A 72,089-nucleotide genomic window follows, 5' to 3' on the forward strand; every position below is an offset into this window, starting at 1 on the left:
TTGATTTTTATAGCAATTTTTTTCTCTTTCTCCTTAAATTCAGAAGAGTCATTATACGGAGCTATATAATTCTTATACTCTTTTATTTTCTCATCTAGCTGAGAAAGTTCTTTTTTCCTTTCTTCAACTATTAAATTCATTAGGGCCATGGAACATTCATCCAAAATACTTTCCCATCTCTCTTTAAAGGATTCTGTGGTGCTGGAGAAACTGGCCTGCTTCTGTATCCTTAGCCCCCTAGGGATAAGTTTGCTTGCCAGATATTTCTCCAGCGTCACTACCTCCCACCATATTTTGTTTTCCTTTATTAGGACGTTCTCTAATTTTTGTAAGATATCATCTAGATCCTCCTCCCCTATATTTAGGGCTTCTCTAGATGTTTCAAACAAAGAATCCAACTTTCTTATTCTGTCTTCTCTATATGAAAACATTAGTGCAGCAGAATAGACAGTCTAGGTGAAAAATAAATGTGCACAGAAGATAGATAGACAGTCACGATTGCGCACACGTGGCTGCTTTTCTTAGTAGAGGGAATGAAGATCCACCAACACTTCACAAATAAATGAACACAGAATAGAGACCCTCCACACAGAATAGCGCACACATAAAATACTTATTGGTTTGATGGATCTTTCAAAGTCTCATGTGACCTCAAAGAAACAAAAAAGAATGCATATAGTATTATATCTTTATGGCATTTCTACTAAGTCTTTATGGGGAAACTCGTACCCTTAACTTTGTCTATCGGATTAATGATAGACAAATAAGCGTCTGAAACTCCAATTAATCTTGCAGGGTCCCTCCTCTTAAAGAATCCTCCTTCTGATATTTTCAGCAGTGTCTCCTCAGGATGTTACATGTGAAAACAGAGATTCGCCACCATAGTGTAAAACCATACATTTATTTTCACAGACATAGATAAAAATTAGCCTCCCACCCTTATAGGTGGTCTACTAATCGACAGGTAGACAAAACAGGTTAAAAACAGCCAAATTGTGACATCTGCAAATGTTGGACTCCTACCAGATGGAATGGTCTATTCTGAAAAATAGACTTTTTCACAGGATTAGTGAAGAGACCTCAGGCGTCCCTGGAAACAGTCCTTCGTCCTGGGTAGTAGTCCGTCGTCTGCAGCGCCCCTCCTCACCAATGCGTTTCAATACACAAGGGTATCTTTCTCAAGGTGTATGGAGGACAAACATCCCAGGGTTTTTATACCCATCTCCTAAAACCTAATTATATCCCTAAAACTAGACATGGATCTCCTACACTTTCCCTATCTCTATACTTCTAATGGTGCGAATCCTCTCCATTAAGTCCGTTATGGGTTTTGTAAGTGTTCAAAATTCCCGCTTTCCGTCCTCCGGTAATGTGTATACATCGCGTCACTGACCGGAAGTGACGTTCCGCAACTCCGGCGGCGTCACATCCTAAACCGGAAGTGAGTCGCGCGTCTCCGGAGAATACTCCCCGTCTCTCTCTGCTCATTCTTCATGGTTCCACACTGAAGTTGAGTCTCTTAACATATTGCGGGGGACGATCTCCATATCAAAGGGACAGAGTCCATTGATTCTATTTCGGAACCGTGATGGTTAGATGTTCCTTAAATGTATAAACACACTGATTACCAACAGAATCTTTTCCAGGTTTATATTAAACACATTTATAAATGGTAATTGAATATACCCAAGTCCACACGGTTTATATATGACCTGGAGTCTGTGTCTTTCACATAATTCCTTGTTTTTATATATCCTCCTTCAATATATATACTCAAGTCAAGAAAATTAACCTCCTGAGCACTGATATTGAAACTGAGAGAAATATTCTGTTCGTTGGTATTGAGATACATACAGAAATTGTCCAAGAGGGATCTCTCTCCTCTCCAGACGAAAATAATATCATCTATATACCGTCGCCATGACACCAGGTTCGCCCCGAATGGGTTGTTTGACCATACTTTTTCTTCCTCCCATATGCCCATAAATATACTACTATATTATATACTACTAATACTATATGCATTCTTTTTTGTTTCTTTGAGGTCACATGAGACTTTGAAAGATCCATCAAACCAATAAGTATTTTATGTGTGCGCTATTCTGTGTGGAGGGTCTCTATTCTGTGTTCATTTATTTGTGAAGTGTTGGTGGAACTTCATTCCCTCTACTAAGAAAAGCAGCCACGTGTGCGCAATCGTGACTGTCTATCTATCTTCTGTGCACATTTATTTTTCACCTAGACTGTCTATTCTGCTGCACTAATGTTTTCATATAGAGAAGACAGAATAAGAATGTTGGATTCTTTGTTTGAAACATCTAGAGAAGCCCTAAATATAGGGGAGGAGGATCTAGATGATATCTTACAAAAATTAGAGAACGTCCTAATAAAGGAAAACAAAATATGGTGGGAGGTAGTGACGCTGGAGAAATATCTGGCAAGCAAACTTATCCCTAGGGGGCTAAGGATACAGAAGCAGGCCAGTTTCTCCAGCACCACAGAATCCTTTAAAGAGAGATGGGAAAGTATTTTGGATGAATGTTACATGGCCCTAATGAATTTAATAGTTGAAGAAAAGAAAAAATAACTTTCTCAGCTAGATGAGAAAATAAAAGAGTATAAGAATTATATAGCTCCGTATAACGACTCTTCTGAATTTAAGGAGAAAGAGAAAAAAATTGCTATAAAAATCAAAAAGATAGAAGGAGAATTGGTTAATAAGAAAAGGAACAAATTTATACGGGATTAAGATGGGGAAGTTAAGGGGAGCCAAAAACATACTGACTCAGAAGGTGATGGAATAAAATCCACACAGTTAGAAAATAGAAAACAAGGTAAAAGATGGACGGAAAGGTCTAACCCAGAGAGGGAACAACAAGAATCAGAAAGGAATGAAAGACAACTATATAAACCCCACAATAGATACCATCTAAAACCCCAATGGAAACAAGATAAAAACAGATATTGGGAGGGAGAGAATCACTGGGAAAGGAGAGAACCCTATAGAAGGCAGGAGCCAAATATAGGCCGAAATAGACCGTTATGGAGACCAAATAATAGATTCCAAGAGTTAGATCAGGAAGTTTCCTCTCCTTTTTTAGGGAGAACCATGAATGTCAGGCAGGAAAGGTAAAAAGAACACATAGGGGAACCAGAGGGGGAATGAGAAAATACAAGAAGGGAAAGAGGAAAAAAAGCAGAAACAGATTAATCCCCACAACAGAAGCTAATGGAGATATAGACATACCACCTGAGAAGTCAGGTAAGGTTAACATCTTTAACTTGAGTAGTCACAAACTATTAGAAGAAGAACGCACCCTTCTAGAAAAGGGATTGAAGTTTGCGCCTTCAACAAAAATTGAACCCTTCGAAATTTTCATTGATACCCAAAAATTTATTAGAAAGTTGACTCTAAAAAAATTTCATAAGAATAAATCAAAGGATGAGGGGAATATTGAGGATACCATAGAATCAAAATTTAAACCCAAGTCCATTTTTTACCCCTCCTATCTAAAAGGGAATTTTTTGGAAACATTTAATGTATTGGTCAATGAGGATTTGGGAAAATTACAAAATTCATATATTCCACACAATCTAACCTTCAAGGAGAGAAAGGCCTTAAAAACATTGAGAGGAAATACCGAACTAATTATTAAACCCACAGATAAAGGGGGAGGGATAGTTCTGTTAGATAAGAAGACATATGAAGAGGAGCTCTATAGGCAATTAGGGGACGAAACCACATATAAAAAAATGAGAGGGAACCCCACAAAGAAAATATCACTTCAAATAAAGGAACTTATAGAGAAATATAATAAAAAGGGAGTGCTCACTGAGGCTGAGGCAAAATTTTTGTTTATTGAAGATCCGGTTGTTCCAACAATATACATACTGCCGAAAATACACAAGAGCCTCACCAATCCCCCCGGACGGCCTATAGTGTCCGGGATTGGCTCAGCAACAGCCAACCTGTCCCAATGGATTGATTTCCATCTACAGGGTTTTGTATTGCTTAATCCTTCTCATCTTAAGGATACCAGGGATACCATAGAATTCTTAGAAGCTACATCTTGGAAAGAAAATTATTGGTTGGTGACTGCAGATGTTAGCTCACTCTATACCATCATCTCCCATCAACAAGGTATTCTTGCTGTAAAAAAGGTCCTCAACAGATCCTCCTTGGAGAAACCATTACAAAGCCTGATATTAGATGGGGTTGAGTTCATTTTGAACAATAATTATTTCCTGTTTAAAGACGAATATTTCATTCAGAGAAAGGGTACCGCCATGGGCACCAGGTTCGCCCCGAGCTACGCAAATATATTTATGGGCGTATGGGAGGAAGAAAAAGTATGGTCAAACAACCCATTCGGGGCGAACCTGGTGTCATGGCGATGGTATATAGATGATATTATTTTCGTCTGGAGAGGAGAGAGATCCCTCTTGGACGATTTCTGTATGTATCTCAATACCAACGAACAGAATATTTCTCTCAGTTTCAATATCAGTGCTCAGGAGGTTAATTTTCTTGACTTGAGTATATATATTGAAGGAGGATATATAAAAACAAGGAATTATGTGAAAGACACAGACTCCAGGTCATATATACATAAAAATAGCTGTCACCATCAAAATTGGTTGAACGGCATACCATTGGGGCAGTTCAAAAGACTTAGGCGTAATTGTACTAATGATGAAGTCTTTATTGAACAAGCTAATGAAATGAAAAGTAATTTCCTGAAATGTGGGTATGAAGAAGAGAAGGTTTCACATTCCTTAGAGACTGTGGTTGGAGTCAGTAGAAATACTTTACTTGAAAAAAGAGGACCAAAGGAGAGAAATGATGATAAATTCAAATGGGCATTTATCACCCAATATACTACACAACATAAAAAGGTAGAAAAGATCTTAAAAAAGCACTGGTATTTATTGAAGAAAGACCCGGTAATCGGAAATGACATCCCCGATTTACCAGTATGTATATTCCGGAGGGCACCTAATTTAAAAACAGAGTTAGTAAAAAGTCTCCATCCCAGTTCTCCAAAAACATCTACAGTCTTATCAAAAGGTTTTTACAGATGTGCAAACTGTATAGGCTGTAGGAATGTTAAAAATAATTTTGGAAATAAAATAGAGAAGGTCAATATTAATGGAAAAGGATGTAACATCAGGGAATTTATAACATGCAATTCTACCAACATAATTTATGGTATAGAATGTTCGTGTAATCTCTTTTATATCGGTAGAACAAGTAGGCAATTAAAGGTAAGGGTAGGAGAACACCTACGGAACATCAAGAAGGGGGTAGAGACACACGCCCTCTCTAGCCACTTCAAAGAGAAACACAATTGCGATATTAACCATATAAAGAATTTTTTTGGCCTAAGAAAAATCACCTGTGATCCTAGAAATAGCGATATTAATAAGAAATTGGCTAAAAACGAGATGCGGATGATACATCAATTCGAAACCCTTGTACCAAAAGGAATTAACAAGGATTTCGAATTAAAATGGTTCCTGTAAGGGAACTAATGGTGGTTTTGACTATCTTTTTGTCTTTCCCTTCGATTTTCTCATCTTTTATTCCTTTTAGTTTTTTTATTTAGTTTTTATAAACCGTGTGGACTTGGGTATATTCAATTACCATTTATAAATGTGTTTAATATAAACCTGGAAAAGATTCTGTTGGTAATCAGTGTGTTTATACATTTAAGGAACATCTAACCATCCCGGTTCCGAAATAGAATCAATGGACTCTGTCCCTTTGATATGGAGATCGTCCCCCGCAATATGTTAAGAGACTCAACTTCAGTGTGGAACCATGAAGAATGAGCAGAGAGAGACGGGGAGTATTCTCCGGAGACGCGCGACTCACTTCCGGTTTAGGATGTGACGCCGCGGGAGTTGCGGAACGTCACTTCCGGTCAGTGACGCGATGTATACACATTACCGGAGGACGGAAAGCGGGAATTTTGAACACTTACAAAACCCATAACGGACTTAATGGAGAGGATTCGCACCATTAGAAGTATAGAGATAGGGAAAGTGTAGGAGATCCATGTCTAGTTTTAGGGATATAATTAGGTTTTAGGAGATGGGTATAAAAACCCTGGGATGTTTGTCCTCCATACACCTTGAGAAAGATACCCTTGTGTATTGAAACGCGTTGGTGAGGAGGGGCGCTGCAGACGACGGACTACTACCCAGGACGAAGGACTGTTTCCAGGGACGCCTGAGGTCTCTTCACTAATCCTGTGAAAAAGTCTATTTTTCAGAATAGACCATTCCATCTGGTAGGAGTCCAACATTTGCAGATGTCACAATTTGGCTGTTTTTAACCTGTTTTGTCTACCTGTCGATTAGTAGACCACCTATAAGGGTGGGAGGCTAATTTTTATCTATGTCTGTGAAAATAAATGTATGGTTTTACACTATGGTGGCGAATCTCTGTTTTCACATGTAACATCCTGAGGAGACACTGCTGAAAATATCAGAAGGAGGATTCTTTAAGAGGAGGGACCCTGCAAGATTAATTGGAGTTTCAGACGCTTATTTGTCTATCATTAATCCGATAGACAAAGTTAAGGGTACGAGTTTCCCCATAAAGACTTAGTAGAAATGCCATAAAGATATAATACTATATGCATTCTTTTTTGTTTCTTTGAGGTCACATGAGACTTTGAAAGATCCATCAAACCAATAAGTATTTTATGTGTGCGCTATTCTGTGTGGAGGGTCTCTATTCTGTGTTCATTTATTTGTGAAGTGTTGGTGGAACTTCATTCCCTCTACTAAGAAAAGCAGCCACGTGTGCGCAATCGTGACTGTCTATCTATCTTCTGTGCACATTTATTTTTCACCTAGACTGTCTATTCTGCTGCACTAATGTTTTCATATAGAGAAGACAGAATAAGAAAGTTGGATTCTTTGTTTGAAACATCTAGAGAAGCCCTAAATATAGGGGAGGAGGATCTAGATGATATCTTACAAAAATTAGAGAACGTCCTAATAAAGGAAAACAAAATATGGTGGGAGGTAGTGACGCTGGAGAAATATCTGGCAAGCAAACTTATCCCTAGGGGGCTAAGGATACAGAAGCAGGCCAGTTTCTCCAGCACCACAGAATCCTTTAAAGAGAGATGGGAAAGTATTTTGGATGAATGTTCCATGGCCCTAATGAATTTAATAGTTGAAGAAAGGAAAAAAGAACTTTCTCAGCTAGATGAGAAAATAAAAGAGTATAAGAACTATATAGCTCCGTATAATGACTCTTCTGAATTTAAGGAGAAAGAGAAAAAAATTGCTATAAAAATCAAAAAGATAGAAGGAGAATTGGTTAATAAGAAAAGGAACAAATTTATACGGGATTAAGATGGGGAAGTTAAGGGGAGCCAAAAACATACTGACTCAGAAGGTGATGGAATAAAATCCACACAGTTAGAAAATAGAAAACAAGGTAAAAGATGGACGGAAAGGTCTAACCCAGAGAGGGAACAACAAGAATCAGAAAGGAATGAAAGACAACTATATAAACCCCACAATAGATACCATCTAAAACCCCACTGGAAACAAGATAAAAACAGATATTGGGAGAGAGAGAATCACTGGGAAAGGAGAGAACCCTATAGAAGGCAGGAGCCAAATATAGGCCGAAATAGACCGTTATGGAGACCAAATAATAGATTCCAAGAGTTAGATCAGGAAGTTTCCTCTCCTTTTTTAGGGAGAACCATGAATGTCAGGCAGGAAAGGTAAAAAGAACACATAGGGGAACCAGAGGGGGAATGAGAAAATACAAGAAGGGAAAGAGGAAAAAAAGCAGAAACAGATTAATCCCCACAACAGAAGCTAATGGAGATATAGACATACCACCTGAGAAGTCAGGTAAGGTTAACATCTTTAACTTGAGTAGTCACAAACTATTAGAAGAAGAACGCACCCTTCTAGAAAAGGGATTGAAGTTTGCGCCTTCAACAAAAATTGAACCCTTCGAAATTTTCATTGATACCCAAAAATTTATTAGAAAGTTGACTCTAAAAAAATTTCATAAGAATAAATCAAAGGATGAGGGGAATATTGAGGATACCATAGAATCAAAATTTAAACCCAAGTCCATTTTTTACCCCTCCTATCTAAAAGGGAATTTTTTGGAAACATTTAATGTATTGGTCAATGAGGATTTGGGAAAATTACAAAATTCATATATTCCACACAATCTAACCTTCAAGGAGAGAAAGGCCTTAAAAACATTGAGAGGAAATACCGAACTAATTATTAAACCCACAGATAAAGGGGGAGGGATAGTTCTGTTAGATAAGAAGACATATGAAGAGGAGATCTATAGGCAATTAGGGGACGAAACCACATATAAAAAAATGAGAGGGAACCCCACAAAGAAAATATCACTTCAAATAAAGGAACTTATAGAGAAATATAATAAAAAGGGAGTGCTCACTGAGGCTGAGGCAAAATTTTTGTTTATTGAAGATCCGGTTGTTCCAACAATATACATACTGCCGAAAATACACAAGAGCCTCACCAATCCCCCCGGACGGCCTATAGTGTCCGGGATTGGCTCAGCAACAGCCAACCTGTCCCAATGGATTGATTTCCATCTACAGGGTTTTGTATTGCTTAATCCTTCTCATCTTAAGGATACCAGGGATACCATAGAATTCTTAGAAGCTACATCTTGGAAAGAAAATTATTGGTTGGTGACTGCAGATGTTAGCTCACTCTATACCATCATCTCCCATCAACAAGGTATTCTTGCTGTAAAAAAGGTCCTCAACAGATCCTCCTTGGAGAAACCATTACAAAGCCTGATATTAGATGGGGTTGAGTTCATTTTGAACAATAATTATTTCCTGTTTAAAGACGAATATTTCATTCAGAGAAAGGGTACCGCCATGGGCACCAGGTTCGCCCCGAGCTACGCAAATATATTTATGGGCGTATGGGAGGAAGAAAAAGTATGGTCAAACAACCCATTCGGGGCGAACCTGGTGTCATGGCGACGGTATATAGATGATATTATTTTCGTCTGGAGAGGAGAGAGATCCCTCTTGGACGATTTCTGTATGTATCTCAATACCAACGAACAGAATATTTCTCTCAGTTTCAATATCAGTGCTCAGGAGGTTAATTTTCTTGACTTGAGTATATATATTGAAGGAGGATATATAAAAACAAGGAATTATGTGAAAGACACAGACTCCAGGTCATATATACATAAAAATAGCTGTCACCATCAAAACTGGTTGAACGGCATACCATTGGGGCAGTTCAAAAGACTTAGGCGTAATTGTACTAATGATGAAGTCTTTATTGAACAAGCTAATGAAATGAAAAGTAATTTCCTGAAATGTGGGTATGAAGAAGAGAAGGTTTCACATTCCTTAGAGACTGTGGTTGGAGTCAGTAGAAATACTTTACTTGAAAAAAGAGGACCAAAGGAGAGAAATGATGATAAATTCAAATGGGCATTTATCACCCAATATACTACACAACATAAAAAGGTAGAAAAGATCTTAAAAAAGCACTGGTATTTATTGAAGAAAGACCCGGTAATCGGAAATGACATCCCCGATTTACCAGTATGTATATTCCGGAGGGCACCTAATTTAAAAACAGAGTTAGTAAAAAGTCTCCATCCCAGTTCTCCAAAAACATCTACAGTCTTATCAAAAGGTTTTTACAGATGTGCAAACTGTATAGGCTGTAGGAATGTTAAAAATAATTTTGGAAATAAAATAGAGAAGGTCAATATTAATGGAAAAGGATGTAACATCAGGGAATTTATAACATGCAATTCTACCAACATAATTTATGGTATAGAATGTTCGTGTAATCTCTTTTATATCGGTAGAACAAGTAGGCAATTAAAGGTAAGGGTAGGAGAACACCTACGGAACATCAAGAAGGGGGTAGAGACACACGCCCTCTCTAGCCACTTCAAAGAGAAACACAATTGCGATATTAACCATATAAAGAATTTTTTTGGCCTAAGAAAAATCACCTGTGATCCTAGAAATAGCGATATTAATAAGAAATTGGCTAAAAACGAGATGCGGATGATACATCAATTCGAAACCCTTGTACCAAAAGGAATTAACAAGGATTTCGAATTAAAATGGTTCCTGTAAGGGAACTAATGGTGGTTTTGACTATCTTTTTGTCTTTCCCTTCGATTCTCTCATCTTTTATTCTTTTTACTTTTTTTATTTAGTTTTTATAAACCGTGTGGACTTGGGTATATTCAATTACCATTTATAAATGTGTTTAATATAAACCTGGAAAAGATTCTGTTGGTAATCAGTGTGTTTATACATTTAAGGAACATCTAACCATCCCGGTTCCGAAATAGAATCAATGGACTCTGTCCCTTTGATATGGAGATCGTCCCCCGCAATATGTTAAGAGACTCAACTTCAGTGTGGAACCATGAAGAATGAGCAGAGAGAGACGGGGAGTATTCTCCGGAGACGTGCGACTCACTTCCGGTTTAGGATGTGACGCCGCGGGAGTTGCGGAACGTCACTTCCGGTCAGTGACGCGATGTATACACATTACCGGAGGACGGAAAGCGGGAATTTTGAACACTTACAAAACCCATAACGGACTTAATGGAGAGGATTCGCACCATTAGAAGTATAGAGATAGGGAAAGTGTAGGAGATCCATGTCTAGTTTTAGGGATATAATTAGGTTTTAGGAGATGGGTATAAAAACCCTGGGATGTTTGTCCTCCATACACCTTGAGAAAGATACCCTTGTGTATTGAAACGCGTTGGTGAGGAGGGGCGCTGCAGACGACGGACTACTACCCAGGACGAAGGACTGTTTCCAGGGACGCCTGAGGTCTCTTCACTAATCCTGTGAAAAAGTCTATTTTTCAGAATAGACCATTCCATCTGGTAGGAGTCCAACATTTGCAGATGTCACAATTTGGCTGTTTTTAACCTGTTTTGTCTACCTGTCGATTAGTAGACCACCTATAAGGGTGGGAGGCTAATTTTTATCTATGTCTGTGAAAATAAATGTATGGTTTTACACTATGGTGGCGAATCTCTGTTTTCACATGTAACATCCTGAGGAGACACTGCTGAAAATATCAGAAGGAGGATTCTTTAAGAGGAGGGACCCTGCAAGATTAATTGGAGTTTCAGACGCTTATTTGTCTATCATTAATCCGATAGACAAAGTTAAGGGTACGAGTTTCCCCATAAAGACTTAGTAGAAATGCCATAAAGATATAATACTATATGCATTCTTTTTTGTTTCTTTGAGGTCACATGAGACTTTGAAAGATCCATCAAACCAATAAGTATTTTATGTGTGCGCTATTCTGTGTGGAGGGTCTCTATTCTGTGTTCATTTATTTGTGAAGTGTTGGTGGAACTTCATTCCCTCTACTAAGAAAAGCAGCCACGTGTGCGCAATCGTGACTGTCTATCTATCTTCTGTGCACATTTATTTTTCACCTAGACTGTCTATTCTGCTGCACTAATGTTTTCATATAGAGAAGACAGAATAAGAAAGTTGGATTCTTTGTTTGAAACATCTAGAGAAGCCCTAAATATAGGGGAGGAGGATCTAGATGATATCTTACAAAAATTAGAGAACGTCCTAATAAAGGAAAACAAAATATGGTGGGAGGTAGTGACGCTGGAGAAATATCTGGCAAGCAAACTTATCCCTAGGGGGCTAAGGATACAGAAGCAGGCCAGTTTCTCCAGCACCACAGAATCCTTTAAAGAGAGATGGGAAAGTATTTTGGATGAATGTTCCATGGCCCTAATGAATTTAATAGTTGAAGAAAGGAAAAAAGAACTTTCTCAGCTAGATGAGAAAATAAAAGAGTATAAGAATTATATAGCTCCGTATAATGACTCTTCTGAATTTAAGGAGAAAGAGAAAAAAATTGCTATAAAAATCAAAAAGATAGAAGGAGAATTGGTTAATAAGAAAAGGAACAAATTTATACGGGATTAAGATGGGGAAGTTAAGGGGAGCCAAAAACATACTGACTCAGAAGGTGATGGAATAAAATCCACACAGTTAGAAAATAGAAAACAAGGTAAAAGATGGACGGAAAGGTCTAACCCAGAGAGGGAACAACAAGAATCAGAAAGGAATGAAAGACAACTATATAAACCCCAGAATAGATACCATCTAAAACCCCAATGGAAACAAGATAAAAACAGATATTGGGAGGGAGAGAATCACTGGGAAAGGAGAGAACCCTATAGAAGGCAGGAGCCAAATATAGGCCGAAATAGACCGTTATGGAGACCAAATAATAGATTCCAAGAGTTAGATCAGGAAGTTTCCTCTCCTTTTTTAGGGAGAACCATGAATGTCAGGCAGGAAAGGTAAAAAGAACACATAGGGGAACCAGAGGGGGAATGAGAAAATACAAGAAGGGAAAGAGGAAAAAAAGCAGAAACAGATTAATCCCCACAACAGAAGCTAATGGAGATATAGACATACCACCTGAGAAGTCAGGTAAGGTTAACATCTTTAACTTGAGTAGTCACAAACTATTAGAAGAAGAACGCACCCTTCTAGAAAAGGGATTGAAGTTTGCGCCTTCAACAAAAATTGAACCCTTCGAAATTTTCATTGATACCCAAAAATTTATTAGAAAGTTGACTCTAAAAAAATTTCATAAGAATAAATCAAAGGATGAGGGGAATATTGAGGATACCATAGAATCAAAATTTAAACCCAAGTCCATTTTTTACCCCTCCTATCTAAAAGGGAATTTTTTGGAAACATTTAATGTATTGGTCAATGAGGATTTGGGAAAATTACAAAATTCATATATTCCACACAATCTAACCTTCAAGGAGAGAAAGGCCTTAAAAACATTGAGAGGAAATACCGAACTAATTATTAAACCCACAGATAAAGGGGGAGGGATAGTTCTGTTAGATAAGAAGACATATGAAGAGGAGATCTATAGGCAATTAGGGGACGAAACCACATATAAAAAAATGAGAGGGAACCCCACAAAGAAAATATCACTTCAAATAAAGGAACTTATAGAGAAATATAATAAAAAGGGAGTGCTCACTGAGGCTGAGGCAAAATTTTTGTTTATTGAAGATCCGGTTGTTCCAACAATATACATACTGCCGAAAATACACAAGAGCCTCACCAATCCCCCCGGACGGCCTATAGTGTCCGGGATTGGCTCAGCAACAGCCAACCTGTCCCAATGGATTGATTTCCATCTACAGGGTTTTGTATTGCTTAATCCTTCTCATCTTAAGGATACCAGGGATAACATAGAATTCTTAGAAGCTACATCTTGGAAAGAAAATTATTGGTTGGTGACTGCAGATGTTAGCTCACTCTATACCATCATCTCCCATCAACAAGGTATTCTTGCTGTAAAAAAGGTCCTCAACAGATCCTCCTTGGAGAAACCATTACAAAGCCTGATATTAGATGGGGTTGAGTTCATTTTGAACAATAATTATTTCCTGTTTAAAGACGAATATTTCATTCAGAGAAAGGGTACCGCCATGGGCACCAGGTTCGCCCCGATCTACGCAAATATATTTATGGGCGTATGGGAGGAAGAAAAAGTATGGTCAAACAACCCATTCGGGGCGAACCTGGTGTCATGGCGACGGTATATAGATGATATTATTTTCGTCTGGAGAGGAGAGAGATCCCTCTTGGACGATTTCTGTATGTATCTCAATACCAACGAACAGAATATTTCTCTCAGTTTCAATATCAGTGCTCAGGAGGTTAATTTTCTTGCCTTGAGTATATATATTGAAGGAGGATATATAAAAACAAGGAATTATGTGAAAGACACAGACTCCAGGTCATATATACATAAAAATAGCTGTCACCATCAAAACTGGTTGAACGGCATACCATTGGGGCAGTTCAAAAGACTTAGGCGTAATTGTACTAATGATGAAGTCTTTATTGAACAAGCTAATGAAATGAAAAGTAATTTCCTGAAATGTGGGTATGAAGAAGAGAAGGTTTCACATTCCTTAGAGACTGTGGTTGGAGTCAGTAGAAATACTTTACTTGAAAAAAGAGGACCAAAGGAGAGAAATGATGATAAATTCAAATGGGCATTTATCACCCAATATACTACACAACATAAAAAGGTAGAAAAGATCTTAAAAAAGCACTGGTATTTATTGAAGAAAGACCCGGTAATCGGAAATGACATCCCCGATTTACCAGTATGTATATTCCGGAGGGCACCTAATTTAAAAACAGAGTTAGTAAAAAGTCTCCATCCCAGTTCTCCAAAAACATCTACAGTCTTATCAAAAGGTTTTTACAGATGTGCAAACTGTATAGGCTGTAGGAATGTTAAAAATAATTTTGGAAATAAAATAGAGAAGGTCAATATTAATGGAAAAGGATGTAACATCAGGGAATTTATAACATGCAATTCTACCAACATAATTTATGGTATAGAATGTTCGTGTAATCTCTTTTATATCGGTAGAACAAGTAGGCAATTAAAGGTAAGGGTAGGAGAACACCTACGGAACATCAAGAAGGGGGTAGAGACACACGCCCTCTCTAGCCACTTCAAAGAGAAACACAATTGCGATATTAACCATATAAAGAATTTTTTTGGCCTAAGAAAAATCACCTGTGATCCTAGAAATAGCGATATTAATAAGAAATTGGCTAAAAACGAGATGCGGATGATACATCAATTCGAAACCCTTGTACCAAAAGGAATTAACAAGGATTTCGAATTAAAATGGTTCCTGTAAGGGAACTAATGGTGGTTTTGACTATCTTTTTGTCTTTCCCTTCGATTCTCTCATCTTTTATTCTTTTTAGTTTTTTTATTTAGTTTTTATAAACCGTGTGGACTTGGGTATATTCAATTACCATTTATAAATGTGTTTAATATAAACCTGGAAAAGATTCTGTTGGTAATCAGTGTGTTTATACATTTAAGGAACATCTAACCATCCCGGTTCCGAAATAGAATCAATGGACTCTGTCCCTTTGATATGGAGATCGTCCCCCGCAATATGTTAAGAGACTCAACTTCAGTGTGGAACCATGAAGAATGAGCAGAGAGAGACGGGGAGTATTCTCCGGAGACGCGCGACTCACTTCCGGTTTAGGATGTGACGCCGCGGGAGTTGCGGAACGTCACTTCCGGTCAGTGACGCGATGTATACACATTACCGGAGGACGGAAAGCGGGAATTTTGAACACTTACAAAACCCATAACGGACTTAATGGAGAGGATTCGCACCATTAGAAGTATAGAGATAGGGAAAGTGTAGGAGATCCATGTCTAGTTTTAGGGATATAATTAGGTTTTAGGAGATGGGTATAAAAACCCTGGGATGTTTGTCCTCCATACACCTTGAGAAAGATACCCTTGTGTATTGAAACGCGTTGGTGAGGAGGGGCGCTGCAGACGACGGACTACTACCCAGGACGAAGGACTGTTTCCAGGGACGCCTGAGGTCTCTTCACTAATCCTGTGAAAAAGTCTATTTTTCAGAATAGACCATTCCATCTGGTAGGAGTCCAACATTTGCAGATGTCACAATTTGGCTGTTTTTAACCTGTTTTGTCTACCTGTCGATTAGTAGACCACCTATAAGGGTGGGAGGCTAATTTTTATCTATGTCTGTGAAAATAAATGTATGGTTTTACACTATGGTGGCGAATCTCTGTTTTCACATGTAACATCCTGAGGAGACACTGCTGAAAATATCAGAAGGAGGATTCTTTAAGAGGAGGGACCCTGCAAGATTAATTGGAGTTTCAGACGCTTATTTGTCTATCATTAATCCGATAGACAAAGTTAAGGGTACGAGTTTCCCCATAAAGACTTAGTAGAAATGCCATAAAGATATAATACTATATGCATTCTTTTTTGTTTCTTTGAGGTCACATGAGACTTTGAAAGATCCATCAAACCAATAAGTATTTTATGTGTGCGCTATTCTGTGTGGAGGGTCTCTATTCTGTGTTCATTTATTTGTGAAGTGTTGGTGGAACTTCATTCCCTCTACTAAGAAAAGCAGCCACGTGTGCGCAATCGTGACTGTCTATCTATCTTCTGTGCACATTTATTTTTCACCTAGACTGTCTATTCTGCTGCACTAATGTTTTCATATAGAGAAGACAGAATAAGAAAGTTGGATTCTTTGTTTGAAACATCTAGAGAAGCCCTAAATATAGGGGAGGAGGATCTAGATGATATCTTACAAAAATTAGAGAACGTCCTAATAAAGGAAAACAAAATATGGTGGGAGGTAGTGACGCTGGAGAAATATCTGGCAAGCAAACTTATCCCTAGGGGGCTAAGGATACAGAAGCAGGCCAGTTTCTCCAGCACCACAGAATCCTTTAAAGAGAGATGGGAAAGTATTTTGGATGAATGTTCCATGGCCCTAATGAATTTAATAGTTGAAGAAAGGAAAAAAGAACTTTCTCAGCTAGATGAGAAAATAAAAGAGTATAAGAATTATATAGCTCCGTATAATGACTCTTCTGAATTTAAGGAGAAAGAGAAAAAAATTGCTATAAAAATCAAAAAGATAGAAGGAGAATTGGTTAATAAGAAAAGGAACAAATTTATACGGGATTAAGTTGGGGAAGTTAAGGGGAGCCAAAAACATACTGACTCAGAAGGTGATGGAATAAAATCTACACAGTTAGAAAATAGAAAACAAGGTAAAAGATGGACGGAAAGGTCTAACCCAGAGAGGGAACAACAAGAATCAGAAAGGAATGAAAGACAACTATATAAACCCCACAATAGATACCATCTAAAACCCCAATGGAAACAAGATAAAAACAGATATTGGGAGGGAGAGAATCACTGGGAAAGGAGAGAACCCTATAGAAGGCAGGAGCCAAATATAGGCCGAAATAGACCGTTATGGAGACCAAATAATAGATTCCAAGAGTTAGATCAGGAAGTTTCCTCTCCTTTTTTAGGGAGAACCATGAATGTCAGGCAGGAAAGGTAAAAAGAACACATAGGGGAACCAGAGGGGGAATGAGAAAATACAAGAAGGGAAAGAGGAAAAAAAGCAGAAACAGATTAATCCCCACAACAGAAGCTAATGGAGATATAGACATACCACCTGAGAAGTCAGGTAAGGTTAACATCTTTAACTTGAGTAGTCACAAACTATTAGAAGAAGAACGCACCCTTCTAGAAAAGGGATTGAAGTTTGCGCCTTCAACAAAAATTGAACCCTTCGAAATTTTCATTGATACCCAAAAATTTATTAGAAAGTTGACTCTAAAAAAATTTCATAAGAATAAATCAAAGGATGAGGGGAATATTGAGGATACCATAGAATCAAAATTTAAACCCAAGTCCATTTTTTACCCCTCCTATCTAAAAGGGAATTTTTTGGAAACATTTAATGTATTGGTCAATGAGGATTTGGGAAAATTACAAAATTCATATATTCCACACAATCTAACCTTCAAGGAGAGAAAGGCCTTAAAAACATTGAGAGGAAATACCGAACTAATTATTAAACCCACAGATAAAGGGGGAGGGATAGTTCTGTTAGATAAGAAGACATATGAAGAGGAGATCTATAGGCAATTAGGGGACGAAACCACATATAAAAAAATGAGAGGGAACCCCACAAAGAAAATATCACTTCAAATAAAGGAACTTATAGAGAAATATAATAAAAAGGGAGTGCTCACTGAGGCTGAGGCAAAATTTTTGTTTATTGAAGATCCGGTTGTTCCAACAATATACATACTGCCGAAAATACACAAGAGCCTCACCAATCCCCCCGGACGGCCTATAGTGTCCGGGATTGGCTCAGCAACAGCCAACCTGTCCCAATGGATTGATTTCCATCTACAGGGTTTTGTATTGCTTAATCCTTCTCATCTTAAGGATACCAGGGATACCATAGAATTCTTAGAAGCTACATCTTGGAAAGAAAATTATTGGTTGGTGACTGCAGATGTTAGCTCACTCTATACCATCATCTCCCATCAACAAGGTATTCTTGCTGTAAAAAAGGTCCTCAACAGATCCTCCTTGGAGAAACCATTACAAAGCCTGATATTAGATGGGGTTGAGTTCATTTTGAACAATAATTATTTCCTGTTTAAAGACGAATATTTCATTCAGAGAAAGGGTACCGCCATGGGCACCAGGTTCGCCCCGAGCTACGCAAATATATTTATGGGCGTATGGGAGGAAGAAAAAGTATGGTCAAACAACCCATTCGGGGCGAACCTGGTGTCATGGCGACGGTATATAGATGATATTATTTTCGTCTGGAGAGGAGAGAGATCCCTCTTGGACGATTTCTGTATGTATCTCAATACCAACGAACAGAATATTTCTCTCAGTTTCAATATCAGTGCTCAGGAGGTTAATTTTCTTGACTTGAGTATATATATTGAAGGAGGATATATAAAAACAAGGAATTATGTGAAAGACACAGACTCCAGGTCATATATACATAAAAATAGCTGTCACCATCAAAACTGGTTGAACGGCATACCATTGGGGCAGTTCAAAAGACTTAGGCGTAATTGTACTAATGATGAAGTCTTTATTGAACAAGCTAATGAAATGAAAAGTAATTTCCTGAAATGTGGGTATGAAGAAGAGAAGGTTTCACATTCCTTAGAGACTGTGGTTGGAGTCAGTAGAAATACTTTACTTGAAAAAAGAGGACCAAAGGAGAGAAATGATGATAAATTCAAATGGGCATTTATCACCCAATATACTACACAACATAAAAAGGTAGAAAAGATCTTAAAAAGCACTGGTATTTATTGAAGAAAGACCCGGTAATCGGAAATGACATCCCCGATTTACCAGTATGTATATTCCGGAGGGCACCTAATTTAAAAACAGAGTTAGTAAAAAGTCTCCATCCCAGTTCTCCAAAAACATCTACAGTCTTATCAAAAGGTTTTTACAGATGTGCAAACTGTATAGGCTGTAGGAATGTTAAAAATAATTTTGGAAATAAAATAGAGAAGGTCAATATTAATGGAAAAGGATGTAACATCAGGGAATTTATAACATGCAATTCTACCAACATAATTTATGGTATAGAATGTTCGTGTAATCTCTTTTATATCGGTAGAACAAGTAGGCAATTAAAGGTAAGGGTAGGAGAACACCTACGGAACATCAAGAAGGGGGTAGAGACACACGCCCTCTCTAGCCACTTCAAAGAGAAACACAATTGCGATATTAACCATATAAAGAATTTTTTTGGCCTAAGAAAAATCACCTGTGATCCTAGAAATAGCGATATTAATAAGAAATTGGCTAAAAACGAGATGCGGATGATACATCAATTCGAAACCCTTGTACCAAAAGGAATTAACAAGGATTTCGAATTAAAATGGTTCCTGTAAGGGAACTAATGGTGGTTTTGACTATCTTTTTGTCTTTCCCTTCGATTCTCTCATCTTTTATTCTTTTTAGTTTTTTTATTTAGTTTTTATAAACCGTGTGGACTTGGGTATATTCAATTACCATTTATAAATGTGTTTAATATAAACCTGGAAAAGATTCTGTTGGTAATCAGTGTGTTTATACATTTAAGGAACATCTAACCATCCCGGTTCCGAAATAGAATCAATGGACTCTGTCCCTTTGATATGGAGATCGTCCCCCGCAATATGTTAAGAGACTCAACTTCAGTGTGGAACCATGAAGAATGAGCAGAGAGAGACGGGGAGTATTCTCCGGAGACGCGCGACTCACTTCCGGTTTAGGATGTGACGCCGCGGGAGTTGCGGAACGTCACTTCCGGTCAGTGACGCGATGTATACACATTACCGGAGGACGGAAAGCGGGAATTTTGAACACTTACAAAACCCATAACGGACTTAATGGAGAGGATTCGCACCATTAGAAGTATAGAGATAGGGAAAGTGTAGGAGATCCATGTCTAGTTTTAGGGATATAATTAGGTTTTAGGAGATGGGTATAAAAACCCTGGGATGTTTGTCCTCCATACACCTTGAGAAAGATACCCTTGTGTATTGAAACGCGTTGGTGAGGAGGGGCGCTGCAGACGACGGACTACTACCCAGGACGAAGGACTGTTTCCAGGGACGCCTGAGGTCTCTTCACTAATCCTGTGAAAAAGTCTATTTTTCAGAATAGACCATTCCATCTGGTAGGAGTCCAACATTTGCAGATGTCACAATTTGGCTGTTTTTAACCTGTTTTGTCTACCTGTCGATTAGTAGACCACCTATAAGGGTGGGAGGCTAATTTTTATCTATGTCTGTGAAAATAAATGTATGGTTTTACACTATGGTGGCGAATCTCTGTTTTCACATGTAACATCCTGAGGAGACACTGCTGAAAATATCAGAAGGAGGATTCTTTAAGAGGAGGGACCCTGCAAGATTAATTGGAGTTTCAGACGCTTATTTGTCTATCATTAATCCGATAGACAAAGTTAAGGGTACGAGTTTCCCCATAAAGACTTAGTAGAAATGCCATAAAGATATAATACTATATGCATTCTTTTTTGTTTCTTTGAGGTCACATGAGACTTTGAAAGATCCATCAAACCAATAAGTATTTTATGTGTGCGCTATTCTGTGTGGAGGGTCTCTATTCTGTGATCCGGGAGATTTACTTTCGGCTCCTTAACCCCTGCAGGTGCTGCTGCTGCGGGAGCTCCGCCAGCAGCCTGGGAGGTGTGCATTTTAATGGACAAATCATTAAATTGTCGAGTCAGGACCTGCACCTGATCGACCACCTGTTGCAACGTATTTTGAGGGGTATGCTCCATATTCCCACAAAATTTCAACAGGAGTATTGGGCTGCTGAATATGTTATGCACACCAGCGCCTGCAGGAAAGTACTGGTGTCAGGACTGTTATGCACTCCAGTGCCTGCAGGAATGTACTGGTGTTTGAACTGTTATGCAAAACAAATGGACTTACAGACAGACTGGGGAATATGACATAACGTACACAGAAGGTGATAGGGTAACAAAATACACACAAAGTGAACAGAGAAGCCCAGAGGCTAAGGAACTGGGTATCTCCCTTGTATTAGAACTGCTCAGATGGGAAAAGCAAGATGTTGTGTTTTAATACGTAGAGAACCCGAAATGCTGTTGCTAAGGGCAACAGCAAAACCCTAAAGGGTTACCAACGGGTGTGGCAGTAAACTCCTTGGTCAGAGATGGAATGATAGACACAAGGAGAGTCTCCACAATCCTAATTCTCACTTGCAGTGCACAGGTTCAGCTTACTGCCACTAAACTGACCCCTGACACCTAGCACAGTGAGACAGGATTAGACAGGCAAGTCTTAGAATACAGCCGCAAACTTGCTAAGTTCACAGAGTAGTAACAGAACCCCAGCAAGCTAAACGACTGACTCCAGTCTTACTGCTAGGTCTGGATTGGCAGAGTGTAATACCAAATCCCCAGGCCTAATTGCAGTAAGCAACAAACAAATACAAAGCTACACAGTACTGGCTAACTTTCAGAAACTGACTAACCAACAAAGATTCAGCAGCATCTGCTTACCCTGAGAAGAGGCCTTAAAAAGCAGGTGCTGTCCACGCCCCACTCAGACCTCACAGACTGTGAGCACAAAAACCAGCACCGGATCCCCTGCCATGCACAGAGCCTATAACCACTGCACAGCAAAAGACCCGAACCGGAGTATCAGCTGCGCTCAGGTCACTCCGCTAGCACTTGTCTCCCGGTTGCCATGACGACGTGGCAGCACAGGGCAGGAGACCCTAACATTACCTCGTAAGACCCAGGGGCATCGGAGTCTGGGCAGACCTAATTCGCCCATTTAAACGCGGCTGCTATAGGAGAGGACTAGCTCTGCAGGTGCCCACCGACCACTGGGGGGAGTAACAGAGCCAGGGGTTAGAGTAGGCGTTGCTACGGTTATTCATAACTAACCACAGCTTCACTGGTGAGTACTAGAACTCCCCAGTTGCCACCCACTCCCCTGAGTTCCAGGTACTCAGTTCATAATATCTGCATGATATTAGCTAAAGGCAAACGTGATTTTCCAAATCTTCTTTAAGGACTGTGATTTACCAATCTTCTTTGATGCTATGTCATTCTTGTGATTATCTTATTTTTCCAAACAACTAATTATCCTCTTTAGTCCAGAGTTCATTGCGGCTCAATAAAAAAAATCCTGTTTTAATTTCTGACTCACTCCTGTTTCGTTTCAATCTATCCTACTTCTCTGAGCAAGGTACTACAAACAAGTCACGGGGAAGAACATTTCAAGGGAAAGGTCTGTCACATAGCCACTCAACAACTATGATACCTCTCCCAACCACTTAAACATGCCCGCCAAACCCAGGGTGTTACAATTACAACATTGGTTGAAATCGATCCATCACCCATGGTAGTTTTAATAAATGGGTAAACTGGTCAATAAAAGGTACGTTATGTCAAAACAGTTATACATTCTAGTAAAATGAACGACACCAATTTCAAACAGCTGAATCTACTCCAATGGTTCCAAAATAAGGGAAAAAAATACTAACATTTGAAATGATATTTGATTGTTTTTTTTCAAATTCTAGTCCATTACAGCCCTCCTAGCAATTGAATAAAAAAAACATGGTTTTCATCATATTTTTAGTTTTTGTAACCTTACCTGAAATTCTAATCATGTCCTCCATAGCAAACAAAGGAAAACAGTTCTGTTCTGGTTTCTAGACACACTGAAAAAAACCTTAGAAAGATCTAACCACTCTCTACAGATAAATATCTGGAGCACAGACTTATGTGTATGTTATTTTGGCAATATTTTAAATGAATGCTTCCATTGGCTACCAGTTGCACACCAACATTTTTTTTAAAAACAAGACAGTATGATTAATATTTAGCTATGACAGATAATATGTTGTAAGGTGTCTAGCATGCTTTATGTGAAATATTCATTATACTGTTTTCCTTTCATTCCTGGCTGCAAATCCAAGTGTTTAGGTGGTTAAACACATATTTTATGGAGTAGATAATTAATTTTGCTCTGAACGTTATGTTGTTTTGAAGTGCCTAGCCCATTTTTAATTATAACAAGGACTAATGTCCTCTTCCCGTAATCTTTCCATTTGGATATTCATAACGCCCAAGGGAACTGATTTTATGTCGTACTAAACATAGCACCTTGTAAATAAATAGCACACTTGCCAAGCTCAGCAACATAATGCAACAGGCAGCGGAGGCAGCGGAGGGGGAGAACTGTGGTATATTTAAAAGGATCATTCATGACTTGGTTCCATGCTTTCTAGCACATCTATGGAAATTTTAACACCACATTTAGTACACACCTAAACTTTATAATGCCAAGGAGGTACTTGCTGGAACTTTTTATTGTTGTGACCAAGACAGATATATTTCAAATGTTTTTATCTATAATATATTGTAGGAGTCAATTGTTTATATTGCTTATAGTTCTAAAAATATTTAATTGGTCATCTAGATTGAAGACATAACTAGTTAATAAGGCACAAAAACCCAAAAAATAAGGCACAAAAACCCAAGTGAGGAATGGTAACAATAACATACAAAGAAAGCATGGGACAATGCAGGTTTTCTAGAGGGGGGGTTTCCAAATGCAATCAAAGTAACCATCAGAAACCAATTACTGGATGTACCGGCCTCATGGAATACCGGAAGTGACACTGTGATATGGGGAGATAAAAGTATTCTCAGTCAAACAGCTCTCTAACCTTGAAAAATACTAATTTGGAGCCTATGACTGATTCATTTGCAGAATTGCGGTGAGTGGACATATGGGGTGGTTTCTGAACGGCATCCAATCAGCCGTGTAATGCTTTTCAGGTCTACTCCTTTACCATCTTATGCCCTAAATCGCTATATGTAATTTGTCACAGTCTTTTATTGTGTTTAGTCCATCTTGTTAGAAAGAAATAAACAAAAATGATATTAATAGATTTTTTAAAAAGTGAGTTTTTTTAAAAGCATTTTTTTTTCCTTTGCCCATGGTTTATCTGGGTGTGGAGACGGTTGGTTTCTCCCATCTGCATAAGGACACATTAAAGGAGGGCTAAAGAAACCGCTACGTGATTGAAATCATTCCGTGTTATGTGAGTACAGTACGTCCCTTAATGTTGATTGTGTGAAGGTTACCTCTGAGCACGTGTGATGTTGGTGATAAAGAAACCTTTTTGGGAGTTATCCACATTGCTGTAGTGTGAGTTTGGTATGCTACTTTTCTGGCCTCTACAGCTTAGCAGATTTGTTCATTCCACATGGGTGAAATTATAAGTTCTTGACATACTACGCCATATTTTGTTCTTTCCTTCTTTGGAGTGTACCTGGTCGTGGAGAGGGTTAGTTTATCCCATCTGCACAAGGACACACTTAAGAAGGGTTAAAGAAACCGCTACGTGATTGAAATCATCCTGTGTTATGTGAGTATGGTACGTCCCTTAAGGGGTGATGACCATGTGATGGTGACCTCTGAGCACGTGTGATGTTGGTTATGTAGAAACCTTTATGGGAATCATCCATATTGCTATAGTGTGAGTTTCGTATCTGCATCTGAGAACGTTTTTGAATTAGTCAAAAGGAAACAGAACTGGAAAAAACTATTTATTCATATTGAGGACTTTTTACGAAGTGAATAAATCTCTTAAAATACCTCAAACACCAATGTTTTATGGATAAGGGTTAGAGCAGAGTTTCCCAAACTCCACAATAACAGTCCAGGTTTTAATGATACCCTACTATGCCTATGGTACTACAGTATGTACAGTGCTGGATTTCCTACTAAGCACGTGTTTATGAGTGTCATTAGCTGTGGGCTGTACAGAATTAGCGTCAGAGCTTTTCAGTGTCCTCACTGAGCTGTTTGGAAACAGAACAAAGACTACATCCCCCATGGTGCCCCAGGGAGAGTCTCAGGAGTGGGCGCATGTGCAGACAAGGAGCCTGAAAGATTAAATTCATGTCAAAAAGAGTCTAGGGGGTAAATTTACTAAGCTCCGTGTTTGTCTGAGTTTGCAAACACGGGAGCATTTGGTAAATTTTTCAGTCACAGATATTTACCAAGACAAAACATGAGTGTTAACTCAAATAGCTGTTCAAAACACGGGTGTAATCACAAGATCGATCAAATACAACATCGGCCAAACTCTGAAGTACTTTTCATAGAAAACAATAGAACATGGAAATTTACCAAGATTCGTGTTTGCAAACAGCGTGAATTTTCTAAACTCGCCCCAAAATAGAAGTTTCAAATGCAGCATCTCACCAGCAGCGTGCTTGCAAAATCACCCATGATAATTTCAGTACTTTCAATAGAAACATTCTCATTAAACAAAAAAAAATATTAAGCATAATCAGTATACCGTACTTAGAATTAAAAACATCAATTAAAAAAAACAGTTCCCAATGGTTTTGTATACAATAACTAGAGATGTGCACCGGAAATTTCTGGGTTTTATGTTTTGGTTTTGGATTCGGTTCAGCGGCAGTGTTTTGGATTCGGACGCGTTTTGGCAAAACCTCCCTGAAAATTTTTTGTCGGATTCGGGTGTGTTTTGGATTCAGGGTTTTTTTTCCAAAAACCCCTCAAAAACAGCTTAAATCATAGAATTTGGGGGTAATTTTGATCCTATAGTATTATTAACCTCAATTACCATAATTTAGACTAATTTCCAGTCTATTCTGAACACCTTACACCTCACAATATTATTTTTAGTCCTAAAATTTGCACCGAGGTCGCTGGATGACTAAGCTAAGCGACCCAAGTGGCCGGCACAAACACCTGGCCCATCTAGGAGTGGCACTGCAGTGTCAGACAGGATGGCACTTAAAAAAATAGTCCCCAAACAGTACATGATGCAAAGAAAAGAGAAAAAGAGGTGCACTGTGGTCGCTGGATGGCTAAGCTAAGCGACACAAACACCTCAATATCACAGGAATTATTTGTTCTAATCAATGGTATTATTGGTCCAAATCACTGGAAGAAAATTACAAAATCACAGGAATTATTCGTTCTAATCAATGGTATTATTGGTCCAAATCACTGGAAGAAAATTACAAAATCACAGGAATTATTCGTTCTAATCAATGGTATTATTGGTCCAAATCACTGGAAGAAAATTACAAAATCACAGGAATTATTCGTTCTAATCAATGGTATTATTGGTCCAAATCACTGGAAGAAAATGACAAAATCGCTGGAATTATTTGGCAAGACCACTGTAATTAATAATTATAAATCACTGATTTTAATTGGTAAAATCTCGCTATCACCTGCCTAGTGAAGTGGAATCTAGATGGGATTTTGTACAAGGGACACAATAACTTTATCAATTGTCTAAATTCCAATGCACTAATGGCGGAAAACGGGCGCACATCTAACAGTGCACTGATTATACTGAGAACTGATTATACTGATCACTGATGATACTACAGAGAACTGACACTGAGCAACGAGAACAGCACTATTGTACTGTAGTATACTGGTCCCCACAATGCAGCAAAGATATTGAGCACTGATACGGAGAATAGAACTGAGTCTGACATGGAACTGCAAGATACAGCAATGGCCTACTGTACTGTACAACTATATACTGTTGGTCACCAAAATGCTGCACTGTACTACTATATATACTGCTCACAACAATGCAGCACAGATATGGATACTTGAAGTGACACATAGCTGCAAGATACAGCAATGGCCTACTGTACTGTACAACTACATACTGTTGGTCACCAAAATGCTGCACTGTACTACTATATATACTGCTCACAACAATGCAGCACAGATATGGATACTTGAAGTGACACAGAGCTGCAAGATACAGCAATGGACTACTGTACTGTACTACTATACTGGTGGTCACCAAAATGCTGCACTGTACTACTATATATATATATATATATATATATATATAGTATATACTGGTCACACAACAATGCAGCAGATATTGAGCACTGATGATCAGGATACTGTCTAGAACTGAGTCTGACACGGAGCTGCAAGATACAGCAATGGCCTACTGTACTGTACTACTATAATTATATTCTGCTGGTCCCCACAATGCAGCACACTGAGCACAGATATTTGCAGCACATTGAGCACAGATATGGAGCTTTTCAGGCAGAGAAAGTAGATATTTGCAGCACAATGAGCACAGATATGGAGCTCTTCAGGCAGAGAACGTAGATATTTGCAGCACACTGAGCACAGATTTTTGCAGCACACTGAGCACAGATACAGAGCTTTTCAGGGAGAGAACGTAGCCACGTCCTCTCCGTTCAATCTTCAATGCACGAGTGAAAATGGCGGCGTCGCATGGCTCTTTATATAGAATACAAATCTCGCGAGAATCCGACAGCGGGATGATGACGTTCGGCCTCGTTCAGGTTAACCGAGCAAGGCGGGAAGATCCGAGGCTGCCTCGGACCCGTGGAAAATAGGTGAAGTTCGAGGGGGTTCGGATCTCAATGAACCGAACCCGCTCATCTCTAACAATAACCATACATGTTAATTTTAGTTTTAAGTTTAAACTTAATTAACTGCATTTAGATAGGTCCTTTTTTTAAATGTAAAGGTGTTGTGACATGTTTATTTTATTTGAGTGTTAACAAACCTTTTTTGTTAACATTTAAAAATAAATTAAAAGGTTGCACTTTTCGTAAGAAATGACATATCACTTCAATAACAATGTTGTATGTACATTTTGCAAACACAGACCGGAATACAGGCACGATTGAAAAACAGACTGCCTCAAAACCAGCCATTTATGGGAGTGTTTGGTGATTCTTGCCTGAAACACTTCCATAAAATACGACTGCATATTCCAGGCCTGGCCAACCTGTGGCTCTCCAGCTGTTGCAAAACTACACATCCCAGCATGCTCTGCCACAATTGTAGCATTTCCTAATAGCAAAAGTGTAGACTGACATGCTGGGACTTGTAGTTTCACAACAGCTAGAGAGCCACAGGTTGGCTAGGCCTGGCATATGCCATCGGAAAACACGATCCTCCAAAACACTGGAGCATAGTAAATTTCTGTATTTCATTTTAAAAAAATGCTTCCGTGTTCAATAGATTCCACCCGTGTTTAATTTCGGACAAACATGGGTGAGATACGATTCTTAGTAAATTTACACCTAGGTGAGCATTGCCATGTGCAATCTGGAAGCTTGGAAGCTGAGGTACTTAGCTCATGATAGAAGCCCTCAAAAGGCCAATAAAACAGGTAGCTGGAGTGATTGGAGTCTTGGCAGAAGCCTGTGGGTATATGTGTGTGGGGTGGCACCTGATAAAATTATGCCTAGGTCCGGCTTGACCCCTAAATCTGTCCCTGGTAGTAGGGTAAGTATGGCTGATTATATATTTTTTTCTTGTTTTTTCGTTTAAACAATCTAATTACCTAATTTAGGAACTTATATCATATTAATGTAAATAACATATATTCCAAAATTTTTCCATTTTTTACTAAATGAAGAGCCAGTCAGCACAGAATGTTATAATACTGTTTAAAATGTAATATTCGACTCTGCACAATAATGTCTACTTTCTCATAGGCTGGTATTAGTCACAGATGGATGCCACAGTTTAGTCAAGTATCTTAAGGGGGGTACTCACGGAGCGATATTCTAAGCAATCTGACTAGATTGCTTAGAATATCGGCAGGATCGCTCCGTGTGTAGCCCCCTCGGCGATAGCGATGTGCGGCCCCGCACATCGCTATCGCCGCTGCTAGATTGGCCTGCATGCAGGCCAATCTAGCGGGTCGCTCACTTCACCCGCTGGGTGAAGTGAGCGGCCCCCCCGTCTCCCCCCGCACGCTCAGCACAGATCGCGCTGTGCTGAGTGGCAGGAGAGATGTGTGCTGAGCGGTTCGCTCAGCACGCATCTTTCCTTGATCGGTCCGTGAGTACTGGGCTTTACTGAGAGTGTTGGGGATATGTAATGGTAATAACATTTAGGGATAGGTCACTCTTTGGTTCTCCACTTCTCACTTATTGGCCGATTTATCACTATCTGCATCTGATGACGTGGATGACAGGTGATACTGGCCCTCATTCCGAGTTGATCGCTCGCTAGCTGCTTTTAGCAGCAGTGCAAACGCTAGGCCGCCGCCCTCTGGGAGTGTATCTTAGCTTAGCAGAAGTGCGAACGAAAGGTTAGCAGAACTGCTCAAAAATCTTTTCATGCAGTTTCTGAGCAGCTCCAAACCTACTCCTACCTTGCGATCACTGCAGACAGTTTAGTTCCTGGTTTGACGTCACAAACACGCCCTGCGTTCGGCCAGCCACTCCCCCGTTTCCCCGGGCACGCCTGCGTTTTCACCTGACACGCCTGCGTTTTTTAGCACACTCCCTGAAAACGGCCAGTTACCACCCAGAAACACCCACTTCCTGTCAATCACTCACCGATCAAACTGCATAGTTTTGTGTGAAAGTACTTCACGCGTGCGTACTGCGGCCCGTACGCATGCGCAGAAATGCCGCTTTTTCACCTAATCGCCACACTGCGACCGAAAGCAGCTAGCGATCAACTCGGAATGAGGGCCTATATCGGCCAAACTCGCGATGCGATAATTCATGACAACACATGGATGTATCACATGCAGAAACAGAGCTTGCAAGAAAGTTCTGTCCCTGCGATGCCTTTCCGCAGCATTGAGATATTTTTCATAGAAAATACCCTGATGCCCTGCTGCGCATGCCCCACCATCCATCACTACCGCTGGCGCCGGGATCCCCCCCGTCGCAACTAACCCCACGCCGCAAACAGCCCTCCCCCCCCCGGAATTTATACTTACCAGTCCCAGGAGTCTGTGTACGCTGCTTCCAGGAGGCTGCTGGGCGCCGAATCTGTTTTCTGTGCTGTGACCCCCGGTGCTGTAAAGTGAGCTGCCGCTTTGCAGTGTCACTTTACTGAAAAGGGGTCACAGTGCCTGGCAGCGCGCACCGGAACACCGATCCCCGGCTCCTGGGACTGGTAAGTATGAATGTATTTCTTTTTTTCCTTTTGTAGTTTTTTTATTTTTTATAAAGGTGATCAGCTTGTGTGTCCATCGGACACAGAGCAAATCACCGGTCCCGCACAGCTTTCTCTGGGGCTGGTAAAGTTGTGCAGAAGTAGGGATCTCGCAATGAGCCCTGTGATTACCCTAAAAGAAAGAAAGTAGCAGCGCTTCAATGTAGAATTGATACAATTAATAATTAATATGTATGTGGAAGTATCTTAAAAAGCTAGTGTGATTACGCTAGCTGGAGCTGGCATTACTATCACAGGGCACACTACAGTGTTTTTTCAGAAAATGTTAAAGTAAATTCATCCATATTGCATTTCCCATTATAAGTATGGGAAATGCGATGTGGGTTACTAAATAAATGACAATTAAAGGGTTTGGAGCAATTTTTCATGAAAACTGCTGCAAAAGCCTTTAATACATTTGCGTGATACTAAAATAATGTGAGAACACCCTTTTTCACAATTTTTTTAGTCAAAATAATGTTAATAATATGCCCCTAACTTTCCTCACAGTCTGCATAACTCCCAATTGTCACACATTTCGTGGGACGCCCCTTCTTTCGGGCACAGTTCTGCCATCCTACCCGTGAGTTGCAGTGTCCTGCTGGGGGGAGGGGGAGTTGGCGAGCAGTTTCACTACTGCTCTGCATAGCAGGCCTGATTCAGATGTGGTTGAAAGGAGCCTCATTGTTGCTTACTTGGAAACAGCAGAGATGCTCCGATACGTTTATACATCAGGAGGCATCTGGTATAAGTAAACACCTCTTGTATGCATGTGTGATCAAGTGCTTGCATCCGAGGACGTAGCATCGAACACTTGTGGCACCAAATAACTGTTGTCATCACCCCCACCCTACCCCCAAAAGCTGCAGACTGTCATCCTCTTCCAGTTTAGAAGAAAAGTCCTGGTCACCGCCCCTGTTCCAGCCCTCGAACGCCAATCATGCAGGACCCCTTGTGCACATGCGCAGACCCAGAAGCGTCGGATTAGCACTTAAACCATCAAGTTTATATACTAATCAGAGTCAGGCCCACAGCATACTTGCTTACTCTCTCGGAATGGCCGTGAGGCTCTCGAAAATCGGGTGATCCTCCCATCCCCCCCGAAGAGCAGGCAAGTCCTCCGATTTCTGCGTTCCTCCAGCCCGGCCGCCCACGTAGTCAGTAAAGTGGGCGGTCTGGGCAGTCGATGACGAGATTCTTGTTGAATCGCGTCATCATAGCCACGTCCCCTGCAGTATAATGCTGGTAATAGCAGCCAATTGGCTCCTACCTGCCATGTCACATGCTGGGTTTGAAAAATGACAGTTAAGACCTGATTGGCTGGTACTTTATCTCCGTCCACTTTGTCTCCATACAAAGTCTAGTAAATAGACCCCTGTGGGCCTAATTCAGACCTGGTCGCAGCAGTAAAATCTTTGTCTAATGGGCAAAACCATGTGTACTGCAGGTGGGGCAGATATAACATGTGCAGAGAGAGTTAGATTTGGGTGGGTTATATTATTTCTGTGCAGGGTAAATACTGACTGCTTTATTTTTACACTGCAATTTAGATTTCAGTTTGAACACACCCCACCCAAATCTAACTCTCTCTGCACATGTTACATCTGCCCCACCTGCACTGCACATGGTTTTGCCCATTAGAGAAAATGTCTGCTGCTGCGATCAGGTCTGAATTAGGCACTTAGCGCCGCCGAATTGTGACTAGTCGCACCTGCGACTTAACTGCTATAAGCGAATGGGTCGCACTTGCAGTCCGCATTGGATGTAAGAGCACCAAGGAGGACCCATCTGTATGGTCACTGATAGCCTTTTATGCAGTCCTGCTATATTAATTGCCACATTTGGGGGTTCTGGATAATTTTGCAATTCTTTCATACACTTCTCACAAGTCACTTTTTGTAGAAAAATCATGCAACATCTCCACGATGCCCACAAATCGCCATTTCTAATAGAATCACGCATTTCTTGGTTGTGCGCATTACCACAATGTACATGTTGTCATTTTTTGCATCTACTGTATTTGAATTGACACCTAAATGTGGAGATTCAGTAAAATAAGAGCACTGTATAAACAATATCTAATGCTAATCATTCTAAATACAATGCAGGGCAAAGAGATAATCTGTGTTGTAGCAGCATTCATGTACAATACATTCCTGCAGGAAGACATGTCAGACACTGTTGCCCAGAGCATTGTATGCTTGATTGAAAATCCTCAGTAGGACATTGTTTTCAACCCTCTTGTTTTGCCTTTTTTTCTGGCATTTTCAATTAATGAAAGATTTGTGAGATGTGCTGCTTTGCTGGATAGTTTAATACCTCCTTCATTTGTATTTTTTTTATTGAGCTTTCATCTATTATTCTAATTTCCAGCATCCCATCATCCCACACTGCATTGGTCAAATAAACCCCATAAATCTACCTTTTGTGTCCATGTAATCCTTTTATTCTCTAAATCTAGTCTAATCCAAAAGTTCTCCTTTCATCTCAGTAGTTTGCGATGGGGTCACTACTGTTTTCTATGATTTTCAATCTATTCAACTCTGACTGGGTAGCACCTGCTAAATAGCATATTGCTATCCTTCCTTCCTCCTTCCAGATGGCTTACATTTCTCCACACTGCTAATCATATTAGAAAGGTTGAGAGACTTTGGGTGGGGTAGAATACCCAGAGCTATGTTCTTTTATCTGCTGGTGTGGTTAAAGTGTCACTGTTAACCCTTCACTTTCTATTGCCAGTCATGATTCACAATGTAACTTTACAAGTTTTTTTTTCTTTTCTTTTCTTTTTTTTTGAGACCTGTCATTTATGATTATTTTGCTAGTGAAAATTTGCCAAAGTTCCTGAGCTGGCCTAATACTGCAGAAGAGACGATTTATGATTTTATTGTGTGTAAATTGTATGGCACAACACACTTTTACACAGCACAGTTGTTTTTGTTCTTTACACGCTGCAGAATATTATACACTAAAGAGTCCTCCACCAGCACACCATATATTTTATATTTAATCACACCATATAATTAGACTCGCATTTGCGCATAGTCATTTTTTGATCACATGCTTGGCAAAACACTACCCAAACCGATGTATGTTCATCTCTTCATCAGCCCCATAGTATATTCAAAATAACAAATATTATGTATAGAGATGAGCACCGGACAATTTTTGCTGGTTTTGGTTCTAATTTGTTGTCCGGTTTTGGATTCATTTTTGGATTTCGACTGTGACTGGTTTTGAGGCTGAAGCCCTGTGCTGTGTGCGCAAAACACTCAATCCCAGCGATGTGCTCTGCTGTATCCCACAGGAGACACAGCTCCCCCATATGCTGCTGCTCACTCGGCGCTGGGAGCAGTCACACCATCCCAGCGCTGAAGCACGCAGACACACAATCAGAGCGGCCAATCGGGGACTCAGTGCAAGATGTGCTACCTCCACAAGTGCGCTGTGTGCAAGGCACACTCTACACACACCTAGTTACGGTGCTGCGTCCTGTCCCTTATTGCAGGTGTTAGCAGGACTCCTGGTACAGAGTCGATTAACTCTGCAGCAGCAGCGGGTGCGCCACAGAGCTCCGTTGGAAGAACAGCAGTCACACTTAGATCCTGCTGTGAACCACACAGATACTGCTGTACATGCAGGTGCCCCTTCAGGGTTTGGAACCCAGAGGCAGGCGTCTCCATTGCCTCTGGGAATTCTGCCCCTGGTTTAAGGGTCATGGGGCCTAATTCAGGGATGATCGCAGCAGCAAATTTGTTAGCAGTTGGGCAAAACCATGTGCACTGCGGGGGGGGGGGGCAGATATAACATGTGCAGAGAGAGATAGATTTGAATGGGGTGTGTTCAAACTGAAATCTAAATTGCAGTGTAAATATAAAGCAGCCAGTATTTACCCTGCACAGAAACAAAATAATCCACCCAAATCTAAAGGGCCCCATACACTAGAACGATAATGCCCAATTTCATCCAATTTCGGACATTCGGGCCGATATATCGGGTGAAATCGAGCATTTTGGATGTGTTTCCGATCCGATCCGATGCACGTTCCCGTAAGGGTCGGATCGGCTCCCCTAGATTGTTAGTGCTGCACACGTGATATGTCGGTTCCCGCAGGCATGGCTGGGATCGCATATGATATATCGCATGCAAAATGTACCAATTCATATTGAATCATATGGAACCACTCCCGGGAAACTCCCGGGAGAGTTCAAGGGAAATCGCCTCCGACTTCAGCCTCAGACATATCGTTGTAGTGTATGGGGCCCTTTACTCTCTGTGCAAATGTTATATCTGCCACACCTGCAGTGCACATGGGCCCTCATTCCGAGTTGATCGGTCGCAAGGCGAATTTAGCAGAGTTACACACGCTAAGCCTACGCCTACTGGGAGTGTATCTTAGCATCCTAAAATTGCGACCGATGTATTCGCATTATTGCGATCACAAACTACTTAGCAGTTTTAGAGTAGCTCCACACTTACTCTGCCTGTGCGATCAGTTCAGTGCTTGTCGTTCCTGGATTGACGTCAGAAACACACCCAGCGTTCGCTCAGACACTCCCCCGTTTCTCCGGCCACTCCTGCGTTTTTTCCGGAAACGGTAGCGTTTTCATCCACACGCCCCTAAAACGCTGTGTTTCCGCCCAGTAACACCCATTTCCTGTCAATCACACTACGATCGCCGGAGCGAAGAAAATGCCGTGAGTAAAAATCCAATCTTCATAGCAAAGTTACTTGGCGCAGTCGCAGTGCGACTATTGCGCATGCGCACTAAGCGAAATTTCACTGCGATGAGATGAAAAATAACGAGCGATCAACTCGGAATGACTCCCATGGTTTTGCTCAACTGCTAACAAATTTGCTGCTGCAATCAACTCTGAATTACTCCCATAATGTAAAACATTACATACAAGTAACATGTGTTTCTTACAACAGTAATAAGTTATGCACAATACTGTGTTAAAATGAGCATACACAGGACAACATACAGTACATACCTAAAGAGAAGTGTTATTTTGTAGGTTTAAAAAAACAAATGTATTTAATTAGGGAAGCAGCACACTAAATAGCATTCACTGCATCACTGTAAACACCATCAGCTGCCTGTGATTTTGCAGTAGTTAGCTTGACCATAAGAACTTTTGCTGCTGCCATCAGTACTTCCACAGTCTGCATAGGGTTGTGTCTATGTTGCCTTCGTGCAAAGGACATGGACGTGACAAAACGAGAGGGCAGGAGAGAACTTCCGCCCTTACAGCTCCTAAATGTTTCCTTCGTTCTCCGATCGTTTGGGGTATTTTTTTTTTCTATGCAGCATTGGACGCTCGCCACGCATCGGGCTCGGTGTCTTGCTCCGCTCCTCTTCGCTCGCCACACTTTTCTATTCCAAATAGATTGTGACATGGACCCAGGGGGTTATGGGAAAGGTCCTCTGCATGAAGAGAATCTAGACGCTACCGTCTGCATAGCTCTCTATCTACTCAGCCTGTGCTGTAGAAGCGTTTGTAATTTCTGCAACCTGTTTTGCATATATTGCGATTGCAACGCCCATGACACACCCCGCATCACAGACATTACATACCCATCCCACTGATACACCTCCACCACTCCTTCTTATTGTTGCTAAATGCGATCGCTACTGTGTTTGCAGACACCTAGGTACCGTACAACCACACTTGGTGTGTGTGCACTGTATTGTGTATGGTTGTTTATGCATGCGCAGTGTGCTGATATTCGCTCATTGGGCCTAATTCAGACGTGATCGATAGCAAGCGATTTTGCACTGCTGCGTTCAGATAGTTGCTGCCTACAGGGGAGTGTATTTTAGCTGTGCAAGTGTGCAAACGCATGTGTAGCAGAGCTGTATAAACAGATTTTGTGCAGTCTCTGAGTAGCCCAGGACTTACTCAGCTGCTGCGAACACTTCAGCCTGTCCGGGACCGGAATTGACGTCAGGAACCCTCCCTGCAAACGCTTGAACACGCCTGCGTTTTTCCAAACACTTCAAGGAAACCATCAGTTTCCACCCACAAATGCCCTCTTCCTGTCAATCTCCTTGCGAACGCCCGTGCAAATGGATCCTTCACACAAACCCATCACTGAGCAGCGATCCGCTTTGTACCCGCGTGACGCGCCTGCGCATTGCGGTGCATATGCATGCGGAGTTTAGACCTGATCGCCCGCTGTGCGAAAACGCAGCCTAACGATCAGGTCTGAATTACCCCCCTTGTGCGATTATTCACATTTGCAACTGATGCTGAATGAGGCTTTAAGTAATCAATAGAAACATGACAATATCAAGGATTATAGACCCAGTACTAATACCATCACTACAGTATATAGAGGCAATGAGAAGAGGCACAAACACTATTTTATGCACAGTGAAGTCCTGCAGGTATGTGCAGGGCAAAATCACACTGAATAGAATAATACAATCTGCACCAGCTTGGGGCTAGGATTACATGACTCAGTAAGAATTTCACCATCCATCCTCCTGGCAGGCCACTTCAGCCGAGAAGTAGGAAGCACCGGAAGACAAGCTCACTCCGTTGCGAGGCTGGTAGAGTCCCCAAATTCCGTGAGTCTCCAGGAGCTTCTGGGAGTTTGAAACCACATCTGTGGTACAATGCCAATATTGTCATTTCATATTTAGAAACAATCATTGTTTTCAATAAAGGAAGAAAAACAAGAGAAGTGCGCTGACCCCCATGTTTTGGTTTTGGGTTTTGTTCTAATTCATCATCATGTTTTGGTTTTGCCAAAACTACCTTCACGTGTTTTGTTTTAGAGCTATATTGTTTATTTTAAAAAAAGCTAAATCATGTAATTCAGGCATGTTTTTGATCCTACAGTATTGTTGACCTAAATAACACTAATTTCCAGCCATTTCCAGTCAATTTTGACCACCTCACTGTTCACCAATACTGTCTAAAGGCTGAATGGTTAAACTAAGCAACAGAGCAGCGGCACAAACATAAAGCAGTTTAGAAGACAATAGCACATCTATGTATGAAACACAGTAGTGACAGACAGAACAGCAGTTTAATAAACTATACGACCCTATAGCTAGCGTGGACACCCATATACTGACACCCATAGACTCTCCTGAGGGATTTGTGAACATACAGTTTGTTCTTCAGCCTTAGTGTTCTTCTTTATTTTGGTATTGATTTATCTGTTTTAATGGTGTCCTCTACTAAAGCGAGAAGGTGTTGCACTATCATCATATTAGGTTACATAAGACAATGCCTGACTGCATTTGGCCCTGTCTTCCGCAAATGGTAATTTTGCTAGTGCATAAACAGCAATAGCACTAGCAGGACCTCTACTCGCAAACAAAGGCCGTGGCCTGAGCCTTTCCTTGCCACTGCATGTGGTGTATGGCATGTTAGCAATTTTACAATTGTTGGCAGTAAACATTCTCTTTATTATTAGAGGGGATATTTTCTTGTTTAGATGTCAGGTGCGCTTTTTAAGCTTTGAGTCACCTGGACCACCTTTAGTAGATGTTGAAGTACTATAATAAGTTATAACTGGCAGCAGCCGCAGCACTAGTAGTTATTTTTTAAGTACAGTGTCTGAACAACACACATATTTTATTTTTTCAACAGTGTGATTCACAGCGCTATTAGTAAGGATGGCACCTACAGCCCTTAATCACAGTCACACGGCAGACTGCCCCACACCCTAGCACTCCAGAGACTGTGTGAAATGGCGGCCGAACCATGAGGGAGGAACTTTTGCCAAATTCAACATACACAAGATCCGATACCGGCATGGTGACATTTTGCCTCGTTTTTGGGTACCAGCCTGGCAGGAGACCCTGAGCCTGGGCTCAGAAATGCCAAATTAAGGGGTGTCCAGTTTTCAGGAAAACTGAGATACAAATCTCTAGAAAAAACTATCCATCATTTATGTATAGCACTACATTTATATATACACTCTCTGGCAGTCTTTGTTGGACTATAGTTCTGATTTTTGTCAAACTCCCTAAATGGCTGTGGCGGCCGTCCCTGCTTCTTCCTTATTCTCCTGATAAGCTGGTGGTATATGCCTTCTGTAGGCTATGAGAGCCATGTAGGAGCAAAACATTTAATAAGGATTCAGCCCAACCTTTAGTAAAAAAAGGTCATATTATTTAATTACCAATAAAAACCCTGGCTTGTTTGCTTTTCTCCATTCTGCTGTTATATCTGTAACATGATTTACTTAACTGTTTTACCATTTGCTGAGGGAGAGATGTCATCAATAGTTACTGTAACTATCGGAAACCACATGACTTAAATGCTTTGCAAGTTCCCACTTCAGTTCTTACAATAATTGTATTTGTGTTTTTGGACAAACTAAGAATAGCCCCCAGGCAAAAAAAAAAAAAAAAAAACTGCATAAAGAACAACAGTGTAACTAGTTTTAACTGGTCTCATCAAAGCTTCTTGACAGTAATCTGCAAACTTTTCCCTGGGAGTACTTCCTTTTCACAGCTGACTGTGAGACTAAATTGCAGAGCTGTCTGCTTTGATCAGGCCTCTTTCTGGATACATCTGGAATAGCAAACAGAGAAGCTTAGTGAAAAGAATTGGCTGATAGCCGTGTCCAGCTAAAAGTATTTAAGAAAATTTGTACATGTTATTTGAAGCAGTGAGAAAGATGGGCGTAAGATCAAGGCTAACATATTTGTACAAATGCTTTAACTGTATTACAGAAAGTATGTAAACATAAAGTATGAATATTAAAAACCACTAATTATATTAACAATATTTGTGTAGGCTAATTACATTTTATTTTTCGATAAAAGCATTTCCACGCCTTCTCTCATTACATAAAAAGAAACTGCTATCTTGTGAGCCTCACAAGTCCTGGAGTAGTGGGATCACTAATAGCCCTTTTACACCAAAATCCTGTTTTAGAACCGGTATTTGGAACACAGTTCCTACCCGGGTCAGAAGCCATAATAGACCCTGTTCACACAGCAGCCCCCCTCTCCCAGCCCCTGTAATGCCTACCTTTCACAGCACTCCCCCCTTCAATAATCAACTAACAGCACCCCCCTTCAGTAAATACCTCACAGGCACCCCCCCTTTCCTTTCAATAATCACCTCACTGAACCCCCACTTCATTAATCACCTCAAAGCACTCTCTTTTTGGTCCCCTCTCTTCAATAAACACGTGACAGAACACACCATTCAACACTAGCAAAATTACCTTATTGACCCAGTGCTCCTTCTCACTTTTCATTACTCCTAGGCTCCTTCCTAGGACGGGCTCTCTCAGGCTCCCTAATGCAAAAAATATATAAAACTGTGTGTAGGCACTGTTCACTTGCAGTATACTGTTCTTAAATACTTCAATATTCGTGAGTGGAACACCGGAAAACACATCCTCTTAATTAAGAACTTACATTAGGAGGCCAAACAAGGTATGTTTAACCCCCGATATAATTTCTTCAATATATAATAAAACTCCTTTAAACTGTGTGGCTGCAGTTTACTGGTCAGCGCAGAAACCACAACTTGATTCTCTCAGGCTCCGTCATTCCTGGGAATGTCACAAAGAGAAGTTCTGCAAGCTGTCAGGAATTGAGGGTTATATTATTATTATTATTATTATTATTATTACATTTTATTTATAAGGCGCCCCCAGTGTTTTGCAGCACCGTACAAAGGACAGTACAGGGAGACAAAACATAGCATTACAGTAAATAAATAACAGGAATAGAGTACAGGTAACATAGAGCACCACACGTTCTCAAGACATAATCCACTAAGGTGTAAGTATTGAGGGAGTGATCATCGTACTACTAGAGGCTGGTGCCCATAGATGGAGATGAGCCTTTACTAGCAGGGTAAAGATGGTCATTGAGTAGGGGAGAGCTGCGAGTGAAATGTGTCGAGACGAGGGCTTAGATAACAAGAGGAAAGACGGCACTGCTCTGAAGAGCTAACAATCTAGTGGGAAGGGGCGACAGATGACAAGAGGTGCAGGCAAGCAGTATGATGGCAGTATGCAAGCAAAGCTGAGATGTTCAAGGCATGAGGCAGGGGGGTGGAGGCGTGGCTTCAGGACTGGGTTACGCATCGGGTGGGTATGCTTTGATGAATAGGTGGGTTTTTAGTTCCCGTTTGAAGCTTTGCAAGGTCGGGGAGAGTCTAATAGAGCGGGTGAGTGCGTTCCACTGAAGGGGTGCAGCACGGGCATAGTCTTGAACACGAGCATGGGAAGCAGTGACCAGGGCGGTGGAGAGGTAACGGTCATTGGTCGACCGTAGGGGGCAGGAGGGAGTATGAAGGGAGAGGAGGTTGGAGATGTAGGGAGCAGTGGAATTAGAGATGGCCTTGTATGTGAGGGTGAGGAGTTTGAAGAGGATTCTGTAGGGGAATGGGAGTCAGTGTAGATTTTGTCGAAGGGGAGTGGCAGATGTGGTGCGGCGGGAGAGGAAGATAAGCCTAGCTGCGGAGTTCAGGACAGATTGGAGGGGAGCAAGATGGGAGCATGCGAGGCCAGTGAGGAGAACATTGCAGTAGTCAAGTCGTGAGATGACCAGTGAGTGGATTATGAGTTTAGTTGCACTCTGGGAGAGATATGGCCTGATACGAGCAATGTTGCGTAGCTGGAAACGACAGGATTGTGCCAGAGCTTGGATGTGGGGTGCAAAGGAGAGGGAGGAGTCAAGAGGGATGCCCAAGCAGCGGAGTTGGGGAATGGGGGAGATGGTGGTGTTGTCAACAATGATAGAGATATTGATCGGGGGTGTTGTTCTGGATGGGGGGAAGATGATGAGTTCAGGTTTGTCCATGTTGAGCTTCAGAGAGCGCTCAGACAACCAGAAGGAGATTGCAGAGAGGCAGCTGGAAACCTGAGAGAGGACAGAGGGGGACAGATCAGGAGAGGAGAGGTAGAGTTGTGTGTCATCAGCATAGAGGTGGTATTGGAGGCCAAAAGAGTTAATGAGCGCACCCAGGGAAGAGGTGCATAGGGAGAACAGAAGGGGTCCAAGAACAGAACCCTGAGGTATCATCGCTTGGGAAGTAATAAAATGGAGAGTGAAAAAGAACCAGCCAATCAGGTCCTAACTGCCATGTCGCAGGCTGTGTTTGAAAAATGGCAGTTAGGACCTGATTGGCTGGTATTTTTTCACTCTCCATTTTATCACTTTCCAAGCGATGATGAATCTGGCTTAACAGATACACTTTCGCACTATTTACAAAGTGCATATCACAGAGCTAGACTACAATATCCAGCAGCTTCCGCAGTACTAAGTGACGTGCGTGCAAGCTGTAATAGCTGCTATGCTGTACTAGAAGCCTGGTGGTCAGAGGCGGATTGGCCATAGGGTTGACAGGGAAGATTCCCGGTGGGCCAACGCACCAGTGGGGCCTGTTTTGTTTGAGGACATGTGGTCCTTTTTATAGACATAATGAATAAGATGCAAAATAATTTGCATATATGAAAATTACTTTGCCACTTAGCCTGTGATTGCAGATGATCTAGTGCACAGGTTCTCAAACTCGGTCCTCAGGACCCCACACAGTGCATGTTTTGCAGGTCTCCTCACAGATCACAAGTGAAATAATTAGCTCCACCTGTGGACCTTTTAAAATGTGTCAGTGAGTAATTAATACACCTGTGCACTTGCTGGGTTACCTCAAAACATGCACTGTGTGGGGTCCTGAGGACCGAGTTTGAGAACCCCTGATCTAGTGTATGCTCTGTCTGCCTGCTTTGCTGACATATAAGATTGAGTGAATAGTGATTGGGATACGGTTGGTGTAATAAGCAAGAAAATATATCTTTCTAAAGAATGATATAGTTTCCTAAATTCTGAAAGTGTATCATATAATGTGCTCATAATATTTATTTTATTTATTTTTAACTTCCCCCTTGGTGCTGGACATGCCCACTATCTGGAAAGTCTTGGGGGGAGAGTGCTGCTGCCATGGCCCATGGCTAGACCTTACACCTCTGGTGCTGTCCATGTGGGGCCACTAGTACAAATTTTTCCAGGGCCGCTTTTTTTTCCCAATCCGCCCCTGCTGGTGGTCATGGTGTGATTGGTGAAGAGCTATAACTATACAGTACATAAAAACAAGAGGTGAAAATCTGATTTTTAGTGTTAAAATGCACAAGCGAGACTGTGTTCTATTTTAATAGAACACAGTTAAAAAAACGTAATCAATTTTGTAGAAAAATGTGCTCATTAAAAAAAAAAAACTTGCTTCCGGGATAAGGGGACCTGAAGCTTAAAGGGGGGTACACACGGAGCGATCTGTGCTTAAAATCTAAGCTCTCTGACTACATTACTTAGAAGTTAAGCACGGATCACTCATGTGTATACCCCCCAGCGATAGCCACGCATCGCTATCACCGGTGCTAGATTGAGCCTGCATGCATCACCCTCTGCAGAGAGCTGAGTGGAGGGAGAGATGTGTGCTGAGCGATTAGTGATAAATCGCTCAGCACACATCTCTAGCTGTGTACCCCCCTTAAGCTTCATTTCATACTTGCCTACCTGACCCTCTCCATGAGGGAGAAAATGCTCTGTTCCTGGACTTTCCTGGTAATGTATGATTGCCATCACCTGTGGTGAGCTAGTTAATTGATAAGAAAGGTGTTTCACCATAGGTGATGGCAATCATACATTACCAGGAAAGTCCAGGAACAGAGCATTTTCTCCCTCATGGAGAGGGTCAGGTAGGCAAGTATGCTTCATTTGTTTCATAGTAGATCTGCCCCTGAATGGGGGATACCTGAAGTGTACTCGTACTTCTCCAGACAGCATCTCTTGTGAAGGATTTTTGACATACTGTATTGATATTTTAGTATACAGGACCTTTAGAAGAAAGGTTAATGGCTTACATCAGAGGTTCTCAAGGCACCACAGCGGTCCAGGTTTTAAGTTTATCCATGCTTGGTCACAGGTGACTTAATTAGCTCCTCAGTCAATTTGATTTAACCATCTGTGCTGAGTCATGGATATACCTAAAACCTAGATCATTGGGATTCCTTATGCATACCTCCCAACTGTCCCGATTTTCGCGGGACAGTCCCGTTTTTTGGGGACTGTCCCGCTGTCCCACCCGCGGGCCACAGTGTCCTGCGGTGGGGGGTGGGGGGGTCAGTTGGGAGGCTCTGTCACTCGCTGCCCTGCTTAGCAGAGCAGCGGTGAATAGACGCTGTGCGCATGCGCACAGCATCTATTCAGTGGAGTCAGAGGGAGAGGGAGCATGCCAGCGGCTCACAGAGCGCTGGGCATGCCCCCTCAGTGGCAAAAACGGGGCGTGACTCGCGCTCGCGGGTCCTCCCGCGAATCCACGCCCCCTTTTCATAGGCCATGCCCCCTTTTCGGGAGTGTCCCGCTCCACAAGATAAGAAAGTTGGGAGGTATGCTTATGGACCACATTTGAGAACCTCAGGCTTATATAACAGATCCTTTATAGGATCAGTAGCAACAAAAAAAGGACAGGAGCCATTACACTTTAAAGAAAGAGAACTTGTAAGGTCATTTTATTACAATGAAACATTAGTGGTTTAAATTACTGCAAAGCTGCTGTTAGCTCTGCAGCTCATGAATCAACTTAAAATGATCTTGTAGTAAATGCAGTTTTGTATAAGTGATCAAATTCATCAGTCTACTTAAATAAACTAAATGTTTTAACTACAATTCTTTATTGGATGGTTTATGAAAAGTTATCACAACATACACTGGCCTCTGAGATTGTGTGTATTTCAGGACAGTGTGCCCTCCTGCAGATTTCACAGGAAAAGAACACTGAGATCCCGTGGTGGAGTCCAGATGTTATTTAAACTTCTCTACAGAAGTATACAGATGTTAAATGCTACACTGTAAATACAATATATTCTTGTCCTGCATTAGCATCTATAAAGTCACAGTCAGAAATTATAATCAGATACTTTGTTATATCTCTTTCACACTGAAATCCCAGGAATGAGCTGCGTTTTGAAAATAGCTGTGTTACACCCCTTTCACACCATAGCTTTGACCAGGGTTGTTTCTAGGTTGACCCCTTTCACACTGGACCATACTTACCTACATTTTAGTTCTCCTTTCCGGGAGAAGCCTGAGACACTGCATGGAATTTCGGGGGGCGAGGCCTGGTTGTGATATAATGAAGCCCTGCCCCCCCATAGGGAAAACGCCGTGATTTGCAGGTCCGCAGGTAGGGGCTAAAATGACAAATATCCCATCAATTTAGCCCCGCTCCCACCCCACGGACCTGCAAATAGGCATAGCCATCGATGGTCATCCATGCCATTTCAGTGAATAACCCATAGACCAATCACAGCGGACCAATATTTAAAAAAATATTTGTTTATGTTAAGCCATCGATGGAGGGAAACCATCTGGTTCTCTTACATCAATGGCAAAAGCATTCAACATCACCCATATACAGATGGAGCCTCCGTTATCTTGGCTGTTTCTCCGCCTAAACGGAAGTTTAGTCGCACCTAGGCGATAGCTTAGGTTGCTGAGTTTAATCACGGATAGGCGCGTTGAGGCATGACTACACACTCAGCATGCAATACACATCTCCACCACTGGGTGGCTAATGTTCCGCTAATCCAGTAATTTAGAGCGAATAGCGTCGGAATGATATACAGTACAAGCTCTGGCAAATGGTCAGTGATGACTGTAATGTTAATGTACACCTAGACTAATGGTCAGACGGAGAGGGTCAATTTAAAAAAAAATATATATAGTTTATACAGATGCAAATGAACGTATTAAAACACTTGTCAATTGCTGTGTTACTGCTTATGAGCGTCCAAGTCCCGTAGACAAAGCAATAGAGTAAAAATTAATATAGTATATGCAGACACAACAATGTGTGAAAGCAATAATGTAGTTCATTGACGTTAAAGTATGTACGGTATACTGTATGTTTTGTACAATATGAGTGTCCAAGTCCCTTAACGGCATAAACAAACACCAATGGGAAGGAATTGCTGCTTACAGTACTTTTACACATGAGCTTGTGTATCATCCATGAATCGGCGTGGGCAAGTGGCGAAGTCTTCTGCCTCCCATGCTGAGAGTCCCGGGTTCAATTCCCAAAGTGCAAGTGTATTTGTTTTCTGACACTCACTTCATTAAGTTTTTTTTAAAGCCATTGTAATATACCTTCACATTCAATAGAAGTGTGCACACAGGTTTTACATAAATCAGGGTAAATCTGCAGGAGTGACTCATTCCGCTATCTAAAATACACAGCTGCAATGAGAAACTGTACACATACCAATTAATATAAATTAGTGTATTTGGATGCAACTAACTGTTCCAGCAACACAGTACTGTAGATCATCGGTGTTAGAGAATCTGTGTTGTACTTTATGAGAAGGGATCACTGCTACTGTACCATTTACACATCAAAGTGACTGCAGATCTCTATCTTATTTTCATATACAGTACAGTATTGTGTTGTACATTTATTGTAACCTGACCTCCCTCCCTGTCTACTGTATGAACTGTGCAGGCTCCCAGAGGAGAAGGGGGAAGTGGGATGGGGGTAGGGGGAGGTGGTGGCTAAATACCGTGTTCTGCAATATGAGCATCCAAGTCCCTTAATGGCATAAACAAACACCAATGGGTAGGAAACGCTGCTTACAGTACATTTACACATGAGCTTGTGTATCTTCCATGAAGTGGCGTGGCCAAGCGGTGAAGTCTTCAGCCTCCCATGCTGAGAGTCCCGAGTTTGATTCCCTAAGTGCGAGTGTATTTTTTTTTCTGACACTCACTTTATGAATTTTTTAAAATCTATTGTTATATACCTTCACATTCAATAGAAGTGTCCACACTTCTAGCAAATACAGCAGAGTACGTTACAAGCTGTTCATGCTATTTAGTACTCAAATAGAAAACACTGTACAGAGATACTAAGGATGGTGATTTGGCATCCAGGAACTTAGGGAGGAGCTTTTATCTATCCCCATTATATTTAGAAAAATAACACTTGATGCTGTACGTTACAAGCTGTTCGTGCTATTTAGTACTCAAATGCAAAATACTGTACAGAGAGGCTAAGCACAGTGATTTGGCATCCAGGAACTTAGGGAGGAGCTTTTATCTCTCCCCCATTATACTTATAAAGATAACACTTGCCGCTGTAGCCTTTAAAGCAGAGTATGTTACAAGCTGTTCATGCTATTTAGTACTCAAATACAAAATACTGTACAGAAACACTAAGCACAGTGATTTGGCATCCAGGAACTTAGGTAGGAGCTTTTATCTCTCCCCATTATATTTAGAAAGATAACACTTGATGCTGTACGTTACAAGCTGTTCGTGCTATTTAGTACTCAAATGCAAAATACTGTACAGAGAGGCTAAGCACGGTGATTTGGCATCCAGGAACTTAGGGAGGAGCTTTTATCTCTCCCCATTATATTTAGAAAGATAACACTTGCCACTGCAGCCTTTACAGCAGAGTACTGTATGTTACAAGCTGTTCATGCTATTTAGTACTCAAATGCATAATACCGTTCAGAGATGCTAAGCACAGTGATTTGGCATCCAGTAACTTAGGGAGGAGCTTCCACATTTATCTTGACCTTTAATAGGATTAACTGAGACTGGCCAGTCGGACTTAATCCCCTGCTGTAATGAATTAATCCCCTGCTGTATTGTTCTCTGAATTGTATTGCAGCTGAGAACAATAGATGAAGGGTTTATGCTAATAAATCATGTTGTGCCTAGGCACAGAAAACTAGTCAAGATAACCGTGGACCCATCTGTATTTAGTACTCAAATGCAAAATACTGTACAGAGATGCTAAGCACGGTGATTTGGCATCCAGGAACTTAGGGAGGAGCTTTTATATCTCCCCATTATACTTATAAAGATAACACTTGCTGCTGTACGTTACAAGTTGATCATGCTATTCAGTACTCAAATGCAAAATACTGTACAGAGATGCTAAGCATGGTGATTTGGCATCCAGGAACTTAGGGAGGAGCTTTTATCTCTCGCCATTATACTTAGAAAGATAACACTTGCCACTGTATGTTACAAGTTGTTTGTGCTATTTAGTACTCAAATGCAGAATACTGTACAGAGATGCTAAGCACAGTGATTTGGCATCCTATAACTTAGGGAGGGGCTTATATCTCTCCCCATTATACTTAGAAAGATTGAAAGAAAATGTATACCAGCGCTGGCTGAACAAAATAATAATGTAAAAGATGGTTTGCTCTATGTAAAAAAGTAACAATTTATTGACATATCACATGTAAACAAATCTAAAAAGAAGGAATTCCTGTTGCCACAAGGTGGCGATAAAACTAAATGATGTCTTATCTGGATAAAATTTCATGGATTTCACATTCTCCTATATTGAAATTGTCCATTCCTAAAGGCTAGGACACCCTCTCCTGTGCATTCACTGTAATGGGTAAATAATTACCAGGTCCCCACGTTGGTAAGCATCAGCGTTGGAACAAGTCCATTTGTAGCTGTAGGGGTAGATTAGACCGGTTTGATGAATGGGTCCAGTGATGGGAGAGAAGTCCAAAATGTGCCAAGGATGACAAAGGCTTTGCGGGCCAGTTGGAGAGTGAAGTCCAGATAAGTGGAGTAAGCTCAACGCGTTTCACTGGTATAATCCAGCTTCCTCAGGAGCATAAGTTCCATAAGCATGGGGTACTCTATTTATACCCTTCCTGATAAATTGATAGGCACCACCTGTTTGGGTCATTACTAATACATAAGGGCAAACCATCCAAAAAAACAATATAAAAAGCTAGCAATATAAAACACAGTCTTAGTGTCTATTCATAAAATATATTCCATTTAATAACAAGTATTATTACCTTATTTATACAAAAGGAAATATAAGATAGTGCCGATCATGTGACGTGCCTCGTCACGTGATCGGCAAAAAAGGCAGTCCCATTGGTCGGTAGATGTATCTCAATGGTCACGTGGTCTCCAACACATGACCATGTTCCTAAAACCCCTTCCTCCAAGGTACAATCTCACTCCTAAAAGGACCCCGGCTATCTTCCGTTCCATAGGTCAATCTGCACCACCTGACGGAGCGCCCACGTGACGTGACGTACGTCATCATCCCGTTCGTCACGTGAGCGTGTTCCCCGCACTGTGAGCTACCCTTCAAAGCAAGGACCCGGAAGTCTAAAGGGTCTCCTAGTAGAATACTAGACCCGCCCCGGGCTTCCCTCATAGCAGTCTCCGTACTCCATAGTTGTCATGGAAACCCGTTTGGCAGGGCTGGCTTTTCTAGCCTCTATTCGGGTTTTTACAAGTTGAGATTATACTCTTTTATTAGAGATGTGTTTTTTTGTCAATATAAAAGACAATGTTGCATAAAAATCAGGTGAATAAACATTGTGAACTCATCAATTGTCAGATTCCCTTTATTTTATACAGATATAGACATAGATTTCTTCCTCCTGTGTATAACATTATAAATCCACATGGAATTAGATATTTTAACTACCATTATGCATGAATAAATTCAAATCACCCAGTCTATAATCTACATACAATTATCCATAAATGTCGCTCCAGTTTGTACAAAACAATATATATTATTATTATTATTCCTTAATTATTTTCCTTTTAATTTATTCATTTATATAGAAATCTGTGCATCTGCACGTGTCCTCTAAAAGAGGTCTCCATCGTTTCAAGTTGGTCTACCAAATACCCAAAAGGGGAAATGAATAATATTAATAATAATCATATGACACTCCTAATATTAGTAATGTTATCGTAAAAAACATGTTTGTAAATGATGGCACTGAAATCAAAATACATATGACATAATACTGGAGAAATTCCATAACCCCTAGATGACAGAGTTTAATTCAATGGCTTCGTTTAGTCCGTCTGGATGTAGCGAATTGTATTTAAGCATCCAGAAGACTTCCCTACGGCATAGTTGATTAAACCTATCACCTCCTCTATCTGTTGGTGTAATGTGTTCAAGGCAAATGATGGAAAGACAGGCTGGATTACTTTCATGTTTCTCTAAATAATGTCGTGAAACACTATGTGCCTCCAGTTTTCGTATTATGATTCGGCGATGTTCCATGAAACGCGTATGTATCGCTCTCGTGGTCCTGCCCACATAATTCAGGCCACACCCACATATTAACACATATATCACGAATTTGGAATCACAATTCATGAAAGATTTAAGGGTATATTTCTCAGAAGAGCCTGGAGTAGAAATATGTGTGATCTTACGGTCCATATGGTGACACATAGTGCATCTACTTTTCCCACATCTATGGAATCCTACTGGTTTGGTGGTAAGCCAATTAGAACCATCTCCTTTTCCTTTCATTAATACGGGTCTAAAATGACTAGGGGCCAGAATGGTCTTAAGGGCCCTATTCTTCTTGTATATAATCTGTGGTTTATTAGGTAGTAGACTTCCCAAGATTTTATCTTGTTTTAGTATCTTATAGTTCCTACTGACGATGGTTTTAATTTCATTGGCGCATCTGTTATATTTGCAGATAAACGCCACCTCTCTTTCTTTTATATCCTGTTGGACATTTTTATTTTTAAACGGAATAAGTAAGTCTCGTCTGTCCATATCTAGGACCTCCCTTAGAGCCTTATCAAGAATGTGTTGTGGATATTCCCTGTTTTTAAAGGAATCTATAAGTTGGTTGGCCTGTGTCTTAAAGATGTCTATATTCGAACAATTGTGTCTAAGCCGCATTAGTTGTCCTTTGGGGATATTGTTCTTCCATGGGGCATAATGGGCAAAACTAAATGATGTCTTATCTGGATTCCTTTTGTATAAATAAGGTAATAATACTCGTTTTTAAATGGAATATATTTTATAAATAGACACTAAGACTGTGTTTTATATTGCTAGCTTTTTATATTGTTTTTTGGATGGTTTGCCCTTATGTATTAGTAATGACCCAAACAGGTGGTGCCTATCAATTTATCAGGAAGGGTATAAATAGAGTACCCCATGCTTATGGAACTTATGCTCCTGAGGAAGCTGGATTATACCAGTGAAACGCGTTGAACTTACTCCACTAATCTGGACTTCACTGTCCAACTGGCCCGCAAAGCCTTTGTCATCCTTGGCACATTTTGGACTTCTCTCCCATCACTGGACCCATTCATTAAACCGGTCTAATCTACCCCTACAGCTACAAATGGACTTGTTCCAACGCTGATGCTTACCAACGTGGGGACCTGGTAATTATTTACCCATTACAGTGAATGCACAGGAGAGGGTGTCCTAGCCTTTAGGAATGGACAATTTCAATATAGGAGAATGTGAAATCCATGAAATTTTATCCAGATAAGACATCATTTAGTTTTATCGCCACCTTGTGGCAACAGGAATTCCTTCTTTTTAGATTTGTTTACATGTGATATGTCAATAAATTGTTACTTTTTTACATAGAGCAAACCATCTTTTACATTATTATTTTGTTCAGCCAGCGCTGGTATACATTTCCTTTCAACTGTTTAGTTTTGAGGAATTGACCTTCCTCCTATCTGCTGCTGTTGGTTGCGCACCTGCTTATTTATTATTTGTACTTTGAAGTTTTTGGTCAGCAAGTGCTGCGAACCATGAGCTGTGTTTACAATGCTAAGGAACGTAATGATAGAAGGCAGTCCTATTGGTCCAATTTGGGTGATTTTAATGTTAAAAAGTCTGTATCTGATAAACCTGATATAACGAGAGACTTCTATAAATTAGAAAGTCTACTAAAAGCGGAATCCAGAAATTGGCTGGATAGTGTTAATTTACAGCAATATGTAACTAAGAAGATGATCCCTAGGGGCCTTCGGCTCTTTAAACCGTCAATATTTCAGGATGACGCTAATTACCAAAAAGAATGGGATCAATTATTAGATAACTGTTCTTTAGAATTGATTAAATTGATTATCAGATACAGAAATAGTAAGGTTTCCTCGATTGAAAAAGAGATCGAGAAACTAAAAAAGACAATGGAAAAATTTAGAGATGATGAAGTGTTTGAAAAGAAAGACAGAACTATCAATGAAAAGGTAATCAAGTTTGAACAGGGCCTGATGGAAATGAAACAAAAGAAATTCAAACGTGATTTAGCTGATTATGAGAATAACACTGTCCGTACATTCAAACACAAACAAAGTCATATGGATAAAAATATCCATCCCAAAGAGACTAGATACCAAGATCCTGGTACATATATGACACAGAAACGAGAATACCAATCTCCAGGTCATAGAGACTTCACACATCCTAATAGATTTCAACCCCTGACAGACTATAGAGATAGTGACACAGATTCCCCAAATCGTTTCAACTCCTACAGACCAAATAGGAATAGACAAAACTATAATAAAAGTTTTGGTAAATATACCTCTAGAGATAATGAACCATTTGAACAGAAGGCCAATTTTTTAGGGGCACGTCTGAAAACCAATTCAAGGTGGACACTAGACACCGAACAGAAAACTACCCCAAAAAGGGGCAGAGATCAAAGTTTAGAGGATGTAGAGGAGGAGGACACAGGACACAAAAATCCAAGAAGGTTCTGAATGTTGACCCCTCTACATCCAAATCAAGTGTCTTTAATCTGTCGGACAGAGTATTGTCCAAGTCGGAACTTTCATTATTAGAAAAAGGCCTCAAATTCTCTCCATCCAGTGGCCCCAATATTTTTGAATTGTATGTTGAACTAAATAGGTTCATTCGCACCCTTTGCAGGAAGAGGTTTTTCGCAAAGAAAAATCTCTTGGCAAAAAATGATGATTCTCTACCCATAGTACTGGATAGTTCAGACCACCTTATGTTGGCGGCACTTGAAGAACTTTGTGATGAGAATCATACACAGGAAGATATACCTAGGATGAAAGAAAGGATATATGATATACAGAGAGAAGGGCCCAAATTCAAATGTAAGTCGGAACTTTTTCCTATCTCATTCAAAAGCAGTTGTATAGAATCCTTTTATAAGGTAACATTGGATGATTTCAAAAAACTGGTAGGACAGAATAATGACAATTCTAAATATACTTCAAACCTCACCAGATTAGAAAGAAGAGCCATTAAAGAACTCACACAAGATACCTCCATAATCATTAAGGAAGCCGATAAGGGCGGAGGTTTGGTGGTGATGAATAGGTCATACTACCTGAATGAGGCCCTTAACCAACTAGAGAACACTAAATTTTATAGTGTCCTTACTCAGGACCCCACTTCCAGATTCATCCAGGAACTCAAAATATTATTGGAGTCAGGTTTGACTAAGGGGGTCATATCCAGGGACGAATCACGGTTCCTATTACCACAATTCCCCACTACCCCCACATTTTACTTTCTTCCCAAAATTCACAAGTCCCTCACTGCACCACCGGGACGCCCAATTATTTCTGGCATCAATTCACTTACATCAAATCTTTCATTTTATATTGACACTTTTCTTCAACCACATGTACCGTTATTAAAATCTCATTTAAGAGACACTAAAGATTTTCTGAATAAAATTCAGCATATCCAGTGGAAGGAGACCTACTCTTTCCTGACACTGGACGTCCAGGCACTTTATACTAATATACCTCATACTACTGGTATCAAAGTTATTGCAGATTTGCTACATAGGACGCAGGTTCTTGAAGAACAACATCAATCCTTCCTCATACAATGCATTTCCTTCATTCTTACACATAATTATTTTATTTTTAATCACAAGTATTATTTACAACTCACAGGTACCGCCATGGGAACCAGGTTCACCCCCAGTTATGCGAACCTCTACATGGGGGACTTTGATGACGCCCGTGTGTGGTGCGCTGACTGGGAGGCGAACCTGGTTTTCTATGGGCGGTACATAGATGATCTATTTATTATTTGGGATAGGGACCTTCTCTCAGCTACCTCTTTTGTTACTCACCTTCAATCCAATGTGCACAATCTTAATTTTACCTTCACATATAATAGGGACCGTGTTGACTTCCTGGATGTGACCCTCGAAATTAAAGAAAACACAATTACCACATCGAATTTTATTAAATCAGTTAATACTGCTCGTATTTACATTATAGAAGTGCCCATTATGCCCCATGGAAGAACAATATCCCCAAAGGACAACTAATGCGGCTTAGACGCAATTGTTCGAATATAGACATCTTTAAGACACAGGCCAACCAACTTATAGATTCCTTTAAAAACAGGGAATATCCACAACACATTCTTGATAAGGCTCTAAGGGAGGTCCTAGATATGGACAGACGAGACTTACTTATTCTGTTTAAAAATAAAAATGTCCAACAGGATATAAAAGAAAGAGAGGTGGCGTTTATCTGTAAATATAACAGATGCGCCAATGAAATTAAAACCATCGTCAGTAGGAACTATAAGATACTAAAACAAGATAAAATCTTGGGAAGTCTACTACCTAATAAACCACAGATTATATACAAGAAGAATAGGGCCCTTAAGACCATTCTGGCCCCTAGTCATTTTAGACCCGTATTAATGAAAGGAAAAGGAGATGGTTCTAATTGGCTAACCACCAAACCAGTAGGATTCCATAGATGTGGGAAAAGTAGATGCACTATGTGTCACCATATGGACCGTAAGATCACACATATTTCTACTCCAGGCTCTTCTGAGAAATATACCCTCAAATCTTTCATGAATTGTGATTCCAAATTCGTGATATATGTGTGTTAACATGTGGGTGTGGCCTGAATTATGTGGGCAGGACCACGAGAGCGATACATACGCGTTTCATGGAACATCGCCGAAACATAATACGAAAACTGGAGGCACATAGTGTTTCACGACATTATTTAGAGAAACATGAAAGTAATCCAGCCTGTCTTTCCATCATTTGCCTTGAACACATTACACCAACAGATAGAGGAGGTGATAGGTTTAATCAACTATGCCGTAGGGAAGTCTTCTGGATGCTTAAATACAATTCGCTACATCCAGATGGACTAAACGAAGCCATTGAATTAAACTCTGTCATCTAGGGGTTATGGAATTTCTCCAGTATTATGTCATATGTATTTTGATTTCAGTACCATCATTTACAAACATGTTTTTTACGATAACATTACTAATATTAGGAGTGTCATATGATTATTATTAATATTATTCATTTCCCCTTTTGGGTATTTGGTAGACCAACTTGAAACGATGGAGACCTCTTTTAGAGGATACGTGCAGATGCACAGATTTCTATATAAATGAATAAATTAAAAGGAAAATAATTAAGGAATAATAATAATATATTTTGTTTTGTACAAACTGGAGCGACATTTATGGATAATTGTATGTAGATTATAGACTGGGTGATTTGAATTTATTCATGCATAATGGTAGTTAAAATATCTAATTCCATGTGGATTTATAATGTTACACACAGGAGGAAGAAATCTATGTCTATATCTGTATAAAATAAAGGGAATCTGACAATTGATGAGTTCACAATGTTTATTCACCTGATTTTTATGCAACATTGTCTTTTATATTGACAAAAAAACACATCTCTAATAAAAGAGTATAATCTCAACTTGTAAAAACCCGAATAGAGGCTAGAAAAGCAAGCCCTGCCAAACGGGTTTCCATGACAACTATGGAGTACGGAGACTGCTATGAGGGAAGCCTGGGGCGGGTCTAGTATTCTACTAGGAGACCCTTTAGACTTCCGGGTCCTTGCTTTGAAGGGTAGCTCACAGTGCGGGGAACACGCTCACGTGACGAACGGGATGACGACGTACGTCACGTCACGTGGGCGCTCCGTCAGGTGGTGCAGATTGACCTATGGAACGGAAGATAGCCGGGGTCCTTTTAGGAGTGAGATTGTACCTTGGAGGAAGGGGTTTTAGGAACACGGTCATGTGTTGGAGACCACGTGACCATTGAGATACATCTACCGACCAATGGGACTGCCTTTTTTGCCGATCACGTGACGAGGCACGTCACATTATCGGCACTATCTTATATTTCCTTTTGTATAAATAAGGTAATAATACTTGTTTTTAAATGGAATATATTTTATAAATAGACACTAAGACTGTGTTTTATATTGCTAGCTTTTTATATTGTTTTTTTGGATGGTTTGCCCTTATGTATTAGTAATGACCCAAACAGGTGGTGCCTATCAATTTATCAGGAAGGGTATAAATAGAGTACCCCATGCTTATGGAACTTATGCTCCTGAGGAAGCTGGATTATACCAGTGAAACGCGTTGAGCTTACTCCACTTATCTGGACTTCACTCTCCAACTGGCCCGCAAAGCCTTTGTCATCCTTGGCACATTTTGGACTTCTCTCCCGTCACTGGACCCATTCATCAAACCGGTCTAATCTACCCCTACAGCTACAAATGGACTTGTTCCAACGCTGATGCTTACCAACGTGGGGACCTGGTAATTATTTACCCATTACAGTAAATGCACAGGAGAGGGTGTCCTAGCCTTTAGGAATGGACAATTTCAATATAGGAGAATGTGAAATCCATGAAATTTTATCCAGATAAGACATCATTTAGTTTTATCGCCACCTTGTGGCAACAGGAATTCCTTCTTTTTAGATTTGTTTACATGTGATATGTCAATAAATTGTTACTTTTTTACATAGAGCAAACCATCTTTTACATTATTATTTTGTTCAGCCAGCGCTGGTATACATTTTCTTTCAACTGTTTAGTTTTGAGGAATTGACCTTCCTCCTATCTGCTGCTGTTGGTCGCGCACCTGCTTATTTATTATTTATACTTAGAAAGATAACACTTGCCGCTGTACATTATAAGCTGTTTGTGCTATTTAGTACTCAAATGCAGAATACTGTACAGAGATGCTAAGCACAATGATTTGGCATCCAGGAACTTAGGGAGGAGCTTTTATCTCTCCCCATTATACTTAGAAAGATAACACTTGCAGCTGTACATTACAAGCTGTTCATGCTATTTAGTGCTCAAGTGCAAAATACTGTACAGAGATGCTAAGCACAGTGATTTGGCATCCAGGAACTTAGGGAGGAGCTTTTATCTCTCCCCCATTATACTTATAAAGATAACACTTGCCGCTGTAGCCTTTAAAGCAGAGTATGTTACAAGCTGTTCATGCTATTTAGTACTCAAATACAAAATACTGTACAGAAACACTAAGCACAGTGATTTGGCATCCAGGAACTTAGGGAGGAGCTTTTATCTCTCCCCATTATATTTAGAAAGATAACACTTGATGCTGTACGTTACAAGCTGTTCGTGCTATTTAGTACTCAAATGCAAAATACTGTACAGAGAGGCTAAGCACTGTGATTTGGCATCCAGGAACTTAGGGAGGAGCTTTTTATTTCTCTCCATTATATTTAGAAAGATAACACCTGCCACTGCAGCCTTTACAGCAGAGTACTGTATGTTACAAGCTGTTCATGCTATTTAGTACTCAAATGCATAATACTGTTCAGAGATGCTAAGCACAGTGATTTGGCATCCAGTAACTTGGGGAGGAGCTTTTATTTCTCCCCATTATACTTAATACTACGGGATTTGGACGCTCATATATCCCTAACATCAATAGACCATACTGTACCTCTTACACGTTTGTTTGCATCTGCATATGCTATACTATTTGCGTCTTTACTGTATATACTGTTATATACTGTATGACATACTGTAGCATATTGTAGTGTAATGAGACACACCAGTAAAGTAGTTCTTACGCTGTAGTTCAGTATTGTATTTTAATGGAGACCACACGCATGCGCAATGGTGATTTTAAAAAGCGACATCTGGTGGATGATCGCAGGTATTACACTCAAAGGAAATGCCAAATGCTCTGTGCACCTCCCTATGACTAGGCAAGCCTCCTTGTGCCCAGGCACGCTGCGTATGCCTGATCACAACTAACGCCTCAGCCAGCAAAGATAACGGAGGCTCCATCTGTACCATCAATGATTAGGGATCATCAATGGTCGATGGCCAGTCCTACCCGCAAATGCCAGAGATTATCTCTCTGTCCTGCCCGCTTCACATTTTTATCTTCCAAACTGCAAAGTGATCACTTAACCTGTTTGTTAGCATGGAGTTAAACTAAGCAATAATTTATTTAATAACCAGGGCCAGTGTGAGATGTGGCAGGTCCTAATGCTGATGGGGAGTGTTTAAGGGGGAAATGGCTACACCCCATCTTGATACCATGACATAACTTATGCTCAATTGCTCTGTACTGAGGGTGACATGGCCACGCATCTTGAGGGGCATTGGTACACCTGACAGGAAACCTAGAGCCCACAGAGAGGTCCAGTCTTGGATACTTTGTTACCACACCCTCCTTCTGAGTGGCACTACACATTGCACCAACTGAAACGTCTTCCCAGATCTTCAATGCTTTTCTGTCAAACTCAACCAAACTAGATGGGAGTATTGTACTAAAAACACTTTGAGATTGATAAATAAATAAGCTTATACGCCTTTCACATCGTCTAAATAACTCTGGCTATTGTTGGATGAAATAAACTAGGTTAAGGAACCCGGCATTTCAACCCGGGATTAAAGCAGGGTTAAACACGAGTCAGATCTGGGTCGATGTGCATTGTGAAAGGGTCTGACCCAGGTTATTTAACCCGGGGGAAAAAAAAGGTGCTGATTGGATGTTCCGGTGTTTCCTTTTGTTTACTTTTGACACCTCATCTTTGTGAGCCAGAAAATGTCCATTTTAAATGACATCCAAAGTGTTTACATAGGTAACCCAGGTTCAGTGTGAAAGGGGCAACCCGGGAATAAACCGGGTCGGGAAAGTGCAATTAGAAAGGGTCTGACCTGGGTTGGACCCAGGTTCAAAATCTTGGGTCGGTCACGGGTTTACGACATGAAAGCGGTATAACACAGTGCAATACCTGTGCACTCCGCACTAATGATGTCATAATGTTACAAAACAAGTACTGGTGAGCACTGGGCGTAGGAAGATTGTTGACAGGTATATCCTGAGCACATGCTTTGTGCCTTGCTATGTAGCGTGGCATCTTTCCTGACTGCCTACACAGACAAACTGAATCAGTAAAAGGTAAAATGATCCTAAACAATAGAAAACATAGTAACTAAATCAAGACATGCAATATGAAATGTTTGTCCTTATTTTATAGTTGATATGGGATGAATACAGGTAATTCTCTGAGCCACCAATAAAAGTAGAGAACTATTCCATAAACACATGCTTGTCAAGAGCAGGAAAATTCCCCACATCTTTACTCTCGTTCCCTTAAATGATTTTCCTTTTAACAAAAAAAATGTATATAATTTTGCTTGGCTTCTATCATTACTGTTTACGTGATTAAGTTATTAACTGTCAGATTCTGAATTTGCTGTGGGCACAGGACTGGCACCCAAGACTGGGACCACTGGCAAAGCTGGAAGAAAAGTACATAAAACTAGGTGGGTGAATTACATTATTTCTCAATTGGCTTTACCACTATCAAGGTTTGTGGAGGCCCCTGGGTAAAAAATGGGGGCCCAATATATATATATATATATATATATATATATATATATATACATATACAGAGTCCAACAATGTGGAGGTGCACTCGTCCAATTAGAAGGTCTTCAACAGCTTCAATTTCACAATACCTTTATTTCAGTCGAAATCAGGCTTATTATTGTCGACGTTTCGATCCAATATTGAAGATCTTTATCAAGACAAGCTTCCGTGTACAAAAGATTATTTCAAAGCATCATATACTAATCACTATAAAAAACAGAGAACAAAAAAATAAGAAATAAAAATACTAATACAGACACAGACAAAGACACAAAAATAGTCTCCCGGGTCCCAAATACAGTATAATAGATATATTTAAAAATAAAAATAAAAACAAAAATGTATTCACACCATATAGTTATGTATGTGTATAAGATATATAGCTGCTGACATAATAAATCTAAGACCACGTTCACCATAGGTGCAAGAAGACTTAGTATATGTGTAACCCTAGAAACTAGACAAAAGGTAGTGAAATGTAAACATCACTTAAGCACACCACAGTATAGAGTTCAAGACGCCAGCACCAGTGTGACCATAAGTTTACACAAGACATCCACTTACTGAGAAAATTCAGTATGTCATATTCAGACAATATGGTGGCAGTGTGGTATCCATTCATAATTCATATGACAAATCGGCTGTAATACATCAAAGTATGTGTCTAGCAGAAAAAACTCAACAACACAAGACCCTCAAGTTTACACAGAGTGTGCTACTCACAGCGTAATATGTCCGCTCTCAGCCAATAGGTCAACCAGACAATTGGAAACAAAACATCACTGCAGGTAAAGGTCACATAAAAAGAGTATGGATAGTCAGACAAATGCTAAATAAACAAACCACTACTGGAGAATGTCACCATAGCGCTACTCAGTACTCACCACCTGGGGCAATATTTACTAATATTCGTGTTTGAGTCGGTTTGTGTAGTGTTTAAACTCGTTTTGTATCGGGTGCATTTTCATGCAACTTTTTGAATCCTTATACGCAAAGTTACGAAGCAGTCGACTTTACGGATGTTGTGTTTTCCGATGTCGATGGTAGTCGGGGGTTTTTTTGGCACATTTACGGCCGTCATTGTCGTTTGCGTACGTGTTTTTGTTGTATTTGCTGTTTTTTTCCCTAAGTTAAACGCGGCAGGGTGTTTTTTTTCCCGCAGCCGCATTTTCACTTTCAGTTTCGATTTTCATCCCCGTTCGTGATTGGTTGTGTTTCAGATGGTAGGAGTGTCTGTGCGCAACTATATAAATACGCCCCAAACCGTCCGCACCTCGTGGGTTTAGTTAGTGGTGAGGAGGAGGGAGGTTGTGCTGTGGAGGTAGGTGAATTTGTGGTTTGGTGAGGAGTGTTGGTAGCGATTTCTGAGTGTGGTATTGTGTTTGAAAGTCGTCATGTCATTCTTGTTGTCTTGTATTTTGTGGTTTTGTCTCATTTTTAGTCCAAGTTATTTTTCTTTATAGTCCCTTGTCAGTGTTTGTGTGTGTGCGTGTATGGGTGTGTGTGTGTGAGTTGTGTAGTGGTAGTGGAGGAGTGTGTTGTTTGTCTTATTTTTTTCCTGTGTTAACTGTTTAGACACACAATTATGTGTGACTCAGAGGTGGGTGAGGTGGAGGGTGTGAGTGAGGGGGAGGAGGTTGGTCAGGTGGAGGAGGTGAGTGTCAGTGAGGTTAGTGAGGTGGAGGAGGTGGGTGAGGTTGCTGCAGCAGCCTCAAGTGATAGTGACAGTAAGACAGCTCCGCAGCCACGCACCACTACTAAGACTGGGCGGAATGTAAAGTTTAGTTTTGCTGAAAATGTGGCATTGGTGCGTGAGCTGATGAAGTATCAGAGGCAGTTATTTGGCCCTGAGTCCGCCAAGGTGCCAACACGGAGGAAGACAGTGTTGTGGGCGAAAGTTGTTGCTGCTGTCAATAGTGAGGGGGTGGTCAAGCGGACGGAGGACACGTGCCGCAAACGGTACTATGACATAAAGCGACGTGTCAAGTCCAAAATGGCCAAGGAGGCCAAGTCGGCTCGGAAAATCAGTGGTGGGCAGCCCTATATTGCAAGATATCTGGAGTATGAGGAGCCCATGCGGAGTGTAATACCTCCAGAAGTTGTGTCTGCAACCCATGTCCGGGATTCAGATAGGCCCAGGAAGAATGGTGAGCATGTGTATTTGCAATTACATTCTATGTTTTGTTTTTGGGTTTTTTAAATGTGTGTCATGTGACGTTGCATATTACTCCCATCTTCAAGTGTGTGTCTGCAAATACATTGTTTTGGTTAATGTTTTATACAAAAGCCAATGTAACATCTTACTTTATTGTATGTCATGTGTTTTTCTGACAGATATTTTGCATGTGTAGTTTGGACTTGGTGTGTCTCTGAATTGTCCTGCAATAATGTTCTCCTTTTGGGCGTTTTTTAATTAAAAATTGTGACTATGTTTTATATTTTAGTGATCCATATGTGCAATGTTTAAAAAGAGTGGTTGTCATGTTAGAGGCTGGAGTACTGGAAAGTGGTTTGGAAACCACTTACATGTGTAATGTCATTATTAGATAATGTTAATTTATTTAATTAAAATAACACTATTTTTTTGTTAATTTTTTGCTTGTATTTGTACCATGACACCACACTGCAGTGTAATTTTTTTTTTAAATTGCTACATTTTGTTTTGGCTCATATAGTGGTAATGTGTCTTTGGAGTGCCACATCACAGAGCAATTTATATATTGCATCTGTAATATTTATCCTTTCAATACAAAATGAAGATGTGTGTGTTTGTTTGTTTTTTTCTTTTTTTTTCTTTAACTTGTGGCCTATGTCAGTGTCCTGTACATGTTTTCCTGTGTTGATGTTGCCATAGTGCATATGTGTATTGGACAATGTTTTTATTTTTTTATTTTTGTATTTCCGGTCCTTATGTTTTTTTATAAATAAAAACCAAGCATTTGTAAAAGAATAAATGTTTATAAGCATAATGGGTGGATGTATACACAATAGCATGAAAATAATTTTTTATTTTATTTTATACAGTGTTAGAAAAAAGCAGTACTACTCGTCGGCCAGTAACTCCTATCACATCTGATGATGATGACGCTGCGGAAGCAGGTAAAGTGTCCATTGTAGTATAGGGTATGCTTGTAAAGGAATGGCCATAACAAAATTGCATTTTCATTAAAAGGTCCATCAAAAGAAGTATGGAGCAGCAGAAGTGGCACTTCTGTAAGACATCACCACAAAAAACCTGTGGCCGAAAAGAAAGCAAGGTCGTATGTCCTGGCCCAAACACAGCAGGCTACCCCGCCACGAAGATTATCGTCCATATGTTCTGTCCCCCCACTCCAAATGTTGGACACACCTCCAAGACGTCCTCCACACTCCCCTCATCTTGATTGTGAGTATCAAACTGAAATAAATGTGAAAAATTTCAGAACGTAATCAAAATATTTCATAACCGCATTAAGTCAAAACACATCAAAAACTTAAATACTTACCGCAGTAAGTAAAAGATGAGATGGAATCCAAGCTAAATGGCCTTGTCCACATCCAGTAAAGATATGTATGTCCACTTGAGCCATACAGTATGACATTGTGTGTAAGATGCTGCAACAAAAAAGCATGGTTGTTTTTATTGCAAAAAGTAAGGTTGTTTTTCCAAATTTCACATGTGTGTTTGAGTTAACATTGCAAAATACATATAAAAACATTACTATGTTTGTTTGAACAAAGCTATAAGGTAACACATTATGCATTCCAATGTGTTTTTATGGTGGAGTATGTGTGAGCTACAATAAAACTAAAGTGTTTGCTTTCACAATTAAGTAACCAGACACATTTGCCACAAACAGGCATATGTATGTATTTAAGCTATAAGTGATGATGTTGCTAGGCAGAATAGTTGAAAGCAACAGTGAATGACATGTGTTCCATGTGTAGTGATTTGTTTACATTTCTCAAACATATGGATAGCTAACGGAGATTTGTTTAACATTTCAGCTTCTAGTCCTGGGAACAGCATCCCTCCGCAACAACAGCAACACAGTGACATGGAGGAGACAAACATCTTAGAAATGCAGCCATTAATGCAAGGAATGAACCCCCCAGCACCTGTGAGTACACCACCACAGCAAAGCACACCACCACCACAACACAGCCTAGCAATACCAGGAACACAAGGCCCTGATCAGGTGTTTTGGTCCATTTGGGCTAGACAGCAGGCCACTAATGAAGATTGCCTGCGTAAGCAGACACAAATGTTTGCAAGCCTACCATCTCACCTCAGAAGAATATCAAGAAATCTGAGTAGACAAAATGAACAAACAACCAGAATAGGCAATACCATGGAACTCATGCGTACAGACATTACACAGGTCATGGGCAACTTACAGCGCATAATGGAAGAACAGCACAGACAACAGCAAAGTTTTATGAGCATTTTTCAAAACAATCAAAAGATTAATGAAAGTTTATTCCGAATAGTAGACAATCAAAATGCTGCTACACGTGAACTCAATGCCACCCTCACTAACCTGAATGAAACACTCAGATGCATGCACCAACATCAAACAAGCAGCAGTCCTGGTACGACTACTCCAAATATCACGCCAGTCTCATCACCACCAAGATGCTCCACCAGAGCACGACAACATGACATTGCTAAAGGCAAAGGGCAGGACAAGCAGCCACCAAATAAAACATGAAAAAATACAAGTCAGACATTTGTGATAAGTAACTCAAAATAGTAAGTGTATTTTTGGCAAAAAAATATAACACTTAGCTCCTTGACAATTTTTTCAACATCATTAATTATAAGTGGTACAAACAACAACATAAAATTTGTATGCACATTTATTCTTTACCATTTTTTTTTTGTTTTGGAGGAGGGAAATGTTGATGGAGCCACACATACATGTTAGCAGGAAGTAAACTGACCACTTGATTTTTTTCTAATCATTACTCTTTCTAGATTCCAATCATTCTCTTTTCCTGCAGACACAATAATTGCCAGCCAGGCAGAATGTCTTTAGCAGGAAGTAAACTGACCACTTGATTTTTTTCTAATCATTACTCTTTCTAGATTCCAATCATTCTCTTTTCCTGCAGACACAATAATTGCCAGCCAGGATGAATGTCTTTAGCAGGAAGTAAACTGACCACTTGATTTTTTTCTAATCATTACTCTTTCTAGATTCCAATCATTCTCTTTTCCTGCAGACACAATAATTGCCAGCCAGGCAGAATGTCTTTAGCAGGAAGTAAACTGACCACTTGATTTTTTTCTAATCATTACTCTTTCTAGATTCCAATCATTCTCTTTTCCTGCAGACACAATAATTGCCAGCCAGGCAGAATGTCTTTAGCAGGAAGTAAACTGACCACTTGATTTTTTTCTAAACATTACTCTTTCTAGATTCCAATCATTCTCTTTTCCTGCAGACACAATAATTGCCAGCCAGGCAGAATGTCTTTAGCAGGAAATAAACTGACCACTTGATTTTTTTCTAATCATTACTCTTTCTAGATTCCAATCATTCTCTTTTCCTGAACACAATCCAAATTACAATGTTATTGATACATATTTTTGCTTTCTTCTCTATACAACATTACAAGAAGAACACAATTGAGTTGCATAAAAAGCTTGTAATATGTTGGCTTTGTTTTGTTTTAAAAACATTGACAAAATGAATGTCAGTATTGTTGGGACATGTTTGTGTGTATTAAAAATTAGTAAGAATGTTTTTACACATGATGCTGAAACAAACAAATATGTACTTTTACAACAAAAATCAAAGAATGTGTATAATAATGTATATGTGTGGCAAACTGTGTATTTACTTACACATCATCAAGTTTACAGCATCAAACATTAGGAAATAAATTATTCCTGATTACAGTAAGTTTGTGTGTCTTAAATATGATGGTGCATCACACATAGGGACACATGTATTCCTCAAGGCTAACATATTATATGTTGAGGAGTGTTTTTTGGGAACACAGGTTCTCAAACTCTGCCCTCAGGAACCCACACAGTGCATGTTTTGCAGGTCTCCTCACAGAATCACAAGTGACATAATTAGCTCCACCTGTGAACCTTTTAACATATGTCTGTGAGTAATTCATACACCTGTGCTTCTACTGGGTTACGTGAAAAACATGCACTGTGTGTGGTCCTGAGGGCCGAGTTCGTGAACCTGTGCATTAGGACATTACACACAATGATAAAGTGAAATACTAAATGGATTATGTGGGCTTGTAAGAAATTAGCACTGCAAGTTTACGATCACTTATCCAGACTTAATGCATGCCACTCATAATCTGTTGTTTTGAGTACAAAAATACACACAATACACATGCGACATTTGTTTTTCATAAAGCGAGGGTATGTTTGTATGTGTCAAGGAGACAGACACATTCTGAGTAATGGTTTTGGGAAAAAAAGGCAAAACATCTATTTATGATTACACAACAAATGAAATAAGCAAACCAAACTTACCATAGAAATAGCGATTGATGATCTCTTGCCTAACCTGACTCCCTACATCTGTACTCCAAGTATCACCAGATGTCTCTAATTCCTCTGCTTGCTGGCTGCTTTCTTCCTCCTCCTCCTCCCCCTCCTCCTCCTCCTCCTCAACATGTGGCAGATGTTGTTGCAAACACATGTTATGAAGAAAGCAGCAGCAGAACACAATTTGAGTCACCTTGGAGGGACTATACAACAAAAGGCCACCAGACTTATCCAGACACCGAAACCTAGATTTCAGCACACCAAAACATCTTTCTATCACATTCCGCGTGGACTTTTGTGCATGATTGTAATTGTGTTCAGCAGGGGTATCAGGTCGGGACAATGGAGTTAGAAGCCAAGAGAAACAGCCATATCCTCCATCACCTAAAAGACATATATAGTAACGTGATTCATGTTAAGATACAGCAACACATAAGTAACACACTGTGGGGCAGATGTATTAACCTGTAGAAGGCATAAGGAAGTGAAAAACCAGTGATATGTGCAAGGTAATAAAGGCAGCAGACAATCTGTTCCTAAATGTTCATTTACATATTGGAGCTGATTGGCTGGTGCCTTTATCACCTTGCACAGATCACTGGTTTCTCACTTCCTTATGCCTTCTACAGGTTAATACATCTGCACCTGTATTTGGACAAAGTATACGCAGGCCAACACATATCAAATTACATACCCAGCAGCCATCCATCTGGCATTTGTCCGTCCTCAAACTTATCATAGAGAGATGACTGACTGAGGATGAAGGAGTCATGGCAGCCCCCAGGGTAACCAGCAACAACACTCATTATTTTGAGATTTGCATCACAAACCACCTGCACATTTGTGGAGTGTTCGAAATGGTGATTTGTATATATGTGCTGCCTGCCCCTAGGTGGACTCAGCTGAATGTGTGTGCAATCTATGGCTCCAAGCACATTGGGCATGCCAGCCAGCTCATAGAAATCTACCCTGACAGCATGCCACTGAGACTCCTGTGTAGGGGAGCAGATTGAGGCCTCAATGTGGGGCTGCAAAACAGCCAACACCTGTGTGTATATTTTAAAGAACAATAAACATGAGATTTTAGGACAGAACTGGCCACCGAGAAATTAAAACAAACACAAAACAGAAGAGGTAGTTAGGTATACATCACCTGTGTTAAGATTCTGGAAAATGAGGGCTGTGAGATTCCTATGACATCCCCAGACACAGCCTGAAAGCTGCTAGTAGCCAGAAAGTGCAACACAGCCAGGAGTTTGTGCAGGCCTGAGACAGAGCGAGAGCGTGCTGTCTCAGGGTCTAGGCCCAGTTTGACAAGGTCATACAGATGGAAAATGTTGTTACGATTTAGACGGAACATCTGTATGACCTTATCATCGGACAATGCGTTCAAGTTTAAACGCCCCCTAAAAAAACGAGGCCTGCGCAGCCTCCGCTAAACCTGTACAACCTGCTGACCATGTTTAGTTTCTTGGCACTGGTTACTTACAGGCTGATGTCTGAGTCTGAGGAATCCCACAGCACACAAAAGATCACTGGCCCACAGTCCTGCTGCCATTTCTGAGTGTAGGTGTATTGAAATGGGCCTAACATCCTTTTATAGGCATCCTAATTCAGGTGTGAGTGATTTTTTATTTGCAACACATGTAAACACGACTGAAAAAAGCAGGTCTATTTTTTGCCGCTTTTTTTAACGAATCGCAAAAAAATACGACCACATTTGAGCACTCAGAGACTAACACCCAAATACGAATGAATAGTGAATTCCCGTATTCTATGTAATAACAGCCGCATTTGACCGATGGTCTATTCATTCGTATTTGTGAACGTTGTCATTCAAACCATTACGAATAGTCCAAACACTGCCGAGATTTGTGCTTAGTGAATTCCCGGATTGGGACTTAGAAAAAAAAACACAAATCGGACAAACTCGGATTCTTAGTAAATACTGGCCCTGGTGTCACGTCAGATTCACGATACTGCTACAGCCAAACAACAAGCCAACATGCGTGATGGCCTTAAATACCCCCAAAAAGGAAGTGTACAGTGTACCCGACAAACAGAACCTTTAGTTAAACAAAACAACTACTAATATACACTCAGGGTAACATAGCCAAAAGTATCCATACATCCAAGGGGTTGTACATAAGAGCAATATAGCTCCACAAAACAGTATGTCACAGAGGTCCTTGGACACTGTGCGTTCCACCTCCAGGAAGTCGGACACCGGAAGTGCCATGCGCACAAGGCACCGGCTGTGGAAACATCATATAACCAAATAACCGAAGAAAGGATCAAAGTGCGCTAATGGTAGTAGCAGAATAACAACACCATTATAGGTGTATGGCAAGAAGTAAACAGTGGGAGACAGCCGTTGGCGGGACCCTGGCCCCGGGTGCTGTGCATTCCAACACCCAAAAGTCGGAAGCGCTATGCGTTCCAGGCGCCGCCGAGTTGAAACCGGCGCTGTGATACACTATTGTAAAACATTAAATAACACAGTACTAACCAGTACCAAATGCAGCTGGATAAGTGTCTAGTCATAGATAGAAGATAAAAATCAAAAAATGAATTAGGGCAAAAAAGAAAGTGCAGAATACACAATAGATGTCAACTCTCAGATCACATGGGGCATATCATATCATCGGTGTCTTGGTAAAAGACACATGTTAATATACTGGGGACCCAGGAGTATCTATATAAAGACAGTACTATAAAAACTGGACACACAATATACACATTTTATACAATAACATACAGGGCACAGCACAATATATCTTATCTAAGACAAAGCATATACAGATAGTTGAACATGTCACCAACATAGTGGTTTACCAGATACAACATGGATATCAAATTCATATTGGTCAATCAATATAGTTAAACATGTATCTAGTGCTATGCCTGTTTAATAAGTACATACATGGTCAGTTCACATACAGTATAATTACACCAGGTACATTTCTGATCTTGTCGTCACTTCAAGGTATTAAAGCACACAACATGGTCACAGGATAGAAGACATTTCATAGAAAAACATTCATAGCAGAGTGTTCATTTAGCCCTTTAGGTGAAACAGTATTAAGTAGAGATGAGCGGGTTCGGTTCCTCGGAATCCGAACCCGCCTGAACTTCAGGTTTTTTTACACGGGGCCGAGCGACTCTGATCTTCCCGCCTTGCTCGGTTAACCCGAGCGCGCCCGAACGTCATCATCCCGCTGTCGGATTCTCGCGAGGCTCGTATTCTATCGCGAGACTCGGATTCTATATAAGGAGCCGCGCGTCGCCGCCATTTTCACACGTGCATTGAGATTGATAGGGAGAGGACGTGGCTGGCGTCCTCTCCGTTTAGACTAGAGTACTAGAGAGAGACACAAATTTTGGGGAGCATATTATTAGGAGGAGTACTACTTGCTGCTGATAGTGTGACCAGTGACCACCAGTTTAATTAATCCGTTCTCTGCCTGAAAAAAAACGATACACAGTGTGACACAGTCACATACCATATCTGTGCTCAGCCCAGTGTGCTGCATCATATGTAATACTGTATATCATTATCTGACTGTGCTGAGTGCTCACTGCTCACACAGCTTAATTGTGGGGGAGACTGGGGAGCAGTTATAGCAGGAGTACATATTTTAAGTACAGTGCACACTTTTGCTGCCAGAGTGCCACTGCCAGTGTGACTGACCAGTGACCACTGACCACCAGTATTGTGATTGTCTGCTGACCACCAGTATATTGTGATTGTCTGCCTGAAAAAGTTAAACACTCGTCGTGTGGTGTTTTTATAAACGCATTCTGCAGACAGTGTCCAGCAGGTCCGTCATTACATAATATATACCTGTCCGGCTGCAGTACTAGTGTGATATATATATATTTTAATTTTATCTCATTATCATCCAGTCTATATTAGCAGCAGACACAGTACGGTAGTCCACGGCTGTAGCTACCTCTGTGTCGGCAGTCGCTCGTCCATCCATAATTGTATACCACCTACCCGTGGTTTTTTTTTTTTCTATCTTCTTGATACTAGTAGCTTACTTTAGGAGTCTGCAGTGCTGACAGACAGTGTCCAGCAGGTCCGTCATTACATAATATATACCTGTCCGGCTGCAGTACTAGTGTGATATATATATATTTTTTAATTTTATCTCATTATCATCCAGTCTATATTAGCAGCAGACACAGTACGGTAGTCCACGGCTGTAGCTACCTCTGTGTCGGCAGTCGCTCGTCCATCCATAATTGTATACCACCTACCCGTGGTTTTTTTTTTTTTCTATCTTCTTGATACTAGTAGCTTACTTTAGGAGTCTGCAGTGCTGACAGACAGTGTCCAGCAGGTCCGTCATTACATAATATATACCTGTCCGGCTGCAGTACTAGTGTGATATATATATATTTTTTAATTTTATCTCATTATCATCCAGTCTATATTAGCAGCAGACACAGTACGGTAGTCCACGGCTGTAGCTACCTCTGTGTCGGCAGTCGCTCGTCCATCCATAATTGTATACCACCTACCCGTGGTTTTTTTTTTTCTATCTTCTTGATACTAGTAGCTTACTTTAGGAGTCTGCAGTGCTGAGTCTGACAGACAGTGTCCAGCAGGTCCGTCATTACATAATATATACCTGTCCGGCTGCAGTACTAGTGTGATATATATATATATTTTAATTTTATCTCATTATCATCCAGTCTATGGGGGTAATTCCAAGTTGATCGCAGCAGGATTTTTGTTAGCAATTGGGCAAAACCATGTGCACTGCAGGGGGGGCAGATATAACATGTGCAGAGAGAGTTAGATTTGGGTGTGGTGAGTTCAATCTGCAATCTAAATTGCAATGTAAAAATAAAGCAGCCAGTATTTACCCTGCACAGAAATAAAATAACCCACCCAAATCTAACTCTCTCTGCACATGTTATATCTGCCTCCCCTGCAGTGCACATGGTTTCGCCCAATTGCTATCAAAAATCCTGCTGCGATCAACTTGGAATTACCCCCTATATTAGCAGCAGACACAGTACGGTAGTCCACGACTGTAGCTACCTCTGTGTCGGCAGTCGCTCGTCCATCCATAATTGTATACCACCTACCCGTGTTTTTTTTTTTTCTTCTATCTTCTTGATACTAGTAGCTTACTTTAGGAGTCTGCAGTGCTGACAGACAGTGTCCAGCAGGTCCGTCATTACATAATATATACCTGTCCGGCTGCAGTACTAGTGTGATATATATATATATTTTAATTTTATCTCATTATCATCCAGTCTATATTAGCAGCAGACACAGTACGGTAGTCCACGACTGTAGCTACCTCTGTGTCGGCAGTCGCTCGTCCATCCATAATTGTATACCACCTACCCGTGGTTTTTTTTTTTCTATCTTCTTGATACTAGTAGCTTACTTTAGGAGTCTGCAGTGCTGAGTCTGACAGACAGTGTCCAGCAGGTCCGTCATTACATAATATATACCTGTCCGGCTGCAGTACTAGTGTGATATATATATATATTTTAATTTTATCTCATTATCATCCAGTCTATATTAGCAGCAGACACAGTACAGTAGTCCACGGCTGTAGCTACCTCTGTGTCGGCAGTCGCTCGTCATCCATAAGTATACTAGTATCCATCCATCTCCATTGTTTACCTGAGGTGCCTTTTAGTTGTGCCTATTAAAATATGGAGAACAAAAATGTTGAGGTTCCAAAAATAGGGAAAGATCAAGATCGACTTCCACCTCGTGCTGAAGCTGCTGCCACTAGTCATGGCCGAGACGATGAAATGCCAGCAACGTCGTCTGCCAAGGCCGATGCCCAATGTCATAGTACAGAGCATGTAAAATCCAAAACACCAAATATCAGTAAAAAAAGGACTCAAAAATCTAAAATAAAATTGTCGGAGGAGAAGCGTAAACTTGCCAATATGCCATTTACCACACGGAGTGGCAAGGAACGGCTGAGGCCCTGGCCTATGTTCATGGCTAGTGGTTCAGCTTCACATGAGGATGGAAGCACTCAGCCTCTCGCTAGAAAAATGAAAAGACTCAAGCTGGCAAAAGCACAGCAAAGAACTGTGCGTTCTTCGAAATCCCAAATCCACAAGGAGAGTCCAATTGTGTCGGTTGCGATGCCTGACCTTCCCAACACTGGATGGGAAGAGCATGCGACTTCCACCATTTGCACGCCCCCTGCAAGTGCTGGAAGGAGCACCCGCAGTCCAGTTCCTGATAGTCAGATTGAAGATGTCAGTGTTGAAGTACACCAGGATGAGGAGGATATGGGTGTTGCTGGCGCTGGGGAGGAAATTGACAAGGAGGATTCTGATGGTGAGGTGGTTTGTTTAAGTCAGGCACCCGGGGAGACACCTGTTGTCCGTGGGAGGAATATGGCCATTGACATGCCTGGTGAAAATACCAAAAAAATCAGCTCTTCGGTGTGGAAGTATTTCAACAGAAATGCGGACAACATTTGTCAAGCCGTGTGTTGCCTTTGTCAAGCTGTAATAAGTAGGGGTAAGGACGTTAACCACCTCGGAACATCCTCCCTTATACGTCACCAGCAGCGCATTCATAATAAGTCAGTGACAAGTTCAAAAACTTTGGGCGACAGCGGAAGCAGTCCACTGACCAGTAAATCCCTTCCTCTTGTAACCAAGCTCACGCAAACCACCCCACCAACTCCCTCAGTGTCAATTTCCTCCTTCCCCAGGAATGCCAATAGTCCTGCAGGCCATGTCACTGGCAATTCTGACGAGTCCTCTCCTGCCTGGGATTCCTCCGATGCATCCTTGCGTGTAACGCCTACTGCTGCTGGCGCTGCTGTTGTTGCTGCTGGGAGTCGATGGTCATCCCAGAGGGGAAGTCGTAAGCCCACTTTTACTACTTCCACCAAGCAATTGACTGTCCAACAGTCCTTTGCGAGGAAGATGAAATATCACAGCAGTCATCCTGTTGCAAAGCGGATAACTGAGGCCTTGACAACTATGTTGGTGTTAGACGTGCGTCCGGTATCCGCCGTTAGTTCACAGGGAACTAGACAATTTCTTGAGGTAGTGTGCCCCCGTTACCAAATACCATCTAGGT

The sequence above is a fragment of the Pseudophryne corroboree genome, chromosome 5, assembly GCF_028390025.1.
Source record: "Pseudophryne corroboree isolate aPseCor3 chromosome 5, aPseCor3.hap2, whole genome shotgun sequence".
Lineage (NCBI taxonomy): Eukaryota > Metazoa > Chordata > Amphibia > Anura > Myobatrachidae > Pseudophryne > Pseudophryne corroboree.